This window comes from Mercenaria mercenaria, chromosome 3 (assembly GCF_021730395.1).
Source record: "Mercenaria mercenaria strain notata chromosome 3, MADL_Memer_1, whole genome shotgun sequence".
In the NCBI taxonomy this organism is placed as follows: Eukaryota; Metazoa; Mollusca; class Bivalvia; order Venerida; family Veneridae; genus Mercenaria; species Mercenaria mercenaria.
In genome coordinates, this window is record NC_069363.1 from 37,793,946 (window position 1) to 37,866,034 (window position 72,089).

The following is a 72,089-nucleotide window of genomic DNA, read 5'->3' on the forward strand; positions in this document are numbered from 1 at the left end:
AGGGCCATGAAGGCCCTGTATCGCTCACCTGACCTACAGACCTAAAGATCATTAAGATTAACATTCTGACCAAGTTTCATTAAGATATGGTCATAAATGTGGCCTCAAAAGTGTTAACTAGCCATTCCTTTGATTTGACCCCGTGACCTAGTTTTTGACCCGACATGACCCAAATCGAACTTGACCTAAAGATCATCAACATTCTGACTAAGTTTCATGAATATACAGTCATAAATGTGGCCTCTAGAGAGTTAACAAGGTTTTCCTTTGATATGACCTAGTGACCTAGTTTTTGACCCCAACTGACCCAGATTTAAACTTGACCTAAAGATCATCAAGATTAACATTCTGACAAAGTTTCATTAAGATATGGTCATAAATGTGGCCTCTAAAGTGTTAACTAGCTTTTCCTTTGATTTGACCCCGTGACCTAGTTTTTGACCCGACATGACCCAGATTCAAACATGCCCTAAAGATCATCAAGTTTAACATTCTGACAAAGTTTCATTAAGATATGGTCATAAATATGGCCTCTACAGTGTTAACAAGCTTTTCCTTTGATCTGACCTAGTGACCTAGATTTTGACCCCACCTGACCCAGATTTATACTTGACCTTAAGATCATCAAGATTAACATTCTGACCAAGTTTCATTATCATATGGTCATAAATATGGCCTCTACAGTGTAAACTAGCTTTTCCTTTGATTTGACCTGGTGACCTAGTTTTTGATCCTACATGACCCAGATTCAAACTGGACCTTAAGATCATCAAGATTAACATTCTGGTCAAGTTTCATTAAGATTGGGCCAAAACTATGACCTCTAGAGTGTTAACAAGCTTTTCCTTTGATTTGACCTGGTGACCTAGTTTTTGACCCCAGATGACCCACTATCGAACTCGTCCAAGATTTTATTGAGGGTAGCATTCTGACCAAGTTTCATTAAGATTGGGCCAAAAATGTGACCTCTAGAGTGTTAACAAGCTTTTCCTTTGATTTGACCCGATGACCTAGTTTTTGACCCCAGATAACCCAATATCGAACTCGTCCAAGATTTTATTGAGGGTAACATTCTGACCAAGTTTCATTAAGATTGGGCCAAAAATGTGACCTCTCGAGTGTTAACAAGCTTTTCCTTTGATTTAACTTGATGACCTAGTTTTTGATCCCAGATGACCCAATATCGAACTCGTCCAAGATTTTATTGAGGGTAACATTCTGACCAAGTTTCATTAAGATTGGGCCAAAAATGTGACCTCTAGAGTGTTAACAAGCTTTTCCTTTGATTTGACCTGATGACCTAGTTTTTGATCCCAGATGACCCAATATCGAACTCGTCCAAGATTTTATTGAGGGTAACATTCTGACCAAGTTTCATTAAGATTGGGCCAAAAATGTGACCTCTAGAGTGTTAACAGTCAAATTGTTGACGACGGACGACAGGGCGATCACTAAAGCTCACCTTTGAGCACTTCGTGCTCAGGTGAGCTAAAAATTGATTTAAGCCATTGTTGATGTGCTTACTCAATAATTGCTATTTTATCGTACTTACATTTTTATATTAATTCAGAAATGATTTCTTACAGACTTGTCATAGATTTGATTTTTTGTTTTTATTTCAGTTCAGTTATTCATTATAGGTAATAAACAAACAAACAAACACATAGGAATTATCTTTTGTTCAACATTTACTGACCGCAAGTGGCATATTTTTTTTAGGTTCGTAACACATATTGTCCTGCTTAATATAGGAGATAGAATTAAGCCTAGGGTAATAATCTCTTGAATGTTGGCTTTCATACTTTTTATGCAGAATAGATGGTCATTAAAAGTAGTAACAAGAAGATGGAAAATTGTACCATAACCTGTATAACTCTAAGAAACAATAACAGAGGACATGACTGAGGCTTAACATATGCTTAACAGAATTGCCTCTTGAAAGGTAACTGCTAAATACATTACACTTAGCTTTATCACTTATAAGTGATTGTGAAATGAACATCTTTACAGGCTTCAAGTCGACCAATTACAGAGATTGAAGGTCTGAGAAAAGAAAACACTCGCTTGGAGGCAATGGTTTTGCAACTAGAAACAGAAGTACGAAGCTTGAAGTCACAGCTGGTTAGCTTTTTTCTATTTAATTTATTTCATATTATAATTTATTCCACAAGGGAGAGCCAGATCTATGGATTGTGGGTTGTGAGTCAGATCCTTGAGCAAGGCATATTTTCTCAGTGACATTGTATCTGAATTTGTCTATATTAGAATTTTGCTGAACTGATTCTGTCTGGTTGTGTGTACATGAACCAGTTAGAATTTCTGCTTCCGAAAGACTGCACACACACTTGTTACATCATACACTCTTTTTGTTTGGAGCATAACATTTAGAAGTTTAAAAGGAAAAACAATGTGCAGATTACAAGAAATGGCTATCTTTGTTTTTGTGTGTGATAAATTCAGAGCAAAAGTAAAAAGATCACTTTACCATTGTAAAGCCACTATGGCACTCTTATCACTAAAGATAAAAAATTTAAACTTAGAATTGTTAAGACCTAAGTTTTTCAACTGTTCTGGATACTTATTAAACAGAAGCTAGACATGTTTTCATGCATTTACAGTGTGAAGCAAGAAGGCCTGAAAGGATTGATCATCCCGCAGCTTCAGCGACCAGCTCATCCATTTATACAGCAAGCCGAGGGCTCGCGCTGGCATTCGCCAATTGAGCCATTGGCTCAAGAAAATGAAAACTGGCTCAAGAAAATTCCGATAGGTGAAAATCGTCAAAAAGTATGACTTTGGACTTTTGTGGAAACCCCTCCTACTAAAAATAGACCAAACTGGCAGTTTGCGACCTCACTTTGAAATATCGCATGACTGGTTTTCTAATACATTGCCGAAGGCGCTCCTGCGAGTGATAATTGTTGGGCACAGTTTACTTGATTGTGTTTATCTAGAAGTGGGTCATGTGGTTGCAATTTGTCAGCTGTGTGGCAATTAAAAGGATGACACCTTCGTCAATTGACTATGATTGCGGATAATTGTTAAACAAACAGCGGTCGAATCTAATGAAGATCACAGGCGATGAGATTATCAAGTAGTTTGATTTGGACAGGGTTGCAAAACAAAATCAAAGGAACCGTTGGTGGTTGACATATGTATCTTTTGAAGGGGGCTCATATTTCGCTATGTATTTTTCATTTTGGACATATTTAAGATGAAAACAGGGTTTTATATCAGTCTGGTCATATTTTCTGTCCCAGGTCCGATACTCATGCCTGTGGTCTTTAAATAATTTCGGTAATAGACTTATGTTTTGTATGTGTGTGTGTGTTCGGGTTTAACGTCTTTTTCAACAATTTTTCAGTTGTAAATATCAAAGGTTTATTTTAAAAATCTAATGATCTGTAAAATTGTTTTTGTGTATGTATCTTTAGATAAAACAATTTACATGATTTTCTTTCATGTAGTCTCACTTGTAGCGTATAGTTGAACAGTTGACATGAGATTACCAGAATTCACAACCAGAACATGTTTTCATAAGCCTGGGAATGGAACAGGTATCTTTAAATGAAAGAAATTATGAAATAATTGGCATTGTAAGTAATCTGTTAAGTAACGTTGTAAGCTGACCTCATAAATTTTATTGCAAGTAACATAAAGGTAACCAATGTGATAAATTTCTGGTAAATGTCTATAACTGAATATACTTTTTTCTGTAATTAGGGACAAACAGTTAAATAAGACTTTATTTTGCTTTTCAGGGAGTCGCACAGATTAATGACCTTAGAGTGGATGCCCACACTATATACGAACACCACAGTAGCATCTGTTGATGGTCCACCTCTTGCTGACTTGCCCTAAAAGGGAGCTTTCAAAGCCTGGGCTTCCGCAAGGAGTAGAAGAATTTTGATGTGAATTGTAAGGATCTGTTTTCTGACGACTTTCAGATTCTTCTCATCATGGTACTGCAAATGCCTATAAACTATGTACTGTAATAACAATCTTTGTATCAAAGTTCATGTTTTCAATTTATGCAGTTGTTATGTTTTTGTGTGTCATGTAAATCAGTTTTCCTTTGTTTATTATATATTTATGAACTTAATGTTTTGTAGTGTGTGTCGTGTATCCTTTAGATAGTACAGCTTTTGAAAGGATCTAAATTTAATGTTTACCTACATAAAGATGGGCTCAAAACTCATTTAACATTAAAGCCAGTTAAATCACCAAGGTCTAAACAAAAGAAGAACCATGATAAACTGATGGGAGAAGAACTGCAACATACCTATTATCAGTCTTCTTTTCAAAGGAGCAGCTTGCAAGCAACAGCCTAACAAATTCTGACATGGCACTCTATCCACCACTGAACAAACATGTAGCCGATGTGTAAAAATTTCTCCTTTACTGTACTTCCTTTATTTAAAAGAAGGTATTTAGTCTAATAGTTTCCTAACAACAGCTTTTGGAAAACATGAGTTATAACACAACCTCTTTAACAAAAAGTATCCGAGTTCCATGATGATAAACTGTAGTGATGACGTCTCTCTCACTATCAAGGTCAAGATTGACAGGCCAACAATCAACAAGCACAGCAGGGAGTCCAGTTGGGTGTCTGTTTGCATCTAAAAGGTCAGAGTATAATGTCACATCAAAAGTAAGAAAAAGTATAACTAAATCACCAACAAATTTTGTGAAAGTTGTGGATAATTTGATGTCCAAAGAATCAGCAAGGAAAGAGGAAACTTTTAAACAACTGAACATTTCAAAGTCAACTAAAAGAGTGCCATCTGCCAGAAAGGTATTAGCTCTTAAACAGTTGTTGAAAAGTTCAAAATCCTCTGTCATACTCGCTGAACATTTAGTAAAAAGAAACATCAAATACAGAACAGTGAACTGCATAGATCATCAAAAATGACTTTGGCAATTCAGTAAAACAATTTTTGATTTATACTTTTATTAATGTTGATCTCAGAAGCAGTAATGCCAGTATCCTTGGGTGCAGAATACAATACATTGGTTCCCAAAAGCTTAATTCCTTCAGAAGAATAAAGCCAAAGGACATCTGTATTTTAGATCTTTTCATATACCAAAAAAGCTCAAGAAGACACAGAGTTCAAATACACCAGATACAAATGTATATGAAAAATCCCAGGTCAGACACTACCATTTACATTACCAATCAATTACAACATGAACTTAACTTATTACAACAATAGGAAAGTAAATGGGACATGCACTTGAATTCCAGTAAATGCCAGATCCTTAACACTGCATGAAACAAACACAAAATAAAACCCAGATCTGATCCTTGAAACTAATGAGAAAATAAAGAGAGAAACATTCTTACCAAGTTTCATCAAAATTAGACAACAATTATGATTGCTAGTGTTGACAGTAGAACTGCTGATGACACATAATGACGGACGTAAGGGTATCACAACAGCTGACCTACCCGCAAAGTCACCTTGACAACTTTGTGCTTAGGTGTGCTAAAAAGTTTAAAAAACTTCCGTTAGGCTTTAAGCAGAATATTTCTCCTCGGTCTAGTCTCCCTATACTCATTTTAATATCAATTTAAAACAAATAATGGAAGGGGAATTAGCCATAACCTGTGACAGTGCAGTCTCTCATGATGTGCAAAATTCTCTTAGTTAAAAACCTTTGAAGAACAACAAATGATGCTAAATTATAGATGATTTCCTCTACTAGCTATCCCGTATCATCTTCCATTTTGAAAGACCCAGTACACTGACTCATAACACATTAGACTCAAAACTGTAGACAAAGCTATCCCGTAAAGACCCAGTACACTGACTCATAACACATAAGACTCAAAACTGTAGACAAAGCTAAAATGTATCATCTTACATTTTGAAAGACCCAGTATAATGACTCATAACACGTAAGACTCAAAACTGTAAACTCTTACAGTTGCAAATAACTAAATTTTCATTTTTTTTCTGATTGCCCTTATTCTCTAAAACAACTTGCTGTCCAAAAAAAATGGTTATTCTGCCCAAACTTGAACCCTTAAAGCAATCACAATGCCAAAATATACACAACCAGTAGCAGCACAGTGCATTTTAACCTAACTTATAACTCTTACCTGTATTTCTCCTTCCGATGTGTTACTTTTAATACTTTGGTAAAAATATTTTTTTCTTACAATGACTGTGAGCCTGTTTAAAATACTTGAAAGGGGAGCTGAACAGTATCAGAAGTTAGATAGATGTGATCTAAACAACCTAAAAACATAAATCCGCGCAGTCTGGTCAGGCTCCATGCTGTTCGCTTTTAAAGCCTATTGGAATTGGAGAAACTATTAGCGAACAGCATGGATCCTGACCAGACTGCGCGGATGCGCAGGCTAGTCTGGATCCATGTTGGTCGCAAAGCCACTATGTTGGTTTTCTCATGGCACGGCTATAATCACTGTAAAAATTCATCTGGTATTCAAGCATTCTTTCACTATTTCTTTCTTGATATGAATTTCAGATTTTTAGCACTGAAGTGTAGATTTAGGCTACATGATTACATGGGGGTATTATTTACATGAAGAAGGTTCCGCATGTAACTGTCACATGATAAGTACCTCACATCATTCATATGTGGACAAACATAGTCAAATAATATTCATATGAAAACAGCCACATATAATCATATAACCATCCTGTAAGAACTAAATGAAAGTACATTCATGTGATTAATATATAGTAATCAGATTATGTAAATTTTATTACTCGATTCTCAATTAAGATACTCGTGCTAGAGGTTTTACATGAGTATGACATTTTGCTATTTCTTGAAAAGAATTACATATGAGGTTGTATGTATTTATCATGTAATAACTACATGTGGAGGTTTGCTTGTGTACAATTTAACTTCTATTAATGACACCTATGTAGATAAAACACCTTTCTAAATGGGCAGATATTTTTCAAGTTATAAAATTAATCTCTCAAAAGCAATAACCTCTATGACACTAACATATTTAAGTGTTCCCAGTTGGCCAGTACAATAACACTATAATGTGGACCATATCAAACCTGAACGTGTACTTAAACTTCTTAGCTGAGCATTTATCCTTCAGGGCCCTCGTTTGCCGATTTTTGGGGCCGAAATTCGGCCCCATTCCCCCCTCGAAATAGTATGTTTCTTTCCCCCCAAGTATAGAAAAATTCCCCCTCGAAAGAAAAAAAAATCAAGAAAAAAATCGATACCCGATAGTCTTAGGAGCCCGGGTCCGGGAGATTTTCAAAAGACGCTCAAAGGACCATGATAATTGCCTGTGCGTCACTCGGGACCCGGAGACATTTTCCTTTGATAATCCTTCCTCTTATCAGTCATTTCCCAAAGTAAAACTATGTCCACGATAAACACGTGTATTCAAAGTAAACACTCGCGGTCATGCCCTCCTTCCTGCCTTTGATCTTCTGCTAAATTCCCGCCCTTTATCCTGTGGACATGCCACGCTGATTTTTCTTTATCAGCAAGTTACGTCACGGCGAGTGCACATAGGTAATGAGAATCAATGAAGTGTTAACATTAATTCATTGATAAAGCGTTACCCGTATTGAGCCTGCATACTGTCAAAAAAGGCGCCAATTATTAAATTATCGTAATTAAGCGACCAGCTGATTACCGAGCATGTGAAAAGTGTCCTGCAAGATTTCTTCATGCAAACTTTAAATTAGATCATTGTTTAATGATTGTACCTTAACTTCAACGAGAAAATCCACAAATTTAAATGAATTTGGAAAGTAAAAATAAGTATAGAATGTCCATTCACGATTCTAATTACACCCGATGACATATGCAATTTTTCCAAAATTCACTTAAAAACTTGACTTTCAATGCAATTTTTAATGAAAAGTAGCATCATTATTTGAGGAACTATCTCTGGTTTACCTTAGTGGACCAAGTAACTGGCAAAAAACAACATTTCAGACGACATTCCAGAAGTGTACCAGTATCCAGATAGTACGTTTTTGGATACATTTTTACAGAGTGTTTTAGCACTTTTCTGCTAACAAACAAAAATATTGAAGAAAAACCTCATCAAATTAAAATGAATTTTGATAAAAATTTATTTACAATATGAGATTATATGACCTGAAACAGAAATTGTTATTATGCTGTAACATGTTCTTGGTTGTAGTAGCTATTAATTACGTAGTATTACTTTATAAGAAAATATAGTCAATTGTATCGATGTGTTGGGGCAGGACTCTTGTATTTTGAAAAGGGACCCTTCAAAATTTGGACCCAAGGGTCCCGGGACTCTTTGGTTTTCAGGTCTAGTGGAACCCCTGGTTTTACTGATCCGTATAATACGCTCGTTTTTCAGTTCCCCGGGTGCGTGTATGCAAAGTTACTTCCCTTTGAAAAAAAATGTTGCATAATGTACATCATACAGTAAAAAGATCACAGATGCAACTGGGGCGAAATGCGCAAAAATAGATTTGCTTTTTAAGCAGCATGCTCTCAAAAAACAAACTACTGTCACGGACACCGCTGTTTCATCAGGGCCAGACATGCACAATCAGGTAGATATGACGAAGGGAAGCACTGCTCCGGCTGCTGCTGAGACAATGTCCGTGGATACTGCTAGTGCTTCCGTTAATGACGACATGTGAACCTCGATTGGATGTCACCTAATTGATTTAATAAAAGAAAATAAAAGTTGCCTGTTTTCAATAGATTATGTTCTGTACAATACTTCAGATATATTCACATTAGTTTGATATCTGTAATACTCAATTGACCTTAATTTAAGGGGTTATGTTCAGATGTCATATCTCCAGAATGAATTCCCCCCTCCCTTGAAAACGACGCGAAATTCCCCCCTCCAAGGGCCCCGGCCCCAATCCCCCAAAATGTAGAGAGGGCCCTGTCCTTGAAATCTCCTAAAACAAGTGACCACTGCTTCAACTTCTTAGGTACTCTTCCTTTCTTCACCTACATCAACAGTTTTCACAGTATTAATGTCTTATAAATAATCCTGTAGTCTGTCAAAGATGATTGTACCTATCAATAACCTTCCCTCTCCCACTCTCCTGTGTTTATGAGTCTATAATCTGCTATGAAAATCCTTCAGCGAACAAACAACTTCCTTTTTATCATGTCATAACAGCTTCATATCACATGATATCCACAACTTGATGTTTCAGTCAGTTCAGTAACTGCTGTTGTTCTGCAAACAATTTTAAGTGCTATGTATGCTGCATACTGCACTACCTCCTGGCATGAAACATGAAGGAACAATGACCATGCACTATATGGTAGCACTAATGGTTTCTCCTGCTTGATGATTTTGTAAATATACATCATACCTCAGTTCTCTGGGTTCTATGCTGCTACAGATTGCGAACTTGGTATGTCCTCACCATGATGACAGTAAACATACAGGCTTCTCATGACACAGATTTATCTTTCTGTACTATGGTGTAGTATGTTGAAAATATTTCCTCACCCACTGTAATATCACGCAGGGACACAAGCACAACTACTCGCAGTAACCTGAAAAAAAAAACAATGACTGACTGTACATGATTTATAACAAGAGCTGTCACAGGAGACAGCGCGCTCGACTATTTCGATGCTGGATAGTGAAACTGGGAAAATTTGATGAAGCTGGAGGTGTCACTGGAGTGTTTAATGACTCCAATGTGAATGAAGATATTGGATAAGAGCTTGAGTCTGTGTCAAAAGTATTAAGTAATAAGAGAGATAAGGATCAAGTGTATCAAAACTAGGACTGGGTACCGCCTTGAAAAAAATACCGCGGTATACCACGGTTTTTTCCTAATTACCGCGGTATATACCATGGTATACCACCGTATTTATCTTAAGACTTACAGCTATGGTAGTGGTCATAAAAATATTGAAAAACTCTCAGAAATACTTAATTTATTATGAGCAACAATGAAGACTAGTTACTTGACCAGAATTATAGAAAAAAAATACGCTGGAATCTTAACTTGACTAAGGACTAGTTAGATTAATGACCCTTAGTATTTTTTACCAGCGTGTATTCGTCAGAAGACGCCATATTGTCTCTAGGGAAGCACTGGGTCACATGTATATAGGTTGTGCTTGTTTTGAAGTTCGATTTGTGCACCCGTTTGATAAACCAGTAACGTTTACAAATAGTATGAAGGCTTCATCAAATCTTTTTCAAACAAAAAATAATAAATTTCGACTCAACATTTTCCATATTATTTATTTCTTTTTTAATACATGCAAATACATACCGGGATATTTTAAACTATCAGTAAGTAAAAAGGGGAGATAAATCATGAAATACTGGTGCAAGAGTTATGGCCCTTATGTCATATGATGTGAGTGATGATGTTGAACAACTATTTTAAGTTTGAATTAAATCCATTTAGTAATACCTGAGATAAAGTGGAAGTGCATCAAAACTTTAACCTGAAATTCTAAGTAAAAAGGGGGGATAAATCATGAAATACTGGTGCAACAGTTATGGCCCTTGTGTCATATGATGTGGGAGATGATGAGGAACAACTATTTTAAGTTTGAAGTAAATCCATCAAGTAATAACAAAGATAAAGAGAAAGTGCATCAAAACTTTAACCAAAGTGCGGACGCGGAAGGTAGCTGACGCCGGGTCGAGTAGGATAGCTCTCCATACTTCGTATAGTCAAGCTAAAAAACATTAACAAGAGGACCATGATGGTCCTGAATAGCTCACCTGACCTATTGACCTAAAGATCATCAAGATTTTGATCAGTTTTGAACTGAGTATGACGTCGTTTTTTCTATTATTTGACATAGTGACCTAGTTTTTGAGCATATGTGACCCAGTTTTGAACTTGACCTAGATATCATCAAGATAAAAATTCTGACCAATTTTCATGAAGATCCATTGAAAAATATGACCTCTAGAGAGGTCACAAGGTTTTTCTATTATTTGACCTAATGACCTAGTTTTTGAAGGCACATGACCCACTTTTGAACTTGAACTAGACATCATCAAGATGAACATTCTCACCAATTTTCATGAACATCTCATGAAAACTATGGCCTCTAGATAGGTCACAAGGTTTTTCTATTTTTAGACCTACTGACCTAGTTTTTGACCGCACGTGACCCAGTTTCAAACTTGACCTAGATATCATCAAGATGAACATTCTCACCAATTTTCATGAAGATCCATTAAAAAATATGGCCTCTAGGGAGGTCACAACGTTTTTCTATTTTTAGACCTACTGACCTAGTTTTTGACTGCATGTGACCCAGTTTCGAACCTGAACTAGATATCATCAAGGTAAACACTCTGACCAATTTTCGTGAAGATCCATTGAGAAGTATGGCCTCTAGAGATGTCAAAAGCTTTTTCTATTTTTAGACCTACTGACCTAGTTTTTGACTGCACGTGACCCAGTTTGAACTTGACCTAGATATCATCAAGGTGAATATTCTGACCAATTTTCTTAAAGATTCCATGAAAAGTATGGCCTCTAGAGAGGTCACAAGGTTTTTCTATTTTTAGACCTACTGACCTAGTTTTTGACCACACGTGACCAAGTTTCGAAGATGACCTAGATATCATCAAGATGAACATTCTGACCAATTTTCATGAAGATCCATATTGAAATATGGCCTCTAGAGAGGTCACAAGATTTTTCTATTTTTAGACCTACTGACCTAGTTTTGGACCGCATGTGACCCAGTTTCGAACTTGACCTAGATATCATCAAGATGAACATTCTCACCAACTTTCATAAAGATCCCACGAAAAAATGTGACCTCTAGAGTGGTCACAAGCAAAGTTTACGGACGCACGCACGCACGGACGACGGACGCTGCGCGATCACAAAAGCTCACCTTGTCACTATGTGACAGGTGAGCTAAAAACTTGAAAAACTGTCACTAGCTTAATAATTGCATAGATGCAAATTATTGGAAGAACATTCATGTTTTGTTTGCACTGTATTAGAAGTTCACTTATAACCTTTCACAAATTCAGCTGCAAATAAATAAATAATAGGTAATAACATACTTCCAAGCTGAGAGTGAGCCACCAGGCTCAGACTTGTGCGACTGAGCCTAAGTAAAAGTACAATCTTTAATAACAAGAGGCTGTCTGACTGTTGGTGGTTCTACCCAACTGTCTGCCCAAGCTAGAAATAATTTACAAATAAACACCTGCCAAAAAAACATTAACACAAACAAATGCAATAATAATAAAGTAGAGGTAACAAACAGACACAAACATATACAATGTATATGCAGACAGAACACAGAAGGGCACAATCTTGCACCTGTCAGTGAAAAAAACACCATTGGAGAGTTCAAACTAGTTTACTAGTATAACATATTTCTTCACTATCCCCACCAGAAAGTTACTGCACAAGAAAAACCTTAGGGAGCCCAGAAACAAAACAAAAGCCCAACTACAAAGATTTTCTGTGAATATAAAATTGTGAAGCTGCAGTATTACCTATTATAAAATGTGTGTTCCATGTCTTGATGAAGTCTGGCCTCTGTATTTGGGATATACTGTCTCAACTCCACTGGAAAGTCTGATGATATATCAAATTCTTGGTATGCTACATTTGCTTCATATTCTATCAATGTAAACAAAACAATTTGGTTTAGTAATGAGATCATACTGGTCAACCATCTGATATCAAAGATTCATGGCAATTTGAAGATAGATATATATTTAGTAACAGTTTGTATGCAATTGTTTTGAGTTTCAACATTTTGACAAGAACTGTTTGTAAAATGATTATGTCCCATGAGGAAGCATGTCAAAAGTAACAAGTTTATATAATTTTCAGGTTCTAGTACATTGTGATTTTAATCTTTGGCTTAATGACACAAAAACAATAGGGGTCATCTAACGTTTGAAATATACAGGCTAATCACTATCAGTCTTAGTTTACTGTTAGCTTAGCCATTGACCTACTGACATAAAAATCAAACAGGTCATCTAGAAGCCAAGGGCAGCTGTATGTCTAACTACAGGTCTAGTTGTTCTACAGTTATTGATCAGAAAATATTTACAATCTTAATTCAAGTGACCCTGTCCTTGACCTACTTTTCCTTGAAACAATTTCTTACCTTTCCTCAGACTTTAATTTTCCTCAAATTCTATCAGCCAAAAATGCATACACTGTTATGGATGGTAATTTCAGTTACGGCAGTGGCAATATAAATGAAACTTGTGAGATGGGAATTTTTTCCATTTTTCTTGAGATGCTGTATATTTCATGCTTCATTTATGACATACCAAACCTCTTTTATAAACAATTTTTCCCTCTTAATTTTGGAGCAACACTTAAAGTTACTGGTCTGTGTTACAGCTTGAGGTTAGGTCTTGAAACTTTTATATCTCTTCATATCTTTTAAATAAGCTCATTATAAGCTCATTCAATACTGATTATACACATATAACTTATTTAAATCTGGTCTCTGTATTAACAGTGGGAGTTTTTGTTTTGTGTTCAATTTTTGAAGAATACCAGTAAAACCATGAGATTCTATAAGGAAGACTGTCACAGTGGTTTTGCGAGCAATTAGTTCTGTAGATGTATTCAATAAACTGAAACTACCACACTTGAGAACGGTCTGTTATCTTCTTAAACAATCTACATGATGTAAATACTTCTTCTTTATGTACTGTTTCTGGTACTAGTTGTTTTGATTGATTTATAGTGGCAAATCAGTTTTATAACATGTCAAAATATATATTTCATTGTTTTTTCTTAAACTTTAAAATTGCCATCATTTGGGGAACTCTTGAGAACCTGTTGTGTCTCCTCCTCAGTTATCAAATTGACTTTCTAATTCAAAGCAATGTTAAATCTATATAAAGTAGGCTCACTATTAGACTGGTTGTTGACATATTGTCCCACAGCTAGAGGATTGACTGGTGTCTCAGTAAGCCATGTTGTATCACACATCAACTTCCCATGCACACTGTCTCTCTTAGAACATGAGCTATTAATTATCAAATAAAACTGGGTGAAACTAGAAGATGGTTTTGTAGAAAAGCGCATGTCTCCCTAAAGCACAGCAGTAATAGGCAAGAAGTGAATCAGGGACAGGAGCGAAAATCAAAGAGACACTGATGGTTGGCTTAGTGACTGAAATGCAATAGGGATCATCTACTCAGCATGTACAATCATCCTAATAGTATGAAGTTTCAATGTTCTGGGTCAAGTGGTTCTCAAGTTGTAGACTGAAAACGGTTTTCCATGTTCAGGCCCCTGTGACCATGACCTTTGATGGAGTGACCCCAAAAACAATACAGGTCATCTACTCTGTAAGTCCTATCACCCTATGAAGTTTGAAGGTTCTGGGTCAAGTGGTTCTCGGGTTATTGATCAGAAATGGTTTTCCATATTCAGGACCCTGTGTCCTTGACTTTTGATGGAGAGTCCCCAAAATCTATAGGGGTCATCAACTCTGCATGTCCAATCATCCTATGAAACTTCAACATTCCAAGTAAAGTGGATCACAATTTATTGATCAGAAACAGTTTTCCATGTTGAGTGGCCAAAGAAACAATAGGAGTCATCTACTCCATAAGCCCTATGAAGCTTGAAGGTTAGAAGGTCAAATGGTTCTCTAGTTATTGATCGGAAATGAAGTGTGATGGACGGACAGAGCAAAAACAATATGTCTCCCCCAGTGGGGGCAAGACATAATAACATCAATTGACAAAATCTTTACAGCAGGAAACAGTTCTAGTCCCTGGTTTACATGCATATTTAGTGTATTCAGAACAGGGATCCTGTGCAATCGGAAAAAAGATTAATGGCAACATATACCAAACTGTTAGACCATGTCTGAACGTCACAAAAAGACATGTCGCCAGTCTGAGTTCCGCGACTGGACCGATCTATGACGTCATCAAAATGGCGGCTAAGTTTGAAAATATAACTTTGCGCAATTCATTATAATAATTTATTTATGTTACACAGCAAAACTTCATCATATTGTCTCTAGCTTTCCATCCTAGAATACCGGTATGTGTTGTCAATGTAATAACAATATTGAAGTATATAAACAATTCAATAATGTGAAATGATAAAAATAAATATTACTCCACCCACTTTATTTCAATAGATTGTTTTCTTGATGAATATATTTGTTTGGTATAATGCTATACCATCAAAATATATTAATATCATCATTTTCAAATAGTGCTGTAGCTGTTTATGTGTGTTTTATGTCTGTGCTACACATGAACACTGTACCAGTTTGCTGACCCACCATTCATATCGCGTTGAACTCCAAAATGACCTTAAACATTGGCACTCAATTAAATGCAATGATTAGAATTCCTACCTTTCTTTTAACATTTCTTTCCCGATAGATATGTTTTATTTTGATAGAAGCCTTTCAAAAGTTAGGATTAATAGTTTCTATAGGATCTCAAAACTTTATTGAACAATAATGGAGTCTTTAAACAGTAAACTTTCCGTAGTCCATAGTTCGGACTGTTACCTTTATTTTATGTCGGTCATTTTAGCCCAGTTTGTGAGAAGGAAACTTTTCATGATGGGTATCACGATTGTGTGATGAAATATTTGCCATCGTCTGGCATTCTGAGAACTCCTGAAAGTTCTGTGATAATTTTGTCAATTGTCAAGGGCTGGCACAACATTTAATAACATTTTTGGAGAATTTTCATAAAGGTTCTACGAAAGAATTTTTGCTATCAAAAGTGTCTTTCTTGACATATGGCGACCATTCACAAAGTGTCTTGGAATATAGACAACCTAATTAGAGAACGGTTATTATTAGCTATCTGATTCTAATGGGCTAAGAGTAGTCTACATAAATATATAACTATACTTCTTGACGTTTAATGTATAATACACCGGCTGCAACCTGTAAATGTTATTAGTTATAACCGCGAACAGTTGCAATAGATTTGTTGATGTATGCGTACATATATGAGTCGAGCACATAAGATTCTGTGACGAGTTGGGAAAGTTACTGTCCTTGACATGTTCAAATTGTCATGCTTGCTTTCCGCGGAAGGACTAAGAGTCAATCAACGTAGATAACATGCAATGTAATATGTATGGGCCGGTGGTCTAGTGGTAACACGATTGACTGTCAATCCAGAGATCCGGGGTTCGAATTCCGGTCCAGGCACTGGAAATTTCTGAGATGGTCTTGAGTGTCTCCCACCTAACTAAGAGGCCTGTACTGGTTCTTCCTAGGAAAGATGGCTTCGCGTGTATCGGTGCTATGCACCGGGCACGTTAAAGAACCAGACTTTCTATTCGCAAAGAGCTAGGCCAAGTTAGCCAGACAGCCTGTATCCAAATATAATTCCTCTCTATCTGTTCGGGGGCTTTATCTCATTCTGTCCGTCTGGTCAGATCGCTGTGTCTGTACTAGTAAAGGATGAATTTTGCTATATTTAAAGCGCACTGAACGTGTTTATCATGAAAAGGGCGCTATATAAATCTGGTATAATAATAATAATAGTAATAATAAATTATGGACTTTCAAATAGGATCTTGATTATCAGCAGAAACTGAGTACCAGCCTGAGGGATGAGTATCGTTTTTCCCTAAAGAATGTAGAGGAAAGTTCTTGTATGTTAACCTTTCCGTCCAAAAACTGAATTGCTAATCCTGAGTTTCATCAACAATAGTCTGGCATATTTTGTGTTTATTGCCAGATTTAGAGGTATTTGAAATATTGTAAGACTTTTTGATTTGTTTGTATTTTTTCAACGACAAAGCATTAGGCTCTTTCAACAACTATTTTTTTTTCGCTATTGCCTGTCTTGAAAAAAAACAAACACTCTTTTTCTTCACCCGAAGGGGGCGTATTATATTTTGACGCCGGTGTCCGTCTCGTCTGTCCGTAAGCAATTCCGTGTCCGCTCTGTAACTCTTGAACCCCTTGAAGGATTTCGAAGAAATTGACACAAATGTTCACAAATATGACTCTTGTTTCGTGTCCGCTCTGTAACTCTTGAACAGCTCGAAGGATTTTAAAGACACTTGGCACAAATATTCACCACATCACGATGACATGCAGAGTGCATATTTTGGATGGCTGGCTTAAAGGTCTAGGTCACACTTATGGGTCACATACCACACCCTCGGGCGTATATTGCTCCACATTGCGGTGCTATTGTTACTTAAAAGAATCATTATAACACTTCTAGTTAGTACTAGGGGCGTTTGTGTATTTTCAGTCATATTTGTTTCTTACAACAATAATCGTTTCGTATCTGATTTTAGCGCAATCCATTGTGTCCCTACTGACGCGGCTCTATCACAATCTCTTTACCAAGATGCAAAGTCACTATGTCAGAGAAATCGCGATCATCATATTAAATGCATTCTCGAATGGTAGAAAAGAATGTTGCATAAGCGCTAGGGCACATTTTACCACCGTATGTTTAATATATCATACCCATACTTAGTTTCAATATCGTGCAAAGTTGTGCTACTAGAGCTTAGTATTGTTGTGATCAGACATCTTGATACATATTTACAGGTATAAAACAATAGAGAAGATATTAACGAACATATCTTAAAACATTGTCAAGAAAATGTTAGAAACAAATTCATTCATGTGTTTCATGCAGCGGCTCAAACATTTCTTTTCTGAAATGCTCCACAGACATCATGTCAGTTTTCAATGAATGTTGTGTATATATTACGAAAGAGTGATATTTCATGGTTAAAGGGTTTGGCGATGGCACATCAATTTGACTGGGTCAATAGCGAAGACATGAATGTCACACCAGTGCAATGAAAAGTAGAAAGTAACTTATAAATGTGAAAGATAAATTAGATATAATTATACACTTTTATTCTATAGTTATGTCCAGCTGTGTTAAATAGCAAGAGAAGAGGTCACTAGAAAGAAAATACTGCACTCACTCAGAAAGTTACATGTTGAATTATATTACAGTATATTAATATACAAATTTGAAGGGTCGTGAGTATAAGTCCCTGCCAGATGATTGTACTTTTGGTTATAAGTTTGTCTAATCTATTATTACTGTTTTCAATTATGTAAGATTATTATTATTAGACTATTATCAACAGGTTTCTATTTTTGATTTACATTTAATTACGTTGCAGCATAGAAAATACTTCAACAAACGTTTTCCTTTATTTCACGTCTCTTTAAAGATGTACTATGCTCACCTTTTACATAAATATTCCATCAATGCATATTGATCTAAATCTAGAAAATCCCCATTAAACATCTTTACCTTGGCTAAATATATAAACTAACTGTGTATACTTCAATCATAATTAAATGTGTGTAAAATAACAACATTTGTTTCAAACAAACTTTCAGAGTTTTAGAAGCACAATATATTTACACATTAATTAGTGTGTAGTATTTAAACCTTACATACCACCTTTCATACTCACAAACATGGTTATTTTATAATTCTATAAATGATATGTGATAATTGTTCATATATTCAAATATGAAATTTGGACATAATATATCTTTCATGGTTCATACACATTCTTTCAGACAAAATTCCCTGACATTTCCCTGACTTTTCCCTGACATGAAAGCATTTTTCCCTGACTTTTTGGTTCGGTACGATACAAACCAAGTCACTAGTATGACTTTTGTTATCTTAAAATGTGCACATTTAGTGGTTCAATTTTAAATGAAAAATAGAATGTCGGCCTCCACCAAACCTACAGCCAACCCTTACCTCCTTTTTTGACAAACATTTACATTGTTTAATATTTGTTTGTTTATTCCAAATCAACTGGATATGGAGCTGGTGATTATACAAAACACATTGGCAAGCAAAATGACATGAATTATCATGCATTAAAAAGTAATCAAATACACTGTTTCAAACAACAAATGTTTTATGTTATGACCAATAGACAATAAAGCAATTACTTTTGGAAACTTGAACATATTAGCCAAATCGAACTGTTTTTCTGAACATAGCTTTACTAAATTACATTAAATGGAATTGTCATTTGATTACCAATTAAAAAGAGTAACATCTATAGGATAATACCATGCAAAACACCTTGGTAGCAAAAGCATGTCTTTAAGGTATTGTAGATAATATTATGTTCAATTTTATATATCGCACATAAAATAAGCCCTGCATAATTAAGTGACAGTATTGCATACTATTATATGTAAGCAGGGTTTTCCCGGACGCAGGTTTCTGCGTCCCTGACGCGCTTTTACTGCTTTGAACTCGCATTTTTTAGTGCCTCTGCGTCCCACTGGACCCGCAAAATCGGTCACGAAACTCTTTGCACTGAAGCATCCTTTGCGCAGATACCCATGTAAAATGCGCAGTTTTTACCACGGGACCATCACGGAATTGTGGGTGCTCATTATACACAGGTATAGACCATTTTCCAACTTCTAAACAAGTTTTGTTATCGATGTTCGCCATTTTGGTAAAGGGAAACTACTCTCCGCGCTAACTGTCACCGCTAAAATCTAAGATTTACCGTTATGTTCCGTAAAAGATCGAATGGTTTATTTTTTTATTAAACAACATTAATTTCATATAAATTTAAAGTATTTTGATGAAAAAATATTAATAAATCACAGAAATTATGATACTAATTAAGGATCGAGTATTATCTTTAACCGAGATAAAACTGTGAACAACATAATTGACACGACGGGTAATTACTGGCTATTTAATCATAACAAAAAGACTATCACACCTTTTGTAATCAGTCTGAATTGAGAAGCACATGCCATTTTGAAAGATACCATTCCGAAATATTGAATCAACTGCTATCTAAATTAAAAAGATACAATTAAGTTCATTCAGTTTTAGGGTAAATTTTTATAGTAATAATGTCAATTTTTAAGATCAATAATTTGTGGACCCCCAAAAATTATTAGGGACCCTTAAATTAGCAGCCATGGGAGTCCATGGACTCCCAAATAAAAAACCCGAGGGAAAACCCTGTGTAAGCAAGCTGATCAGCCCCATATCCAGCACAACAGCATAAAAACCACTAAATGTTCAGATTTGCTCAGGAGGTAAGGGGTGCAAATCCCTTTCAGTTTCTTCTATATGGAATTTGAAAAATATGTAGAATATAGATATATGCATATAATTAAAAATTATGCTTTAATTGTTGTAAGTGTGATAGCTTTCATGAAAAAGGAAATATTTGAAGAAACTGCCTTAACCTTTACAAATTGTTGCCTAACCAGATTAGAAAATTCCCTGACATTTTCCTGACATTTTCCAAATTTTAAAATTTCCCTGACATTTTGTAAAATTCCCTGACAATTCCCTGACCTTGAAAAAAAAATTTTTTCCCTGACTTTTCCCTGACGCGTATGAACCCTGTCTTTAATGTTGTAAAAATGACGTTCCTTTTATTCAAAATAATATAATGCTAATAATTATGCATGTGGACGTTCTGAACTACAACAAATTTCACTTTCAGCAACAAAAACAAACAACTCTATCAATCATTTGAAGATGATGATATATCTAATTTTTAAAAAAAGGCCGCCATTTTGATGACGTCATAACTCGGTCCAGTCGCAGAATTCACACTTGCGATATGGCTTAGAATGAACTTAAGACATTACGGAATAATGGTATATGTCGCAATTAATCTTTTTTCCAATCGCACGGGACCCAAAATATGGCTCTTAGCGAATACACTATTTAAGTGGTAGATTGGATGGTAGCAACTTTTGGTATTGCAACAAGAAGTCAGTTCAAAATTTTAACACAATAAACTCTCAATAAACTAGTACAGTAATACTGATCAACATGGTAACATCCAGTGTGAAGTGTTAAATAAATGAAATACTATTATGACAATAGTAAAACCTTCATCTCTCAACAAAGGGATGAGCAAACAAGGATTTCAAACAATTCAAACAGGTATAGCGCCGTTTTTCAACCATATTTCAATTATGTAACGGTGGGCAGTTCAACCTATCCAGTGATCCTGGATGCTGTACCAGTACAAACCTGTTCTCTGCAAGTAAGTGCCAACTTCTCCACATGACTCAGAGGTGGAGGACAAATGATTTCAGACACAATGTCTTTTATCAAATCGTCATGGAGATCATATGCCCTGCATTGGGATCAATCTCATAACCCTGGGATCTGCAGATCTGCACTCTCCCAATAAAGCTAAACTAACATATGATCCAAACACAAAACATACATGTATGGATATCCACATGAATTGCACCACTGAGCCAAGATGCTAAAGCCACTGACACACAAGCAAGTGGTGTTTCACTGTATACGTGACAAACCTGGTACTGATGTTACAAACAAAAAGTTAAAATAGTTGTTTTAGGAAAGAGCAAAATTGTTTCAACTAAATAAATGGATAGGATCAATTTTAATACTACACTTACTTGTACATCATTTTTGAAAGGCCTGTATCTTTACCATCAATGTGTACACCATCAGCACATCGAAATAAGAATGAATTTGCAAGGCTAACCCAAAACACTGGTTCCCAGGGATGGTATACCATGCCTTAAAAGTTTTCAAAATAAGTATTAGGAAGTATAACAGTTCAGCAAACATGATGATTAAATTAAAAGTAGTTTCAACAAGAGCACCGCCATGCGGAGCAATATACACCTGAAGGTACGACCTTTGATCCCTAAGTGTGACCTTGACCTTAAAGTGAGCCATCCAAAACATGCACTCTGCATGTTGTCTCGATGTGGTGAACATTTGTGTCAAGTTTCTTCAAAATCCTTCAAGAGTTACAGAGCGGACACGAAATTGCTAACCGACGGATGGACTGACAGACACAGACAGCCGGACGGACAGACAATGGCGTCGTAACATAATATGTCCCTTCAGGCATATAAAAAAGAACAAGAGCTGTCACTATTGGTGACAAATGCCCTCGAAGCATGCCCAAGAATGATACAGCTGTATGCGTAAAAAATCACACATCATTTGGTGACCTTGACCTTGACCTAAGAGACCCGGGTCATAAGCGTGACAGACATTCTCAATATGGTTAACATTTGTTTAAAATTATTTTCAAATCCCCTGATAAATGGCAGAGTTATGAACCAGACAAGAAAAACCTTTGACTTCTCAGTGTGACCTTGACCTTGGAGCTACCCTGGGGTCTGGGTCTTGTGCATGACACCTCATCTCATTATAGGGAACATTTATGCCAAGTAATTTCAAAATCCCTTCATCAATGGCAGAGTTGTAGACCGTACAAGCAACAGACCCTGTTAACTTTAACCTCTGAGTGTGACCTTGACCTTAGATCTATGGGTCTAGATCTTGCGCATGATAAGTTGTCTCATTATGAGGAACATTTATGCCAAGTAATGTCAAAATCCCTTGATGAATGGCAGAGTTATGGACCAGACACGAAAAGGACCCGGTTAACTCTGACTTCTAAGTGTGACCTTGACCTTGGAGGTAGGGGTCTGGATCTTGTGCATGACACCTCATCTCATTATGGTAAATATTTATGCCAAGTTATTTGAAAATTCCTTCATGGATGGCAGAGTTATGGACCGGACACGAAACAGACCATGATAACCTTTGACCTCCAAGTGTGACCTTGACCTTGGAGCTACGGGTCTGGGTCTTGCGCATGACATGTCGTCTCATTATGGGGAACATTTATGCCAAGTAATTTCAAAATCCCTTGATGGATGAAAGAGTTACAGCCAGGACAAGAATTAACCGGACGCACGGTGCGATTTTAATATGCCAACCTTTGGGGGCATAAAAATATTTCTGACTAGGAAATATGAAAATGTCATTAAATACTGTAAAATCATTTCATGGAGATATGTATTCATGGATTTCAACTTTTTAATAATAAAATGAATGGGAATTTTACTTGTACGTTTGGATTGAATTGCGTGAAATCATTCAACCATGAAATCAACAAAAATTAGTCCCCCATGAATATTACTGATTTCACAGTAACAAAAATCAAATTTATGCCCAAACAGACAGCTTATCTGGCTCTCTAAAAACAAAACATTAAAATGCAAAACAAATTCTAAATGCGCAAGTTTCTTAAAATATTTAAACGTTTAACTTAAAACTTAACTTACTACCTACAATTACAGTCAAGATGCTTGAGAGGCCATGTCTCTTAAGAGACAATGGGAGACCACTTTTTGCCCTTCTCTTAACATAAATCATCCATCGACAGTAAGGTTTGATCTGACAAAAATCCAACCTGGATACACTGCCACTACACTGCCAGGCCGTACATGTCCACTTGCTACAAACACTCCTCTACCACCATTCTCAAGCAGACTTGGGCGCCTCTTTATAGAAAACCCACACTCCCCTAACATTAATTTGGTATGCTCAACATGTTTTGCCGTTAATGTTGCATGCTGTTTTCCACTTTTGTGAAAGGCTGTCAACAATGATAGTAGACATTTTTCAACCTCTGCGTCAGCAACAATCTTGTCTTCATAGACTGATGGTACTATTCTTGGTGCACTGAAAAGGAAAAACGAGCATGATAGACAGTTATAGTTTTTAACAGAAAGACAATTTATTCACAGGTTATTTTCCTATATTTTTTCTATATCTATTACATCCCTGATGCAACTTTAGTGTTTGCAAGAAATATCTTTTTAATAGTATAACTGATCCCCATTGGAAATAAGATGCCACCTTTTAAAAGTTTTCTTGAGTTTTCCTTAAGGCAAGACAAACTAACAAACAACATCTTAATTTAAAATCAGTCACTTAACTCTACAGGGCTAATGGCAGACAAAACAATCATTGTAAATCAACATGCATACTCTTAAGAGACGGTATTCCTGCTTAGTTTAGCATCATACGAGGATTCAAAATCTTTGCCCCTTTTGTACTTGTTTATAACTGAAGATGTTCTCAAAGAAAAGGGGCTTTATTGTTGTAGGCTGGGCAGGCAGCACTCTTTTAGAACAGTTTTAGTCTAGTTCAACTACGTATTGCAATGACCTTGACTCGTAGTGCCAACAAAGCTTTATAAAGTGGAAAGTTTCTTAAACTTAGTTGGGAACAGATATATTTATCTCAAACATTTTTCTCATTTTTAACCTTAATCAGGTCCCAGAATAGCAACAAATTAGCTATATAGCTAAATCTGGCTGCCGCTATTTATAGCTAGAATTAGCTACAGAACCAATAATTACTAGAAGATGCTTTTGTAAAAAAGCGCATGTCTCCCCCACTGCATAGTTGTATATGCAAGAAATCAATAGGGGAGAAGAGCGAAAGTCAAAGAGACACTGATGGTTGGCTGCAATAGGGATCACCTATTTGGCATGTCCAATCATCCCACTAAGTTTCAACATTCTGGGCCTAGTGTTTCTCAAGTTATGAATTGGATACGGTTTTCCATGTTCGGGCTGCTGTGACCTTGACCTTTGATCAAGTGACCCCAAAATCATTTGGGGTCAATAACTCTGCATGTCCAATTATCATATTAAGTTTCAACATTCTGGGTCAAGTGGTTCTCAAGTTATTGATTGGAAAGAGTTTTCTATGTTCAGTCCCATGTGACCTTGACCTTTGACGAAGTGACCCCTTAACACAATAGGGGTCACCTACTCTGTTATTCCTATCTCCCTATGAAGTTTGAAGGTTCTAGGTCAAATGGTTCTGAAGTTATAAACTGAAAATGGATTTCCATTTTCTGTCCACTGCGACCTTGACCTTTAACAGAGTGACCCCAAAATCAATAGGGTTCATCTCCTCTGCATGATCAATCATCCTACGAAGTTTCAACATTCTGGGTCAAGTGGTTCTCAAGTTACTGAATGGAATTTGTTTTCCATGTTCAGGCCCATGTGACCTTGACCTTTGATCAAGTGACCCCAAAACCAATAAGGGTAATCTAGTCTGCATGTCCAATCATCCTATGAAGTTCAACATTCTGGGTCAAGTGGTTCTCAAGTTACTGACCGGAAACGGTTTTCCATGTTCAGCCCCCTGTGACGTTGACCTTTAATAGAGTGACCCTAAAATAAATAGAGGTCATCTCCTCTGCATCACCAATCATCCTAGGAAGTTTCAACATTCTGGGTCAGGTGTTTCTAAGTTACTGACTGGAAACAGTTTTCCATGTTCAGACTCCTGTGACCTTGAACTTTAACTAAGTGACCCCAAAATCAATACGGATCATCTACTCTGCATGTCCAATCATCCTATTAAGTTTCAACATTCTGGGTCAAGCAGCAGGATACCTTGCATTGGTACTGAACTGGACATTTTGTTTGTTCCACAGCGTTACGGCAACACGAGCACCTTTTCCATATAAGAGTATATAGGGAAAAAAACTTTTCAATTTTTTTTTTGTTTTAGGATTAAAACAGTGGTTTTTAACTCATTTTTTTAGGGGGTTGAGGGGGGCGGCGGCACCCATATGGGCACCAAGACTGGATGGGCACCTGTGCTTTTCGCGGGCAGCAAATTATAATTCGGTACGAATTGACGGAATACAGGCTGACTCGGACCATGGCCGATTCGGACCAAATTTACTTGGCTTATTCGGCCCAAATTGTTTAAGTTTTCCGTCAACCCTAATGTCATGTGTAAAAATAACAATTATGAGTATTAAGTTTAATTTCTGATGCAAAGAATAATTAAAGTCCTTCTTTAAATGCATAAATGATGCATTTTAGTTTGTCAGAACTTCTTACCTGCTTGTACGGCGTATATTTTATGTTGTTAAGCTATAATCCACATCATTTTCTGAACATTGCTGAATCATCCAAAACATGTGGTCATTATTGACTATTATATCAAAGTTTGTGGTCTGAATCAGTCAAAATATGGCATTATCCTGTTATTTGGTCCGTGGACCAAATAAATTCCACAACATTTAAATGATATGTTTAGCTTTGGTTCTGTAAAAAAATCAGTGTATCCATCCGCCATTCTAAAAAAAATTCATAGTGTATCCATCCGCCATTCACTGTTGAGGTCATGTGAGGTTGCGTAGGAATACACATAATAAATTATACATGTGCGGACCAAATACCAGGAGTATATATATAGAGACGAAAATGTTTTCCAATAGATTCATTCTAATGCCTTATAAGGGGAAGAATCCCCGGGAAAAGGGTTTTCTTTGGGGGGGGCATATTTTCAGAAAATGGGGCTTGGTAGTCTTTTGGGGGTGACATTCTTAAAATAATTCGTTAATATAGAAGTTTTCAGATGCGGACCAAATACCAGGAGTATATATAGCAGCGAAGAATTTATTTGGTCCACGGACCAAATACCAGGAGTATATATAGAGACGAAATTGTTTTCCAATAGATTCATTCTAATGCCTTATAAGGGGAAGTATCCCCCGGGAAAAGGGTTTTCTTTTGGGGAGCATTTTTTTCAGAAAATGGGGCTTGGCAGTCTTTTGGGGGTGACATTCTTAAAATAATTCGTTAATATATAAGTTTTTTAACGCGGACCAAATACCAGGAGTATATATAGCGACGACGAACTTACTTGGTCCGCAAAATTGGGTGTTTCTGGCTTAGGGTGGAATTTTTAGAAAGAAGATATGTTTTCATCGAAATATTTTGTTATGAAACTAGACTTTTACAGCGGACCAAAGAGCTATAAAAATAAATAGATCGGCAACTTGAAAGGCATATAGAGCAAAAATCTCGCCAACATCCCGTGACAACTGAATGAGATCTCGTTGTAAGCGTCTGTTGATCACGATGGATCAAGTCGGCAAACGCTTTTAAATTAGGTTACTTTCGGATCGATTGTTTATAATGATAATGGTGCTTTTTTTAATGTTATTAGTATTTTCTACACAGGGAAGGAATGAATTTATGATTTATGATTGGAAGTCTAATAAATCAACAGTTTTCGTTTGAAAAAAAGGACTCGGTTCGGTTTATTACGCGCCGGGCATACCGCCAATTTTATACTTCAGTAAGCGCCTGTTGATTTGATCACGACTGATCAAGTCGGCAAACGCTTTGAAATAAGATAACGCTCTAACACGAGATGACACGGGATTATCCCCAGTTGCCATTCTGTGTATTTTTAGTTCTTTGAGCGGACCAAATACCTAAAGTATAGCACTGGTCAGGCATACTGCAGACAATGTTTACCCATAATTTTCCGTTCAGATCAAAAGATAATCATGTACTTAGAATGAACCCATTAACATAGTTCACAGAGATGTTAATATGCCTGGATTTTGATTGCAAGTTTCAATTTCTGGTCAACTGACCGTTAGCTATGGAAGCATGCGATCACAGAAGAAAAATTTACAGACAATGGATGATAATACAAGACATTATTGGAGGTGCTAAAAAGTGGCCAAAGCTGATAAGAAGACTGTTTTGGAAGATAGGTGTTAAACATTTTGATCGTTTATTATCAGCTGCATTCGTGTATGTCAATGGATTAAATCCAGATATATTTCTAGAGTGGGCTTATCTGACAAATTTGTGCAGGGATGAGAGCGGATATAAACATTTTCGCGATTTGCATTAGTCTTTTGATATAGACTATTGGAATAATTTGTTACTGTATAGAAGTTTTCTGATGCAGACCAAATACCAGGAGTATATATCGTCGGGTGACTATAGTCTATATCAAAAGACTAATGCTATTTATTCCGTAAAGTAAACCGAATATAATTTCGTTGTTCATCTGCTGTGGAAATAATTTTAGACTGGACTGCTAACTCACATGTAAGTAGTTTTTATATTCGGTTTACTTTACTGAATAAATTGCATTAGTCTTTATATTTCGTTGTTCATTTGCTGTGGAAGCAATTTTGGACTGTTAACAGACATTTAAGTAGTTTTTATATTCGGTTACTTTACGGAATGAATAGCATTAGTCTTTTGATACAGACTATAGAGAAATGAAAAAGACTTTAGGGACTTTTTTGCAACACTGTAGGAACTACTTTTTAGGATGGACTACTTTTTGTCCCCAATAACATATACCGCCATTTCTCACCGATAAATAATTTCAAGAAAAGTTACATTATTACAAGAAAATAAGACCCGAAAGTTTCTGGTCTGCAGACCAAATAACAGGATAATGCCCAAAATATATGGTCATTATCTACTTTTATTCAAGCTATGTGGTCCGAATCAGCCAAAATATGTGGTCCGAATCGGTATGACTGAATAGCGAAATCTAATCAAATTAGCGAAATCTAGACATAAAATTTAAACTAATGAATATTTCTAAAAATCGTTTTAAGCTTTTATTGAAGATATAAATTTACGTGTGTATGCCAATTTTCAAGAAAAAATATTTATATTTAAGGTGTTTTTGAAGCGAAAAACGTATACGGGTCTCTATTTCGCCCGATTCTACCTGCGCGGAAATCTCTAGTGTCAGGAAAAATCAACATATATAAACTAAAGTGATGAATTTTCTTTCTAAATCTTTATAGGTTTTTATTAAGAATATATTGATAAGTTTGCATGTCAATTTTCAAGAAAAAATATTTATATATAATGTGGCTTTGAAACAAAAAACGTATACGGGTGATGATTTCGCCAGAGTTTATATGGACAGAAATTTCAAGTGGCAGGCAAAATCTAGCCATAAAATTTAAACTAATGAATATTTTTAAAAATCATTTTAAGGTTTTATTAGAATTATAAATTTACGTGTGCATGTCAATTTTCAAGAAAAAATATTTATATTTAGGGTGTTTTTGAAGCGAAAACTGGTCTAGATTTTGCCCGATTCTGTATGTGCGGAAATCTCAAGTGTCGGGCAAAATCAAGATCTAAAAATCTAAAGTGATGAATTTTCTTTCTAAATATTTTTAGGCTTTTATTAAGAATATATTTATAAATTTGCTTGTCATTTGTCAAGAAAAAATATTTATATATATGGTGGTTTTGAAACGAAAAACGTACGATGATTTCGCCAAAGTTTATCTGGCAGAAATCATGTGGCAGGCAAAATCTAGACATATAAGACGTTACGCTCATTGTTGGCGTACATTAGCGTAACTGACGTTATCGTCGTTTTTAGCCGTTTAGACGTTACAGGGATTAATTGGTGTGGTTGGACTACAGTTTTCATAAATCATGTTGTTTCGATATTTAAGGAAATATTTGATATAGATGTACATATAATATTTATTCAGTAAAATTATTTATCAGACAGTGAATTATATTGCGGTATTCAGATACAATTGTAATACATATACGTAATTTAGTTTTCAAACGTAACGTCGACGTTACATTAATTTCACGGCTGTGACATCTCAGCTAGATTTTGCAATTTTCATGTGTTAAATTTAATTCATATTCAACATAAGACTTATGCATATCAATTTGCAGACAATTGTGCGTACTTTCAGACTGTAGTCGCTGTTTTGTAAACAAATACATATTTCTTTAAATATTTCGGCTCGTTAAAACTTCGTATTTTTTTTTTTTTTTTTTGCATTTTTTGACACTGGTGACATCGCGGGTAGATTAAAGTATACATATATTAAACGTCATTATCAAAGTCAATGTACGACAAAAACTTACTAATTCAAAAGTAGAATTTATGTACTTTTTGTCAAAATAAATATTATAGAAAGCATACAATAGTTAAAGAAAATACAGAAATTTTAACAAATCCTGTCGAGGAAAGACATTAAATCTTACGTTTTAAGTTGGATCTGTCTTTTGCTTCCTGTCTGTTACAGGAGTATTGAACAGCAAATGACTGCAATGACACCTTAAATATAAATATTTTTTCTTGAAAATTGGCATATACACGTAAATTTATATCTTTAATAAAAGCTTAAAACGATTTTTAAAAATATTTATTAGTTTAAATTTTATGTCTAGATTTCGCTAATTCGATTAGATTTCGCGAAATCTGCTAGATTTCGCTAATCAGTCATACCCGGTCCGAATCATTCATGGTCCGAATCAGGCACGGTCCGAATCAGCCCTTTTCCGAATTGACGCGGGTACGAACTACAAGCAAAAAAAAAATGACATGAAAAGAAAATATGCTGAGAACCTCTCGTTGATATTCGTAGCTACCCAGGGTACAAATCTGTATCTATATTGCTTCCAACGACGAGAAATCTGTCTAAACATGACAGTAACTTTCTCGTCGTATCAGCGCGTGGAATGCTATTCTCACAAGTTATAATTTTTACGGAGGCACCTATCCCCACGTGCATTTTGTAAACACAAAACAACATCAATTTGATGGCTCATTTAGTTACTTTCCCGTGGATAGACAGAGATGAAGTTGAACATGTTTATAAGGAACTATTTAGCGACAATGTCATAACACAAAAGCACGCGATTGACAGAATTTCAGTCTGGAAATGTAGATCAATGAACAGACTTCCTTCTGCTGTTGACAGCACATGTTCTTTCATCAGTGCACAAATAGCTAGTACAGATACAGAGGTATCATCCGTTGGAAGAGAGTTACACTTGCGTAACTTATACAGTATGGCTGTGATAAGGTTTGTCAATCACATCACAGAAAAGGGTCAACAAGGTACATTTGCCAGGCCGGTGCATGTTATTGCATCAAAGTTCGGTGTACCTGAATGGATTGTAGAGTTACGACATGAAGCAACACACGGATCTTTACCATCGTTGAATGAGCTGAAAGCAGCATCATGCTGGGCACTCACCTGGTTGAGAGATAAATTCTGGGAGCCGCAAACAACAGAAACCTTTGGTGTTTCTTCATTAAGAAGTGCAGCAGTCGACATGTTGAAAGATTCACTGGTTACATATATGCAAAGAATGTTCCAAGAAATCAGTGGAGGAGAGGTTATTTCCTGCAAGCAGCTGCTTACTGATATAGAACACATGTTTGAGCAGCTTGGTAGTTGTGCATGCCCGGCTCTTACTGAAGACGGTTACTTTATTTTGACGGAAGAACAATTAGAATGTCTTGGTTACAGTTTTGGTGATTTAAGATCTAGTGGAAGTTTGTTGCTTCCACCTAAAGTTTTACAAATCTGGAAGAAAATAATTCTCCTGTTAGTGAAAACTAACATATTAGCGGATCTTTTGCTTTACATGGCAACAGTTGTCACTGAGGTATCTTCTTTGAGGAACACTCTACTGTGTAGTTGGTTATACACACTCGTTTGGCATAATAAAAGCAAAAGAAAGAAAATGACAAAGTCGCAGCCACATTTATTCCAGAGTTCTGTTGACATTCCATACAAGTGCTTATTGGAAAAATGTCTTCATTTGAGAAATAAAGATGCTGAATCGTTGCTGAATCTGTTGGTTGATAATGCAAGTCTAGATATGGAACAGAAAGAGAAGTTGAAACAGTTTCTGTCAGTATGTAAAACTGCACGTAATAACAATCAGGAATATGCTGTTGAGAAAGTTCAGTGTATTAATGATGTAATGAAGAAAGAGAAAACGAGCCAAAAATCTTGGAGAAAATGCCTAGAACCAGTCGATTGGTCAAAATTGCCAATAGGGATATTGCCAAACCAAATCCTTGATTATGCAAGTCTAGAACTTGGCTGTAGTCGGGAAGGTTCCTCAGGTGCTGATAGGCAAAACTTACATGGAAAACAGAAGAAAGAGGAATTGGAAGAACAGTCAAGCTCTGATACAATGGAAACAACTGACTCTGGTAATATCAGTGACATTGGAGCATCAAACTATACGTTTGACAGTTCCGTACAATTTCAGTGGGACAATAGAATAAAACAAGACATTGCAAACCAAATGCAGCTATTTTGAATAGATAAATCAATGCATGTACAATGTATAATTTATTTATAATCTTCATTTTAACTCACATAATGAATTTAATTTTTGTAATTTTCTTACTAAATTATGTTATATGTATAAATACAAATCCAGTTTCTGTCATATATTTAACATTTCTTGCTCATTATGCTTTTTGTCAATTCTATTACAACAAGTAGGATTTATCATGTTTGACATCGCTGGAGTGAAATAAAGCCATTACATAAAATTGATAATACACTAGTGTAGTAAAGCTTTGATGTCAACATTGTTGAAGTATAGGAGACGGTGGTGAAATTGACTTGTTTATAATAGTTAAAGAAAGTAGAATTCTTGATGTTTCGGCAGGAAAACTTTAACGTGATAAAAAGAATATTACATTTATAACTTTCCACAATGAATTTATTAAACTCGTTGAATAAAATAGAAAAAAATGCTCGGCAGAACCTCGCATTTTATTATTTTATTCAACTTGCTTAATAAATTCAATATGAAAAGACACTCCTGTAATATCCTCTATGAATTAAACAGAAGCAGCCTGATAATTGTAGGGAATGCTTTGATGGTACAGAGAGTATGATACTGAATAATGTTAATGTTCTCTGTGACAACTAACAAGCTGTTAATACCACCTGACTTCTAAAAAAGGAAGTTGTCGGATTCTAATTATAAGTAAAATAGTGGAAAACCACAGGTCGCCCAATACAACATAAACGAAAATGTTGCAGGCTCAGTTTGATTAAGCCTGTTCATGGACGGTAGTGGAAATGCAAGCTACCGTCCACGCCCTCTAGCCACGGGTTGAGCAGAACTCAACATTTACACATGTATGTTATAAGTACCAGAATATAATCTGCAGATGTATTCATACGGCGGTGCACATGGAACCTTCAATGATGCACAAAGTGCAATTCCATGAAAAGCGGCGTATGGTCCCATATAAAAAATGGCTTAGTTTGTTCGGAAACCACAGGTACTCTGCCACAGTACATACAGCCACCGTGTTGACTACCTGCCATGATTTGACCTGTAGTTATTATGCCCCCCTTCGAAGAAGGTGGGGTATATTGTTTTGCAGATGTCTGTAGGTCTGTAGACCATTTGGTTTCCAGGCGATAACTCAAGAACGCTTGGGCCTAGGATCATGAAAGTTGATATGCAGGTTGGTTATAACCAGCAGATGACCCCTATTGATTTTGAGGTCAGTATATGTTTAAGGTCAAGGTCACAGTGACCCGGAACAATAAAACGGTTTCCGGATGATAACTAAAGATCGCATAGGCCTACGATTATGAAAGTTGCTATGGAGGTTGGTCATGACCAGCAGATAAGCCCTATTTATTATGAGGTCAGTAGGTTAAAGGTCACGGTCACAGTGACCTGGAACAGTTTAACAGTTTCCGGATGATAACTTGAGAATGCTTGGACCTAGGATCACAAAACTTGATAGGGAGGTTGATCATGACCAGCAGATGACCCTATTGATTTTAAGGTCAGTAGGTCAAGGTCACAGTGACCTGAAACAGATAAACCATTTTCGGAAGATAACTTGAGAACCCTCTGGCCTAGGATCATGAAAGTTGATAGGAAGGTTGGTCATGACTAGCAGATGACCCTAATTGACTTTGAGGTCAGTAGATCAAAGGTCAAGGTCACAGAGTCCTGAAACAGTTCAACTGTTTTAGGATGATTACTTGAGAACTCTTGGGCCTAGGACCACAAACTTGATAGGGAGGTTGATCATGACCACCAGATGACCCTATTGATTTTGAGGTCAAAGGTCAAGGTCACAGTGACCCGTAACAGTTAAACAGTTTCCAGACAATAACTTCAGAAACCTTGGGCCTTGGATCCTGAAATTTGATAGGGAGGTTGGTCATGACTAGCAGATGACCCCAATTGATTTTGATTCCATTAGGTCAAAGGTTAAGGTCACAAGTACCCAGAACAGTTAAACTGTTTCTGGACAATAACTTGAGAATGCTTAGGCCTAGGATCACAAAACTTCATAGGGAGGTTGATCATGACCAGAGGATGACCTGTGCTGATTTTGAGGCCAGTAGGTCAAAGGTCAAGGTCACAGTGACCTGAAAAAGTTAAACCATTTCCGGACGATAACTTGAGAACGCTTTGGCCTAGGATCATGAAAGTTGATAGGGAGGTTTATTATGACCATCAGATGACCCCTATTGATTTTGAGGTCACAGGTCAAGGTCACAGTGACCTGGAACAATTAAACCGTTTCTGGACGATAACTTAAGAACACTTGGGCCTAGGATCACAAAACTTAATAGGGAGGTTGATCATGACCAGCAGATGACCCTATTGATTTTGAGGTCAATAGGTCAAAGGTCAAGGTCACATTGACCCAGAAAAGTAGAACTTGTTTTGCCAATTAACTAGAGAATGCTTTGGTCTAAGATCACATTTGATACAGAGTTTACTTATGACTGGTAAAAGACCTACACTTATTGATTTAAAGACAGTACGTCAATAGTCCAGTGCACAGTGACCAAATAATTTCTGTTCCTTGTGCAATTACTGAATGCATCAAGGGGGGCATTTCGTGTTCTACGAGCTATTGTTCTATTTGAAATTTCTTACATGTGTATTAGTATAAGTGGATAGTCCAGCATTTACCATCTGTTATCCATTGTCCACCATTTACGTAACATCTCACCCACAAAGGCCTTTCTATTTACATTCATTTATCTTTGCCCTGTTTTAAACAGTTAATGATAATTATTGAAAATGACACCCTGAAATCAAAACTGACCCCAACAGGGCTTTTTTCCCCTATAAATCTACGTCTGGCAAAAGGAGGTAATCCCAAAGTTAAAAAGTATGTTTTTTCCCAATTCTGAATTTACAATTCCTAAATGAGTGTAACATTTTTAGGGTTTTTGCTTTTTATGCCCCCGAAGGGAGGCATATAGTTTTTGAACCGTCTGTCGGTCTGTCAGTCTGTCGGTCTGTCAGTCTGTCCGCAATTTTCATGTCCGGTCCATATCTTGAATAATAACTTGGCATGAATGTGTACCACAGTAAGACGATGTGTCGCGAGCAAGACCCAGGTCCGTAGCTCAAAGGTCAAGGTCACACTTAGACATTAAAGGATAGTGCATTGATGGGCGTGTCCGGTCCATATCTTTGTCATCCATGGATGGATTTTCAAATAACTTGGCATGAATGTGTACTACAGTAAGACGACGTGTCGTGCGCAAGACCCAGGTCCGTAGCTCAAAGGTCAAGGTCACAGACTTTAAAGGATAGTGCATTGATGGGCGTGTCCGGTCCATATCTTTGTCATCCATGGATGGATTTTCAAATAACTTGGCATGAATGTGTACCACAGTAAGACGACGTGTCGCGCACAAGACCCAGGTCCGTAGCTCAAAGGTCAAGGTCACACTTAGACGTTAAAGGATAGTGCATTGATGGGCGTGTCCGGTCCATATCTTTGTCATCCATGGATGGATTTTCAAATAACTTTGCATGAATGTGTACCACAGTAAGACGACGTGTCATGCGCAAGACCCAGGTCCGTAGCTCAAAGGTCAAGGTCACACTTAGACGTTAAAGGTCATTTTTCATGATAGTGCATTGATGGGCGTGTCCGGTCAATATCTTTGTCATTCATGCATGGATTTTAAAATAACTACGCATGAATGTGTGACACAGTAAGACGACGTGTCGCGCGCAAGATCCAGCTCCGTAGGTCAAAGGTCCTAAACTCTAACATTGGCTATAACTATTCATTCAAAGTGCAATCTGGGGGATGTGTCATCCTATGGAGACAGCTCTTGTTTAAAATAGTTTTGCTAATTTGTTTGTATATTTTGGTTATTATGTCTGCCATACTACTGTGGTGGGGAGACATATTGATTTACTCCTGTCTGTGTGTGTGTCCGTCTGTTGGTCAGTCTGTCACAAATCTTGTACGCGGAAGTCGAACAGTTCTCATCCGATCTTCACCAAACTTCAACAAAATGTGTTTGACAATAAGTCCTTGGCCAAGTTCGATAACTAGCCAAATTGGCCCAGGTACTTCAGAATTATGACCCTTGAAATACTGAAAATACTGATGCCAGTGATACAGGTCTTGGGGCTTGGTTGACTCAGATACATAATGAAAGGCCATTTACTCCAGAACTATCAAAGGTATATTTTCTGTGAGTAAACAGTATATAAAGACAGACTTACTCAAATTCAGATGATTAGACAGTTGTGGGAGACTGTGCTTTTCTCAAAAGCAGCTCTAGTTAAACAGTTATACTGTTGAAAAATATTACTGAAATGCAATCCATTGATATTTAACACAAAAATATCTTTACAAAGATTTTGGTAATTTGCAAATTTTCCCAATTAAGAAAATTTACTGTGTTGGTGCGCTGTAACGCCCAAATAAATAAATAAGACAATTTCCGAGAGCATTTTCCAAATTCCACTGTTGATGGCATTCCCAAAATGATGAAAAAAAGGCCTGCCCAAAGTCAAACCTGAATGGGTCATAATGCAATGTACAAGTAACGTGATACCGAAATTTCAGAGATTTATTCAAATGACAGTGTTACTAACTTGACATAAAATGTGATATCAAAGTCTTTGGCACCTCAAATAATTCCAAGTATTGTCTTAAAATCAGCATGAAATATGCCGATCTCTTCAATCATGTGCAAATATCTGTAAAACAAGCTCAAGGTCCTATACATTTTATTTCGCCTGATAATATACCATAATTATGTTTATTTACAACTGGGAGCAGATTTATTAAAATCTACATTCAATAAAATTATTAGGGCTTAAAAAACAATGTTTGTTTCCGTATCCCGACCTACCCTAAATTTTTGGCCCGACCCTAAATGTTTTTATGGCCTTGGAGAATATTTTTTTCAACTTTTTAACAAAAAGTTGCAAAACTGCACTTTTTATGCTTTAAACATGGCCAGTGATGTTAGAAATCAACTTACTGATGCTCTAAAGGCATGACCCCCTTATTTGTATTCATTTTTTGACACAAAAATAATTTTCGAAAAGTCTCCCTTAATAAATAAAAAATTCCAAAAAAAAAAAATTCTGACCTACCTACCCTAATTTTTTTTGAGCATGTTACCAGAAACAAAGAATTTTTATGCCCCCGAAGGGAGGCATATAGTTTTTGAACCGTCTGTCTGTCCATCTGTCTGTCCGTCGGTCTGTCGGTCTGTCAGTCTGTCGGTCCGTCCGCAATTTTCGTGTCCGGTCCATATCTTTGTCATCGATGGATGGATTTTCAAATAACTTGGCATGAATGTGTACCACAGTAAAACGACGTGCAGTGCGCAAGACCCAGGTCCGTAGCTCAAAGGTCAAGGTCACACTTAGACGTTAAAGGATAGTGCATTGATGGGCGTGTCCGGTCCATATCTTTGTCATCGATGGATGGATTTTCAAATAACTTGGCATGAATGTGTACCACAGTAAGACGACGTGCAGTGCGCAAGACCAGGTCCGTAGCTCAAAGGTCAAGGTCACACTTAGACGTTAAAGGATAGTGCATTGATGGGCGTGTCCGGTCCATATCTTTGTCATCGATGGATGGATTTTCAAATAACTTGGCATGAATGTGTACCACAGTAAGACGACGTGCAGTGCGCAAGACCCAGGTCCGTAGCTCAAAGGTCAAGGTCACACTTAGACGTTAAAGGATAGTGCATTGATGGGCGTGTCCGGTCCATATCTTTGTCATCGGTGGATGGATTTTCAAATAACTTGGCATGAATGTGTACCACAGTAAGACGACGTGCAGTGCGCAAGACCCAGGTCCGTAGCTCAAAGGTCAAGGTCACACTTAGACGTTAAAGATCATTTTTCATGATAGTGCATTGATGGGCATGTCCGGTCCATATCTTTGTCATTCATGCATGGATTTTAAAATAACTATACATGAATGTGTGACACAGTAAGACGATGTGTCGCGCGCAAGACCCAGCTCCGTAGGTCAAAGGTCCAAAACTCTTAACATCGGCCATAACTATTCATTCAAAGTGCCATCGGGGGCATGTGTCATCCTACGGAGACAGCTCTTGTTTTTTAGCTCACCTGTCACAAAGTGACAAGGTGAGCTTTTGTGATCGCGCGGTGTCCGTCGTCCGTCGTCCGTCCGTGCGTCCGTGCGTACGTGCGTCCGTGCGTCCGTAAACTTTTGCTTGTGACCACTCTAGAGGTCACATTTTTCATGGGATCTTTATGAAAGTTGGTCAGAATGTTCATCTTGATGATATCTAGGTCAAGTTCGAAACTGGGTCACGTGCCATCAAAAACTAGGTCAGTAGGTCTAAAAATAGAAAAACCTTGTGACCTCTCTAGAGGCCATATATTTCAAAAGATCTTCATGAAAATTGGTCAGAATGTTCACCTTGATGATATCTAGGTCAAGTTCGAAACTGGGTCACGTGGGGTTAAAAACTAGGTCTGTAGGTCTAAAAATAGAAAAACCTTGTGACCTCTCTAGAGGCCATATTTTTCATGAGATCTTCATGAATATTGGTCAGAATGTTTATCTTGATGATATCTAGGTCAAGTTCGAAACTGGGTCACGTAGGGTCAAAAACTAGGTCATTAGGTCTAAAAATAGAAAAACCTTGTGACCTCTCTAGAGACCATATTTCTCAATGGATCTTCATGAAAATTGGTCAGAATGTTCATCTTGATGATATCTAAGTGAAGTTCGAAACTGGGTCACGTGGGTTTAAAAACTAGGTCAGTAGATCTAAAAATAGAAAAACCTTGTGACCTCTCTAGAGGCCATATTTTTTATGAGATCTTCATGAATATTGGTCAGAATGTTCACCTTGAAGATATCTAGGTCAAGTTCGAAACTGGGTCATGTGGGGTCAAAAACTAGGTCAGTAGATCTAAAAATAGAAAAACCTTGTGACCACTCTAGAGGCCATATTTCTCAATGGATTTTCATGAAAATTGGTCAGAATGTTCACCTTGATGATATCTAGGTCAAGTTCGAAACTGGGTCACGTGCGGTCAAAAACTAGGTCAGTAGGTCTAAAAATAGGAAAACCTTGTGACCTCTCTAGAGGCGATTTTTTTCAATGGATCTTCATGAAAATTGGTCAGAATGTTTACCTTGGAGATATCTAGGTCAAGTTCGAAACTGGGTCATGTGGGTTTAAAAACTAGGTCAGTAGATCTAAAAATAGAAAAACCTTGTGACCTCTCTAGAGGCCATATTTTTCATGAGATCTTCATGAATATTGGTCAGAATGTTCATCTTGATGATATCTAAGTAAAATTCGAAACTGGGTCACGTGGGGTCAAAAACTAGGTCAGTAGGTCTAAAAATAGAAAAACCTTGTGACCTCTCTAGAGACCATATTTCTCAATGGATCTTCATGAAAATTGGTCAGAATGTTCATCTTGATGATATCAAGGTGAAGTTCGAAACTGGGTCACGTGGGGTTAAAAACTAGGTCAGTAGATCTAAAAATAGAAAAACCTTGTGACCTCTCTAGAGGCCATATTTTTCATGAGATCTTCATGAATATTGGTCAGAATGTTCACCTTGATGATATCTAGGTCAAGTTCGAAACTGGGTCATGTGGGGTCAAAAACTAGGTCAGTAGATCTAAAAATAGAAAAACCTTGTGACCACTCTAGAGGCCATATTTCTCAATGGATTTTCATGAAAATTGGTCAGAATGTTCACCTTGATGATATCTAGGTCAGGTTCGAAACTGGGTCACGTGCGGTCAAAAACTAGGTCAGTAGGTCTAAAAATATGAAAACCTTGTGACCTCTCTAGAGGCGATTTTTTTCAATGGATCTTCATGAAAATTGGTCAGAATGTTTACCTTGAAGATATCTAGGTCAAGTTCGAAACTGGGTCACGTGGGTTTAAAAACTAGGTCAGTAGATCTAAAAATAGAAAAACCTTGTGACGTCTGTAGAGGCCGTATTTTTCATGAGATCTTCATGAATATTGGTCAGAATGTTCATCTTGATGATATCTAAGTAAAATTCGAAACTGGGTCACGTGGGGTCAAAAACTAGGTCAGTAGGTCTAAAAATAGAAAAACCTTGTGACCTCTCTAGAGACCATATTTCTCAATGGATTTTCATGAAAATTGGTGAGAATGTTCAGCTTGATGATATCTAGGTCAGGTTCGTAACTGGGTCATGTGCGGTCAAAAACTTGGTCAGTAGGTCGAAAAATAGAAAAACCTTGTGACCTCTCTAGAGGCCATATTTTTCACGAGATCTTCATGAAAATTGGTAAGAATGTTCACCTTGATGATATCTAGGTCAAGTTTAAAAGTGGGTCACGTGCCTTCAAAAACTAGGTCATTAGGTCAAATAATAGAAAAACCTTGTGACCTCTCTAGAGGCCATATTTTTCAATGGATCTTCATGAAAATTGGTAAGAATTTTTTATCTTGATGATATCTAGGTCACATGTGCTCAAAAACTAGGTCACTATGTCAAATAATAGAAATAACGTTGTCATACTCAGTTGAACACTGGGTCATTTGGGGATAGGTGAGCGATTCAGGACCATCATGGTCCTCTTGTTTTAGACCTTATGCCATAGACTATTATGAAACTTGAACGAGGTCAAAAATTTTCAAATCAGTTTAGAAAAAAATTAAATACACAACCTAATCTTTTTAATTTGCCAAATTTTCTAAGTATATTTCGAAGTTTTGAAAAATCAGGGTTGAATGAAGTTCTATATTGTAGAGAGAATTTTCATCCATACCTGCAGAACTACCTTAACTGTTATCATCAAACATCACAATGAGGATAATTCATCTCAGTAAGATGCAGACATCTTTTGTTTTATGGTCAGATACCTGAAGTGTCAAGGTCACTGCTGTCAGATTTTGAAGTATTGGGCACACTTCTCATTTCACTCTTCTTGAAGTTTTTTAGTAACCATCCGCACAATGTCCCCACCAATTGCACTATCTCCTCTCACATTTATTATATGCCCAAAGGGACGTATTATGTTATAACGCTGGTGTCCGTCTGTCCGTCCGTTAGCGATTTCGTGTCCGTTCTGTAACTCTTGAATCCCTTGAAAGATATTGAAGAAACTTGACACTAATGTTCACCACATCGAGACGACGTGCAGAGCGCATGTTTTGGATGGCTCGCTTCAAGGTCAAGGTTACACTTAGGGGTTAAAGATCATATGACTGTTTCATGTCCGCTCTGTAACTCTTTAACCCCTTGAAGGATTTTGATGCTGCTGCTGTTAGCAGTTTCATGTCCGCTCTGTATTTCTTGAACCCCTTGAAGGATTTCGAAGAAACTTGACATATATGTTCACCACATCGAGACGACTTGCAGAGCGGATGTTTCGGATGGCTCACTTTAAGGTAAAGGTCACACTTAAGGGTCAAATGTCCTATGACTGTTTCAAGCATTGCGGTGCTCATTTTTAGCTCACCTGTCACAAAGTGCCAAGGTGAGCTTTTGTGATCGTGCGGTGTCCGTCGTCCGTCCGTCCGTAAACTTTTGCTTGTGACCTCTCTAGAGGTCACATTTTTCATGGGATCTTTATGAAAGTTAGTCAGAATGTTCATCTTGATGATATCTAGGTCAAGTTCGAAACTGGGTCACGTGCCTTCAAAAACTAGGTCAGTAGGTCTAAAAATAGAAAAACCTTGTGACCTCTCTAGAGGCCATATATTTCACAAAATCTTCATGAAACTTGGTCAGAATGTTCACCTTGATGATATCTAGGTCAAGTTCGAAATTGGGTCACGTGCCATCAAAAACTAGGTCAGTAAGGTCTAAAAATAGAAAAACCTTGTGACCTCTCTAGAGGCCATATATTTCACAAGATCTTCATGAAAATAGGTCAGAGTGTTCACCTTGATAATATCTAGGTCAAGTTCGAAACTGGGTCACGTGCCATCAAAAACTAGGTCAGTAGGTCAAATAGTAGAAAAACCTTGTGACCTTTCTAGAGGCCATATTTTTCATGGGATCTGTATGAAAATTGGTCTGAATGTTCATCTTGATGATATCTAGGTCAAGTTCGAAACAGGGTCATGTGCGGTCAAAAACTAGGTCATTTAGGTCTAAAAATAGAAAAACCTTGTGACCTCTCTAGAGACCATACTTGTGAATGGATCTCCATAAAAATTGGTCAGAATGTTCACCTTGATGATATCTAGGTCAGGTTTGAAACTGGGTCATGTGCCTAGGTCAGTAGGTCAAATAATAAAAAAACCTTGTGACCTCTCTAGAGGCCATGCTTTTCATGGGATCTGTATGAAAGTTGGTCTGAATGTTCATCTTGATGATATCTAGGTCAAGTTTGAAACTGAGTCAACTGTGGTCAAAAACTAGGTCAGTAGGTCTAAAATTATTAAAATCTTTTGACATCTCTAGAGACCATATTTTTCAATGGATCTTCATGAAAATTGGTCAGAATTTTTATCTTGATAATATCTAGGTCAAGTTCAAAACTGGGTCACATGAGCTCAAAAACTAGGTCACTATGTCAAATAATAGAAAAAACGACGTCATACTCAAAACTGGGTCATGTGGAAAGAGGTGAGCGATTCAGGACCATCATGGTCCTCTTGTTTTTTTTAGCTCACCTGTCACAAAGTGACAAGGTGAGCTTTTGTGATCGCGCGGCGTCCGTTGTCCGTGCGTCCGTAAAATTTTGCTTGTGACCACTCTAGAGGTTACATTTTTCGTGGGATCTTGATGAAAGTTGGTCAGAATGTTTACCTTGATGATATCTAGATCAAGTTCAAAACTGGGTCACGTGCCGTCAAAAACTAGGTCAGTAGGTCTAAAAATAGAAAAACCTTGTGACCTCTCTAGAGGCCATAATTTTCAATGGATCTTCATGAAAATTGGTCAGAATGTTCACCTTGATGATATCTAGGTCAAGTTCGAAACTGGGTCACGTGTCTTCAAAAACAAGGTCAGTAGGTCTAAAAATAGAAAAACCTTGTGACCTCTCTAGAGGCCATATATTTCACAAGATCTTCATGAAAGTTGTTCAGAACGTTCACCTTGATGATATCTAGGTCAAGTTCGAAACCGGGTCACGTGCCATCAAAAACTAGGTCAGTAGGTCAAATAATAGAAAAACCTTGTGACCTCTCTAAAGGCCATATTTTTCATGGGATCTGTATGAAAGTTGGTCTGAATGTTCATCTTGATGATATCTAGTTCAAGTTCGAAACTGGGTCACGTGCGGTCAAAAACTAGGTCAGAAGGTCTAAAAATAGAAAAACCTTGTGACCTTTCTAAAGGCCATATATTTCACAAGATCTTCATGAAAATTGGTCAGAACGTTCACCTTGATGATATCTAGGTCAAGTTCGAAACTGGGTCACTTGCCTTAAAAAACTAGGTCAGTAGGTCAAATAATAGAAAAACCTTGTGACCTCTCTAAAGGCCATATTTTTCATGGGATCTGTATGAAAGTTTGTCTGAATGTTCATCTTGATGATATCTAGGTCAAGTTCGAAACTGGGTCACGTGCGGTCAAAAACTAGGTCAGTAGGTCTAAAAATAGAAAAACCTTGTGACCTCTCTAGAGGCCATATATTTCATGAAAATTGGTCAGAATATTCACCTTGATGATATCTAGGTGAAATTTGAAAGTGGGTCACGTGCCTTCAAAAACTAGGTCAGTAGGTCAAATAATAGAAAAACCTTGTGACCTCTGTAGAGGCCATATATTTCACAAGATCTTCATGAAAGTTGGTCAGAGTGTTCACCTTGATGATATCTAGGTCAAGTTCGGAACTGGGTCACGTGCCGTCAAAAACTAGGTCAGTAGGTCAAATAATAGAAAAACCTTGTGACCTCTCTAAAGGCCATATTTTTCATGGGATCTGTATGAAAGTCGGTCTGAATGTTCATCTTTATAATATCTAGGTCAAGTTCGAAACTGGGTCACGTGCGGTCAAAAACTAGGTCAGTAGGTCTAAAAATAGAAAAACCTTGTGACCTTTCTAGAGGCCATATATTTCACAAGATCTTCATGAAAATTGGCCAGAACGTTCGCCTTGATGATATCTAGGTCAAGTTTGAAACTGGGTCACGTGCCTTAAAAATCTAGGTCAATAGGTCAAATAATAGAAAAACCTTGTGACCTCTCTAGAGACCATATTTTTCAATGGATCTTCATGAAAATTTGTCAGAATTTTTATCTTGATAATATCTAGGTCAAGTTCAAAACTGGGTCACATGAGCTCAAAAACTAGGTCACTATGTCAAATAAGAGAAAAAACGACGTCATACTCAAAACTGGGTCATGTGGGAAGAGGTGAGCGATTCAGGACCATCATGGTCCTCTTGTTTTTTTTGGGGGGAGGTGGGGGTGCAGATCCCTATTTTGTTCACTTACAATAGTTTTTTTATTGAATTACTTCCCTTTTATGTTACTATAAATAGCTTATTTTGTAACTTTTTATAATTGGCTGTAGGGAAAAACAAAGACCACTTTTTTGTGGTACAACATGGATGGTTACCTCCAATTTTTAGGTGTATTTTGACATATCTGTACCTGGTATGGATTTTTTTGTGGACTTGGAATTTCTTCCCTTTGTTGTTCACACAACAGTCAAGTTCTTTAAATTTTGCTCCCATCCTCCTCTGATATTGCCCTGCTTGAAGGAGCTCTTATTATCTGTTGCCAAATGTGGAGTGATATTGTTTTGGCATTTTTGTCCATCTGTCCTAAATTGAAAATGCTTATAATTCAAAAAGTTATTTTAGCTAGAATCACCAAACCTCACATAATGATAAATTAGCACATGGTCTTTGCTCACATACAGTATTATCCCCTTTGACCCAGTAAAAGCAGAGTTTTCTGATTGATCTGGTAAATATAATTTGAAAATGCTAATAATTCAAAGTGTATTTTGGCTAGAATCACCAAATCTCATTATTAATTAGCACATGACCTTTGCTCGCATTTAGTATTACCCCCCTTTACCTAGTAAAAGCAGATTTTTTCCCCTTGATTTGGTAAAATAGAACCTGAAAGTGCTTGTAATTCAAAAAGTGCTTTACCTAGAATCACCAAACCTGATACAATTATTAAATAGTGCATGACCAGGGCTCAACCTTAAGGGTTCCCCGATTGCCCGGGGCAAGTAAAAGTCGAGTCCAGGAAGGCAAAAAATCTTGCTCAGTTGCATGTGAAATATATGAAATATCCCAAGAATGACTACTCGGGAAATTGTGTACTATTATTTTTGTTGCTATATTGCATTGCAATATCTCGTCACATCACCATGTTACATTTGGGCAACCAAAAACTGGGTTCAGGCAAGTAAAAAAAAAAGTTGATTTTGCCCGATGGGCAAGTGCTCTACAGAGTTGTAAAGTCCTTATGACCTTTGCTCACGTTTAGTATAATCCGCCTTGAACTATTAAAAGCAGAGTTTTCCCCTTGATTTTGTAAAATATAAGGATTTGTATCCAAGTAACCTTTTGATGGATCTTTGTGAAATTTGTCATAAAATTTAATGTAGATCAATATAGGGTGGTGGTGCACATGCAACTTTTGCTGGGATCACTTCATTAACCCTTTAATTGCTTTACAGTCTATATATTCCCACATAACAATGAAATCCATCGATGGATCTTCATGAAATTTAACGCAAAGATAGACCTCTATAGGACACTTCACTTCATTAACCCTTTAATTGCTTTACAGTCTATATATTTCCACATAACAATGAAATCCATCGATGGATCTTAATGAAATTTAATGCAAAGATAGATCTCTATAGGACAGTGGCACATGCACATCATTCTTTCATCAGGATTTCTTCAGTTACTGCAGAGTTATTGCCCTTTGTTTTAAAATTCAGAAATTGCCATAAAAGTACGCTTTTGATGGATCTTCATGAAACTCAATACAAATATAGAGTTTTTCCCCTTAATTTGGTAAAAAAAATTAGGAACCGACAAACCATGGCACAGTCCTATTATACATAACTTGTGTATATCTGGAAATTAAATATCTTTCAAAATATAGTCCCTTCATTCGAAAAAGCAACCTATTCAGCTGGGGATATAAATTCACTATATTTGCTTTTTTTTACATTCCTCACATTATCTCAGATTCCCTCATTATACCCGCACCTACTTCCAACTATTACATCTTGTCACACCCCACTACCCTACCCCTAAATTTTGAAATAAGAAAAGGTATTTTCACCCTTCCTTGAACTTCATTTAGGTTGAGTTATTAGTAGAGGTGTATGGTCTGACTTCCATCCTCCATCAGCATAGAAATAGGTAAAGGAAGACGTGCTTGTTAGCTCATTAGAACCAAAGGTCACAGTGAACCGTTAGTATTGGCAGATTGTCCATTGCCTAAGACCAAAAGTCATGGTGAGCTGTTAGTATTGGCAGATGACCAAAAGTCATGTTGAGCTGTTAGTATTGGCAGGTTGTTCATTGCCTAGGACCAAAAGTCATGGTGAGCTGTTAGTATTGGCAGATTGTCCATTGCCTAGGACCAGAAGTCATAGTGAGCTGTTAGTATTGGCAGATTGTCCATTGCCTAGGACCAAGTCATGGTGAGCTGTTAGTACTGGCAGATTTCCATTGCTTTGAACCAAAGGACATGGTGAGCAGTTAGTATTGAAAGATTGTTCATTGCCTAGGACCAAAAGTCATGGTGAGCTGTTAGTATTGGCAGATTGTCCATTACCTAGGACCAAATTCATGGTGAGCTGTTAGTATTGGCAGTTTGTCCATTGCTTTGAACCGAAGGACATGGTGAGCTGTTAGTATTGACAGATTGTCCATTGCCTAGGACCGAAAGTCATGACGAGCTGTTAGTATCGGCAGATTGTCCATTGCTATGAACCAAAGGACATGGTGAGCTGTTAGTATTGGCAGATTGTCCATTGCCTTGAACCAAAGGTCATGGTGAGCAGTTAGTATTGACAGATTGTCCATTGCCATACACCAACATTTGGTCAGCTTTTAGCCTAAGGAAGGTTGGAAGTCTGTCAGCTGTCATCCACAATTTCTCAGAGGAAAATCTACTCAATCACCAAGCAAATTTTAATCAAACTTTGTAGGAATGTTCCTTAAGTAGTCCTCTTGCCAATCCTTTCAAACTAGGTCATCTGAAAAATTCTGCTTTCTGTGGCATCTACAAAAAAAAGCTCTTCTCCTCAGAAACCGCAAGCCTGATCCCAAAATACTTGCACAGCAGTGTTCCTTGTGTAACCCTCTATCAATTCCTTCAGATTGTCTGGATATGTTTAAAAACATGTTTGGCAAGGGGTGGGGCTATTTTTCTCTATGGTATACAGAGAAATTTGAAAATCTCGTCTAAAATTGCTGTCCTAATTTCAAATTAATTTCTGTCTGCAACACAAACAAAATAGTCTACATTATATGCCACAAGCTAAAGAGGAATGGCCATCAATAGAAAAAATGATAATTTTATTGAAATAACTTTGGTGACGTTCAACCAATCTCCTTCAAATCATGTTTACTGGTATTCTCATGGTTGAGGGATATAGATTTTTGTTGCCCTTCCAGCTGTTTATCTATACGAAATTGAAAATGCTTGAACAAGAGGGCCCTGAAGGCCCTGTATCGCTTACCTGACCTATGTACCTAAACATCAGATCATCAAGATTAACATTCTGACCAAGTTTCAATAAGATACGGTCATAAATGTGGCCTCTAAAGTGTTAACTAACTTTTCCTTTGATTTGACCTAATGACCTAGTTTTTGACCCCACATGACCCAAATTCGAACTTTACATAAAGACCATATAGATTAACATTCTGACCAAGTTTCATGAAGATACAATCATAAATGTGGGTGGCCTCTAAAGTGTTAACAAGCTTTTCCTTTGATTTGACCTAGTGACCTAGTTTTGACCCCACATGACCCAGATTCGATCTTGACCTAAAGATCATCAAGGTTAACATTCTGACCAAGATCCATGAAGATACAGTCATAAATGTGACCTCTAGATGTTAAAAAATTTTTTTTGTTTGATTTTTGACTTGGTGACCTAGTTTTTGATCCCACATGATCCAGAATCGAACTTTACCTAGAGGTCATCAAGACAAACATTCTGATTAAGTTTCATAGAGATATAACCATGAATGTGGCCTCTAGGGTGTTAACAAGCTTTTCCTTTGATTTGACCTGGTGACCTAGTTTTTGACCCAACCTGAACCAGATTTGAACTTGCCCTAAAGATCCTAAAGATTAACATTCTGACCAAGTTTCATTAAGATATGGTCATAAATGTGGCCTCTAGAATGATAACTAGCTTTTCCTTTGATTTGACCTGGTGACCTAGTTTTTGACTCAACATGACCCAGATTCAAACCTGACCTAAAGATCATCACAGTTAACTTTCTGACCAAGATTCATGAAGATGCAGTCATAAATGTAGCCTCTGGAGTGTAAATAAGTTTTTCCTTTGATTTTTTGACCTGGTGTCCTAGTTTTTGAACTCCAAACAATGATTTATTCAGCGACAAATTACTAAATGAGATATATTATTTCTTAATTATCCCCCTTGACTTAGTACCTCAATTCAGGTTGAAAAAAAAGGATTTTTGACTAACTTAAGTAACCTATTGATGGAACTTAATGAAACTTTACAGACATGTAGATCACTTTATAAGGGCAGTGGTGCATGCCTGTCAGGATCACTTCAGTAACTTCAAACTCATTGCCCTGAATTGTTTAACAAGAGGGCCATGAAGGCCCTGTATTGCTCACCTGACCTATTGACCTAAAGATCATCAAGTTTAACATTCTGACCAAGTTTCGTGAAGATACAGTCATAAATGTGGCTTCTAGGTTGTTAACAAGCTTTACCTTTGATTTGACCTGGTGACCTAGTTTTTGACCCCAGATGACCCAACATCGAACTGGTCCAAGATTTTATTGAGAGTAACATTCTGACAAAGTTTAATTAAGATTGGGCCAAAATTGTGACCTCTAGAGTGTTAACAAGCTTTTCTTTTGATTAGACCTGGTGACATAGTTTTTGACTCCAGATGACCCAATATCAAACTCATTCAAGATTTTATTGAGGGTAACATTGTGGTAGTTTCATTAAGATTGGGCCAAATTTGTGACCACTAGAGTGTTAACAGTCAAACTGTTGACGACAGATGGACACAGGGCGATCACAAAAGCTCACCTTGAGCACTTCATGCTCAAGTGGGCTAAAAATTCATAAATTCCCAAATAAAGTAACCCATTGATGGATCTTGATGGATAGATCATAGCCTGGCTCCCTGGCTGCATGGTTATTTTTTATATAAATACAGGAAACATTTTGTTAGAAAATTTTAAGCCTCTAAAATAGCACAATTTTATCTGATGGCTGAACCTATGTTTGGAGCCAGGGGCAATAAAAAATGTCAATGTAGAAACAACCCTCTGGAGTTACTTCCCTCTTAATGAAGAAAACTGATATATGTAAATAAGAACAAACATAGGGACGGGAGCCAGTCTAGATAGATCACTGTAGGGTAGTTGTGCACATGCAAAATTTGTCAGGATATCTTAACTAACTTTAGAGTTATTACCTTATTTTCTGTTATCTAAGGCATGCTTATATATTAAGAACAAGAGGGCCAAGATGGCCCTAAGTCGCTCACCTGAGTAACACACCATAGCAGTGTAAACATGTTTTACCTAGTGATTTCATGGAGACAAATATTCTGACCAATTTTCATTAAGACTGGACCAAAAAACATGGCCTCACGAGTGTAAACAAGCATTTTCTTTGATTTGACCTAGTGACTTAGTTTTTTACCCAACATGACCCTGATTCGAACTTGTCAAAAATTTGAAAACACATTGACAAAGTTTTGGGAAGAATGGAGCAAAAAAGTGGCCTCTAGAATATATACAAGCTTTTCCTTCGATTCGACCTAGTGACCTAGATTTCACATGCTCCAAGACTTATTAACAAATATTCTGACCAAGTTTTATGAAGATAGAATCAAAAATGTGCCCCTTAGGGTGTAAACAAGCTTATTATTTGATTTGACCAGGTGACCTAGTTTTTGACACCACATGACCCAGATAAAAATTTGTCCGAGATTTCATGCAGACAAACATTCTGACCAAGTTTCATGCACATCAAATGATAAATGCAGCCCCTGTTGCATGCACAAGGTTTTTCTTTTATTTTAACAGGTAACCTGGTCGAACTTGGGCTAAAGATCATCAAAATCATCATTTTGACCAAGTTTCATGAAGATAGGGTCATAAACCTGGCCTCTGGAGTGTTATCAAGCTTTTCCTTTGATTTGACAGGATGACAGTTCTTGACCCCACATGACCCAGTTTCGTACTTGACCTAGAGGTCATCAAGACAAACATTCTGACCAATTCTCATGAATTTCAAACTTAAACTGTGGACTCTAGAGTGTTAACAAGATTTTCCTTCGATCTGGTCTGACACTTCAATTGTGACCCTAACTAACTGGAACATTGGTTTGCAAACTGTCAGTGATATATTTTAAAGAGCTTTGCAAATTTTATGATGTTTTAGTCACTTCTCTTATATTCTTGGGCAGAGTTCCATAAGCCTCATTATGCATATGTTTGGTTCAGTGATATTCAGCAGAGTTATGGCCCTGGATACATAAAATTTTCTTATGTTTTGGCAACTTCTCACATCTGACTAATGTACTTAATCTTCTAAATGAAGATCTGAGGATTGCCTATTCACATTTATCTTTCTGTATATTTGGATTTCCAATACTGCTCTTTTTATTTTCGCAAATCTATTTTTATTTGAACCAATCAGACGACTCGTTTCAACAAGCATTTGGCTGAACCATCAAAACAGTGTTGAATGTCACAGGATGAGAAAAATGTGCAGTCAGTCCAGGGCTCGAACCCGGGACCCCTCGCTTACAGGGCGAGTGCTCTACCGACTGCGCTAACTAGCTGTCTGACACATATTCTCCCCTTAGGAGACCAAGTCCGTACTGTGACACATGATACCTCTCAAAATACGAGGGCACAGTCATGATATGGTCGTAAGAATTATTATTATAAACATGAAAAACCCAGGCTCAATATAGATATTTTAAAACTTCTTTTACTTTCAAAATGTTGAAAGCAAGGCTCTGATTGGCTAGCGGAAGGGCCGTCAGAAGGAGTCTATCAATAGCATGTCTTTAGATCCAAAGTGTAGCGTTAACTGAGAAGTACTTTTGTCAGATTAGCTACTTCTCTTACATTATTGGGGGAATTTCCATGAAACCTTACAAGTGATCAGTGCTAAGCCTCATTGTGCATATTCTTGTTCAGTGATTTTCAATGGAGTTATGGCTCTTGATTTGTTGTATTTTACCTTGTCCAGACAACTGCTCTGACACTACCAGTGGGAATTACACCCAAAGCCACAAAATTGATCGTTGTCCAGTCTAGTTTTGCAGATCATAGGCATGTTCCTGTTCGTGTTTTTCACCAGAGGTATGGCCCTTGATTCATCAAATTAAACATTATATAATAGGGCAGATGTCCACCAAACCTTATAGGAGTGATCAGTGTGCAAAGTCTAATTATGCATATTATTGGCATGTTCCATTTCAGTGAATTATGGCCTTTTGTCAAAGGCGTACGTAGGATTTATATAGGCAGATGGCCCCCGAATTTTGAAAAATAAAAAGATCGATGACAGTGTTAAAAATCGAGTTTTTATTAAACAAAACTTTAAACTACCGAACGATGTCGTTTTTAATATTAACACATTCTCAGTATTGGTGTAAACTGTAAAATGAGTTCAAAGTACTTTGACATATATATAGGTAGCAGAGATTCTCTTTCAAGCAGATGCTTTCTCAACAAATTTTTCCTTGTGACATATTGGGTTTTAGCTTATTTTAAAAAAGTGTCCCTTTCTTGACAAATTTCATTACAAAAATGTCACACATCTTGATTTAATCTTTACTTCTTTTTCCTTGTTCATAATACTGACCGCTTAAGTAATTATTCATGTTTTCTTCAAGCCTCGAGGTAAAAAGTACATGGTTTGCAGAACAAGAGCTCGTAGAACACGAAATGCCCCCCTTGACGTATTCAGTAATTGCACAAGGAACAGAAATTATTTGGTCATTGTACACAAAAGTTCTACTGCTCTGTGTCAATGTGACCTAAACCTTTGACCTATTGACTGCAAAATCAATAGGAGTCATATGCTGGTCATGATTAACCTCCCTATTAAGTTTCGTTATCCTAGGCCAAAGCATTCTCAAGTTATCGTCCGGAAATGGTTCAACTGTTCCAGGTCAATGTGACCTTGACCTTTATCCTACAGACCTCAAAATCAACTACAGCTGTCACAGGAGTGACTAATTATACCCCCACATAATGGCCTTGTCACAGAACTAAGCCAATGTCAAAGCTGAACTTGCTTGACCTTTGACCTTTTGAACTCTAAATAAATAGGGGTCATCTGCTGGTCATGATCAACCTCCCTATGAAGTTTCATGATCCTAGGCCTAAGCATTCTGAAGTTATTGTCCAAAAACCATTTAAATGTTCTGGGTCAGTGACCTTGACCTGTGACCTCAAAATCATTAGGGGTCATCTGCTGGTCATGATCAACCTCCCTATCAATTTTCATGATCCTAGGCCCAAGCATTCTCATCCGGAAACCGTTTAACTGTCTCGTGTCATTGTGATATTGACCTTTGACCTACTAACCTCAGTCGAACTTTACCTGTATTTTATCATGTCACACCAGTGTTCAAAAATTTATGATGATAAACCATTTAACTGTTCCTGGTCAGTGACCTTGACCTTTGACCTCAGTTGAATTTGACTTGAATTTTATGATGTTACACCTGTGTACTAAGATATATGATCCTAGGCCCAAGCGTTCTCAAGTTATCATCTGGAAACCATTTACCTCTTCAGGGTCACTGACCTTGACCTTTAAACCTACCGACCTCAGTCGAACTTGACCTGTATTTCATGTTACACGTGTACCAAAATTTATCTCAATCTGTCAAGCCTTTTCAGAGTTATTGTCTGGCAACCACGAGCTTGACAAATTTTAAATTGGAAAGGGGCCATAACTACATATATAACTGGTGGTTTGTAGCCAAAGTCGAACTTTACCTGTATTTTATGATGTTACACCCATGTACCAAAAACATTCAAATCTGTCAAGAACTGTCACTGGAGTGTTTAATGACTCCAACGGCAGATGAATGTTGCACAATAGCTAGTCTTTGATAAAAAATATCAAATAAGAAACGTACAGATGAAGTTATCAAAACGCTATACAAGTATAATTCTAAGCAAAAAGGGGGCATAATTCAGGAAATATTGGTGCAAGAGTTATGAACCTTGTGTCATATGATGTGGAACAACTACAAGTTTGAAACAAATGCATTTTGTTTTAACTGAGATACAGCGAAAATTAATCAAAATTAACCCTGAACTCTTAAAAAGAGGGCACAATTCATGAACTAGAATGTGTCTGTAGGACACAGGGTGTGCCCCCCATTGGTACATTTGTCACAAATAAGGGGCTATAGTTCAAATGTTTGCAGTCTTAATGAGGTATAGCCTCAACAAACATTTTATGAAAAGGATTCATTATTCTAGGCTCTATACTTTTTGAGCTATGAGCATCACAAACATAAAATCCACTATTTTGGCTATTTCAAGGGCCATAACTCTGTAATAAGAGCTAAGATTCTAAAGAAGAATGCCAAGTGTGCAAGGTCACATCACGTTAAAGACTCCAGCAAGGTTTCCTGAATTTACATCATACTTTTTGAGCTAGGCACATTATTTGGTGAAAAAATGGTTTTTTACTATTTCAGGGGCCATAACTTTAAAAATAGGGGGTGGAGCCAGCCAAAAAATTAGAGGTGTGCAAGTTTATATCATGAAAAAGACTTATGCAAGTTTTCAACCATTTATATTAAATACTTTTTGAGCTAGGTGCGTCACAAGGTGAAAATGTACATTTTTGACAATTTCAGGGGCCATAACTCTGAAAATAGGGGGCAGACCCAAATGAAAAATAGGAGGTGCGCAAGTTTATATCAGGATTAAGACTCCTGCAAGGTTTCATGAATCTGTATCAAATACCTTTTGAGCTAGACGTGTCACAAGGTGAAAATATGCAATTTTGACCGTTTCCGGGGCCATAACTCTGAAAATGGGGGGCAGAGCCAGATGAAAAATAGGTGCGCAAGTTCATATCATGATCAAGACTGTTGCAAGGTTTCATGAATCTATATCAAATACTTTTTGAGCTAGGCATGTCACAAAGTGAAAATGCACATTTTTGACTATTTCAAGGGCCATAACTCTGAAAATAGGTGGGCAGAGCCAGATGAAAAATAGGAGGTGCGCAAGTTTATATCATGATTAAGACTCATGCAAGGCTTCATGAATCTATATCAAACACTTTTTGAGCTAGGCGTGTCGCAAGGTAAAAATGTGCCTTTTTGACTATTTCAGGGGCCGTAACTCTGAAAATAGGGGGCAGAGCCAGACGAAAAAAGAGGTGCCAAGTTCATATTATAATAAAGACTCATGCAAGGTTTCATCAATTTATATCAAATGCTTTTCGAGCGAGGCGAGTCACGAACTTCGGACGGACGCACAGACAAGATCAAATCTATATGCCCCCACCACTCGTGGCATGGGCACAAAAATTTGAGTTATGCACCTTGTGGTCACATAATGTGGTGATAAGATGGAACACCTATTTCAAGTTTGAATCAAATCCATTTAGTAATAAGAGATAATTTCGGGACGGGATAGGATGCAACAAAACGGACTCCTAAATAGCCCCCTCCAACATGTTGTTTGGTGGTGGTATAACTAGGTTTTTCTATTAACTCACCTAGTGACATAGCTATCAATCAGTGAAAAACATTCTGAAAAATATTTGTAACAATCGAGCAGAACATGTGACCTTTAGTGTGTTAAGTTCATAAGATTTGACCCAGCAACCTAGTTTAAGAACTTCAGTAACCCAGTTTCAAACCCAACCAGATTTCAAAGAGACAAACATTCCTACAGTTTAAAGGGAGGATGGATAGTTAATTTACCAAGTGGCCTAGTTTTTGACCCCAGATGACCTAGTACTAATCATTTTAAGATTTTATCAAGGGCAATATTCTAAGTTGTGAACTTTCAACTGTTGACAAGGCACGACAGACACAGGGTGATCACAATAGCTCACCATCAGCACTTTAAGGTCAAGCAAGCTAAAAACATTCCGAGCAGGTTATAGAAAATCATGTAGAACATTGTGCTTTGACCCTAGGCAGTTCATATTTTAACCCAGATTTTGTTAATGTTACATGAAGTTCCGTCTAAAAATGTAGCCTCCCAAGATATGAACAAGTTTCTACTATTCACCTAGACCCCCAGTTCCTTACTTTACCAAACCCAGATTTCATTAACACTATTTTCAACCTTTACCCTGCTAAATTTCTAAAATGGACTGGTCCACCATTAAGTTTGGGCAATACCACTGACTTACTTTCAAAGGGATTTTCACTGAAAATTTACTGACTCAATAGCGAACAGTGCAGACCATGATCAGACTGCACAGATGTGCAGGCCGATCTTGGTCTGCACTGGTCGCAAAGGCATTTTCATTTGCCGCTAGCAGGCTAAAGGTTAAGTTGCCTACAGACGAGGTAGAAAATGACCAATATTGTCCTTTCTGGGACTTGACCTAAAATACATACCTACAAGGGAACATACATTCCACCAGTTTTATGAATTGAGATCAGATAGGAAAGTGCCCTCTGGCAAGTAAATATTTTATTATCGACTAAGTTACCGACACTTGAATCCAGAAGACCCAGTAAGAATCGTGCTGAAACTTTCCAATAGCTTTATGAAGACCAGACAATGACTGTCCACAGTTTACTAGGCATAAATAAGCAACACACATTCAATTTTTTATATGTTTTATCTGTATTTATTAAATAACAAAATTATTTGCGCTGAATATCTCGCACATGGTTGACGATGGTTAATACAAACAATGAACCGTCCCCCCTCAGGATTCAAAGTACCCTGGAAACATGCATATTCCGTCAGCAGCCTACAGAGGTATTTTATAAATAAGGATTTGTCAACAAATATACATTAGCACAGCATAAAATAACTAGCACATAATGTATGCCACTTAGGGAATTTAATAATTTTGTATCTTCAATGAACAGCATTAAAGAATGCACATTAGTACAAAAATTCCATCACTTTTGAACAAAATCTTTGGAGAATACTCCTTTATCTATCCTATACTGTGATAGCTTCACAACAGCTGCCTAAAACCATTAAAATCTCATAGAGACCTTTCAAAGGACTTCAGTATCCTTTTTTTCTCCCACAAATCTTCAATATCAAGAGATCTTTTGCACACCTCCATTTATCACATTTTACGAAAAAATCACATTCTTTGTCCGCTCCCTATAAAATAATGCAGATGAAAAGTCATATACATGTGTGTGTAATGGGTATTACAAGAATGAACATAATTTAACCATGATTTAAGACGAGAGATATCAAAACGCAAGTCTGTTATGTGTCAAGCCCTTTTATTGGGCTTGTGTTATTTATGCCGCAGATTTTATCAACGACGGGAAGTCATTCTCGTCATCAAACTTCGGCGCAGCGTTGGCTGACCTCCTGTCGCCTCCTCTGCCACCTGTTCTTCCACCACGTGGACCTCTAGGTCTGCGACCACCACGGCCTCTTCTTGGTGAATCATTAAATGTGATTCTAATTTCATTGACAAGCTTCTTTTGTCTGATCTCATCCTCCTGAAAAGAAACAATGATAAGCATCTAATGACAATACTATTATATCTGCTTATAATTCTAGAGCAAACACTTGGGAATAAGACCCGATTTTCAGAACTACAATGTCTTCGCGTTGAAAACACCACAATATGGAAACTAACGGTACAGCACAGTCACATTAAAAAGCAAGCTGTTTGCAATACGCTTATGCCAAGTCAGTCAGTCAATGAAGGCCCTGTATCGCTCACCTGACCTAGGAATCATCAAGATTAACATTCTGACCAAATTTCATTAAGATATGGTCATAAATGTGGCCTCTAGTGTGTTAACTAGCCTTTTCTTTGATCTAACCTGGTGACCTAGTTTTTGACCCTACATGACCAAGATTCAAACTGGACATTGAGATCATCAAGATTAAAATTCTGACCAAGTTTCATGAAGATATAGTCATAAATGCGGCCTCTACAGTGTTAACAAGCCTTTCCTTTCATTTTGATTTGACCTGGTGGCCTAGTTTTTGACCCCAGATGACCCAATATCAAATTCGTCACAGATTTTATTGAGGGTAACATTCTAAGTTTCATTAAGATTGGGCAAAAACTGTGACCTCTAGAGTGTTAACAAGCTTTTCCTTTGATTTGACCCGGTGACCTAGTTTTTGATCCCATAAGACCCAGATTCGAACTTGACCTAAAGATCATCAAGATTAACATTCTGACTAAGTTTCATGAAGATACAGTCATAGATGTGGCCTCTAGAGTGTTAACAGGCTTTTCCTTTGATTTGACCTAGTGACCTAATTTTTGACCCCATCTGACCCAGATTTGAACTTGACCTATATATCAAGATTAACTTTCTGACCAAGTTTCATTAAGACATGGTCATCAATGTCGCCTCTAGAGTGTTAACTAGCTTTTCTTTTGATTTGACCTGGTGACCTAGTTTTTGATCCTACATGACCCAGATTCAAACTGGACCTTGAGATAATCAACATTAACATTCTGACCAAATTTCATGAAGATACAGTCATAAATGTGGCCTCTACAGTGTTAACAAGCTTTTCCTTTGATTTGACCTGGTGACCTAGTTTTTGACCCCAGATGACCCAATATCGAATTCATCCAAGATTTTACTGAGGGTAACATTCTGACCAAGTTTCATTAAGATTGGGCCAAAATTGTTATCTCTATAGAGTGTTAACAAGCTTTTCCTTTGATCTGACCTGGTGACCTAGTTTTTTTATCCCAGATGACCCAATATCGAACTCGTCCAAGATTTTATTGCGGGTAACATTCTGACCAAGTTTCATTAAGATTGGGCCAAAATTGTGACCTCTAGAGTGTTAACAGTCAATTGTTGACGACTACGGACGACTGACACAGGGCAAACACAAAAGCTCAAAAAGTGCTCAGGTGAGCTAAAAATAAGCTTAATCTAATACAACTGCCATTCTAAGCTGTCAATATCCATGCAATTGATTTCTTCATAGACATAATTGCAACAGTTGACCATTTCTGGCAATCAAGTTCAAAATTACTGAAATTCTGTTACTGTCAAAAGAAAGCTTGTCTTTTTCATTAGTCCCGCCAGAACTGATACATCTGTATAGTCTTGTCATGATTCATCAATGATTGCAATTTTTTGTACTGCATTCTCTCAAGCTTTTTATTGTTAACAAATTCTACTGACAAGATAAAAAGCAGTACAACCTCACTTCCAAGCAGGAAATAATGTACTTTACTTTGAACATCTATTTATAATACTTTGCATTTGGCTTACTTACAAAAACATGCCCCTTGCAACTTGAGAAAAGGTTGCCTATTTCTCAAGAAAGAATAGAATATCCAGACACTACACTTACATCTTCCTCTTCTTCAGACTCCTCCTCTTCCTCGCTCTCTTCATCGCCTTCGCTCTTGCGATACACACGTGCACTCTTCCACTGCGACGTGTCTACGCCCTCGTTCGCCTTTCTCAATTTAAATTCGGATTTCATACGTTTGGCATCTTCCATTTTTTTCCATTCTTCCAGAGTCAGCTGCTTTGGCCCCTCATCTTCGGGTTCCTCAACAGTGGCAGATTCAGTGCTTTCACTGAAAATTTTCATGTTCAAAATTAGAAACATTATTCCAATTCATCTTTTGTTCCCAATCAATCAAACCATTTCAAACTGATCACAACTGAAATTTTTACTATTAAAAGATTTATAAAATGACAAAATCTTAAATTCTACCATAGATTTCAGTAATGGTCATATTAAAGGTGCGTTTCTACAAGAGGGTGCTGTTTAACAAAACCTTTTTCACATGCTCTACAGGAAACAAGATGGCCATAGGTCGCACACCAGAGTAACATACAATAACAGTGTAAACATGTTTGACATAGTGACCCAGTTTCAAACTCCTTAAAGTTTCCAAGGAGATAAACAATCTGACAAAGTTTCATGAAGACTGGAGGGAAAAACTGTCTCAAGTGTTTTTTTTTTCTTTGATTTGCCCTAGTAAACTAGATTTTTATCCAACCGGACCCAATTTTTAACCCATTTGAAATTTCATGGTGACAAATATTCTGACCAATTTTCATTAAGATTTGACCAAAAATGTGACCTCAAGTGTAAACAAGCATTTTCTTTGACCTGACCTAGTGACCTAGTTTTTGATCCAACATGACCCATATTCAAACTTGACCTAGGAATCATCATCAAGATAAACATTTTGACCAAGTTTCATGAAGATAGGGTCATAAATGTGGCCTATAAGAGTGTTAACAAGATTTTCCTTTGATCTGGCGTACTGACCTAGTTTTTGACCCCACACGACCCAGTTTCGAACTTGGCCTAGAGATCATCAAGACAAACATTCTGACCAAGTTTCATAAAGATTGGGTCATAACTGTTGCCTCTATAGAGTGTTAACAAGGCAAATGTTGACGCACACCAATGGCCAGGCACAATAGCTCACATTGAGCACTCTGTGCTCTGACGAGTTAAAAACGAACCCTTTTCACCCTAGTTTATAAAAAATACTTTTAAGTTTTAAGAAATGAACACCTTACTACAGAACATTTATTCATCTATAACGTGTCTAATGTTAGTATAGCATTAAAAGTGTTTGTTTCATTAAATCTGCAGAATTATTTGCAACTGTTTGTACAAACAGCCTATAAACCCTTGGGACTACAAATCAATCTGCTTCAACATGAAAAACATGCACAATCCTAGAAACATAACCTCGGAGATATATTTGTACAGTAAGAATGAAAAACGTATACTCTGTTATTTGAAAGTAACTGTAAAGACTTACTTTGGATCCTTGTTCTCAGTATCTTCAGCCTGTGGGGTCCATTCCTGTGGTTCCTCCTGCACATCTTTCATCTGTTCCCTGAAAAAAATTTTTTTTTGGATATATTAAAAGTCTTAAGAGATGAGATTAAAATAATATGCATGAATCAAACCGTGTTCACAATTGTATCCATATTTAATAAACAGAACAGCTAAACAGCCATCTGCTATTTGGCTATGTCTCAAATTTACAGAAGGTATTGTTTTTTTTTAAATTACCAACATGTTATTAAACACACCAAAATTTCAAAAATATCAACAACAAAAATTGTGAGGCAAAAGAATGAAGTAATATCTGTAAGATATTGGCAGAATAACAATGGCAGTTTAGCTTTTTACTCTGTATACTTCAAACATAGGCAATGTCCAAAAGCTAGCTGTAAGCATCATGCAATCCTTAAATGAGTATTTCTAATAGAGTTCAATATTTCAAATGGTTCCCATGGAGATTACTACAGCAGCTGTGAAGCATCATTCTAATGTTAGTTCAAGTAAAGCTGATGCTTCAAATAAGAATGCGACAGGGATAGTTTGTTAGTTGATACACCTCTAAAACTTGGGAAATTCTAAGTCTCTGATAATGTCTATATGTAAAGTACGATGACTTGAACATGATGGAGAAATCAGCTTATAATGGTACTGGACACAAACTACTTACAATTAATGCAAAAAGTTCAAAATTATCAGGATAATACATAATTTGATTCCATTTTATGCATAATGTATCTGTGAAATCATTAATATTCGTGGAGGACTAATCCTCGTGGATTTCGTGGCCGAGTCCATCCACGAAATTTAATCCCAATGAACAGGTAAAATTCCCATTTATTTTCTGTTCAAAAGTTGAAATCCACATCCCCATGAAATTGCAGTTTTGACCAAAACCATGAAATTTCATGATCACGAAATAAAATGATTTTACAGTATATAAAGCAGTTCTATTTTCCTAGGATAAAAGAGCAAAGTTAAAATGCATATAATTAAAACGACAAACACCTTTTCTCTTCAAGAAAACATGTCAAATGCACTTAGACAAACATTTTTAATGGCACTACTCATATTTCCCTTTTACGATTTTTTAACTGCTACTTTCACTTTAGAAACAATTCATATTAAAAAAGATGTAAAATAAAGCCTACTATGAATAAACTGACTGCAGCATAAGTTTTACTGCAATAAATATAAGTAAATATATAGCACAAGTTATTATGCTTAATGTACAAAAAAAAAAAGTGTGCCTGTGATATTAACACTGACAGGGTTAAATGTGATATTCAGCATGCAACTGTTACGGCAACAACATGCACTTATACAGTACTATAATGACAAATCACATGCTTTCAATGGCAAAACTTTCTGAAACATAAACATACCTAGAAACAAAGCCAATAAAAATTAAAATATCTCTTCTGCAGGAAGACTTCTGTTTTCTAAATAAACGATTTGCTACTTTTTAAGGGGCAATTAAAAACCAGATAAATGCTACTAATGTTTGACAATTTAGAAGAACCTTATAAAGTCAACAGTGTCAGGCAACAACAATTGCCATCAAATCAAAATATCATTTACAGCTACTAGAGTCCTCTTAGCTACTCTGAACTGGCAATATAAAAACTAGAGGCCAAGATGCAAATAAATACCAGTATGAAAATGAAACATAAAATGCCCTGTTGCTGTGTTTTGATAAATTTTCAGAAGCATCTAGACTACTTTCCAGCTGCACTACATACAGCAGTATCATTTTCTGTTTACATCTGCATAAAAACATTTAACATTTATTAATGAACATGAATATGAACATGCTGCCTATAGCCTGTACTAAGAAGGAAAATGAATTTCTGACATAACACTCACAACACGATACCATTTTCATAATACACAAAAATGTCTCATCTTGGGCGATACTACTTGAAAATGCAGAGTTTAATTGTTTGATGAAATTTGACAATCTGTATATGTACAAATTTCCCCTTAATATATGTAAAAAACGAGCTGTCACTAATGGTGACAAATGCCCCCGCAGCGCCTTGACCTTTGACCTGGTGACCCCAAAATCAGTAGGGGTCGTGTACTCAATAAGTACTATCAGCATGTGAAGTTTGAAGGTCCTGGGTGAGTACAATAGCTCTCACTCTAGTCAAAATTATGAGCAGTCCAGATAAAATTCATTAAATTCTTAAACTGTCGGATTACATGATACATGAATGAAGGTGTAGCTACTAAATACAATATGTAGCATGACAAGGAATCACAGGAGCTAGACCTTCTAGAAAACATGGCCGTCACAGCCTTTCATTTTGGCCAGTATTTCTGAACCAAGTTATGTTAATGTTCCAGCAGTTAACAAGTCTGAAACTCCAGAGTAAAGAATGTGTACATGCTTAATCCTATGTTATTTTTGTTCATAATCAACCTGTTATTTTTCATTTCACAATCAACAAAGACATAAATATAGGAGATACATTGATAAGCAATAGCAACTGCTAAGGCAAAAGCTATAAACTTAATGAGCACTGAAGTCTCAGACTTGACAGTAGCAGAAAGGGAACTATTGATTGCAATATATGAAGATGTACTGGCTGAGCTGTTTTTTTTAATGTACTCAATAAAATGGTTTTTTATAGACAATGTGCAATTTTCTGACACATCATATATCACACAATGCTCCAGCTGGTAGTTTCAAGTGGCAAAGTGCCAAACCATGTTCAAAGTGTTTTCAGGTCATAACACCTAAATATTCAACTTGTAACAAAACTAAACAAAGTTGCCTCACTGGAGCACTGCACATAATCTGAATTTACAGGAATGCACTAAATGAAACATGAAAACAGCAAATTAATCTTGAAAAACGCAAAGGAAGACTGAAGGGGACACGCCCTTGTTTTCTAGGAGAAAATCGGGCTCCTATGAATGAGATCACCTACTTGGGATCCCTCCAGTAGTCCACCTTCGGAGGCAGGCTGCAAAAGAGACAGCACTACACTCAACAAGAAAACATTTCTTTTATGTTAAATGTAGTCTAAGTACACATGGACAGCAACTGAAATGCTCATTTGTCTTGTACTTCTGGTCTCTTTAACTTGAAAACTGTCTAACACTTGTCAAGGATTTCAGTTAAAAACCATGTGTAAATAGAACACAATCAGGCACAAAGACAACAACTTTAAAACTTAATTGTAAATTAAAGCATCCCTTGCAAGATGGTCAAAAATACAGTTGATAAAATGCAGCTTCAGTGACAACAAAGTTTAAGCTACAGATTCTCAGAAATATTATCACAACGTCATTCAATACGGGCTGCATTGACCAAAATTGTCTTAAATTTTTTGGATTACCATGTCCCTATGTATTTATCTGAATAAGGAGGCAATGCTTCGGTATTGCCAATTAATTTTCAAACTAATGGCCTCTTTTCATATTTAAAGGTGGTCAATCACATTTAAACAACATTTGATGACATTTTTTACTTTTTGTATATTCTGGTAGAGAATTATTTAAGGAACAAAAGGATCGTGTAATCCCAATTATTTCCATTGTCACGACAATGAGCTAAAAATCTATTTCCGCATTCTTAAAATTACTTGTCAATTTTCCAACTTTTTAGATAAAATGTAGTTCTTTTTTTGGATACAATCATTTACAGATGTGATAACAAAGCGAACATAACAAGTTGAACAATCAGTTTCAAAAATAGCTGTCGTAGCTCTTTCACTTTTCGTCCGAAGGCCCAAATACAACAGATAACCTAATAGATTTCAACTTGCCTATTGAATATCCCATTGAAAAGCATACATTTATGCTATTAAAAAAACAATACTAAACTTCTACTTCCTTAGCAGTAGTATCTTTTGCTTTGTACAATTATACTTAATTTTGGTTGGCCAGATAGAAATAATTTAAAACCCCGTTGAACAAGATATGTTAGTAACAAAAATTGTAATAATGTGCTTACGTTTCCGTTCAATCGACAATTACCGTTATGGCCAAAATCGATCACCTAGAATCATGTGACCCAGAAACCAATCAAGAAACAAGAGAAACGGATCGGTTAAATTTAATAGATCACCAGTATGTTGTTTTTGCCAACAAAACTGGAAATCGAGAGCCTTGCGGTGAAACATCGATTCTTAGTCAATCATTTATTTTAACTCCCTAACTTGAAGTACAGTTCTACTGTTACCTGATAAATTAATCTATCCTTTTTGCATTTCAAACCAGAAAAATGGATTGACTGTCCGCGAACAAGACGTGAATGCGAAATCACTGTCCGCATCCAAAATGTCCCGGTCGACAATGTTTTGGACCTAGGAATTTCCAATACACCTGAACAAATACAGGAACGGCAACCAGTGCAGTTAGATTCTCCTAGTTGAAATGTAATTTTATATTAATAAAATTTTGGTAATCTACATCCCCTTTAATAATTTTGGGAAGTCATAAAAAAAGCTAGGTTAAGTTGCTTGTTTATTTCGTAAATGTCCTGTTATTTTACATTTGATTTGTGATAGACTACGACTATTGAAACAACTGATACCAATCAGTATTAAAGCCCCGTACTTCAATCACTTATTCCGATAATATTGCGAACAAGATAGCAAAGGGTATTAACTAATTATCAAACTTGGTTTCTAATGAGTTCATTACAATTACATACTAGTTTTAATCAAATATTTGTTACAAATATATAATACAACTTGATCTATGAAATTAAAATTTCCTTGAGCAAAGGATGTTTACTCTAAATTTATACTTATGATAAAATAACTCTATCTTGGTTGGGACAACCAGGATAGGAAAATGTAACTTTAATAAACCCAGTGAAATCTAATTTGTATTAAGTGTTAAGTGAACATAATGAGTGTAAATGATTCTAGCTAAAGTTTCGACAAATCCGTTACATGGCCAAAATCTTATTATCCACCTTTAAGCTGAATATGTTGCACCTTTTTCTCAAAATACCTAACAAAGAAACAAAGGAAAACTGGATTCTACAGGATTTTATATACTTGGTAAGGAATAGATCAGTAGCCAAGTCATTTATGTTCACATATTGCCAAACAAATACTGCAATACCAAGTTGAGTTAACAATGAATGACACATTAGTAACCATGTGAGTTTTTAACTTCCTTCTAATGGAAGTACCATGCATATCCTTGTTACACTTAGGATGTCAAGAGTAATGAAACTGTTGCATTTAAAATGAAAAAAGGATTTTGAAACATGACACGTACAAAACAAGACGTGTGTCTGTAAGTCGCTGGTGCCCCCAATTCCTGCCACTGTATGCTTATTTTTGGACCGGCTGTGTAATTTCCAATTAAAACACTGAGTGCACAACTTTACATGCTGAAGGGCAACCCAGTGCAGTTTGATTCCTCTAGGTCAAATAATTTTCAAGATATGCACAACACAAATTTGGATGGACAGATGAGGGCAACTCTGATGGCCACCCAAATAATTTTGAGTCAGTGGCACAAAAAAACATCAGCTGCCTTAAGTTTGCTTGCTTCTTTTTTTAATGTTCCAACTGTTGACTATGTTATATTATTTGTGATACTGGGAGACTTAGAAAAACTATAGCTATCACTATGGGTGATCAATGCCCCGAACACCACTTTGATACAGGAATGAAAAATATTGCAATCAAGGCCTTTGACCTTGAAGTGTGACCTTGAACTTGGAATAAGATACCTTGGTTTTACACATTGCAAGTGGTCTTGACAAGGTTAACAATTGACGCTAGGTTTATAAAAATCCTTCCAGTGGTTAAGAATATATAGAGAATACAAACTTTGATCTTTGAAATCTAAAAGTAACCTCGTTGGACCTAATGACCTAGGTTTTGCACTCCTAACTGTGGTCTGAATGAGCTTATTGACACTAATTTATGAACTTCTTTCTAGTGCTTCAGAAGACACCGTATTTCATCTTTGACCTCTAGGTGTAACTTTATCTTAGCAACCACAGTAATGTGCTCTGCACGTCTTCTTCATGTTCTTTACATGGTGCATAATTGTTGCTAGTTTTTACAAGTTTTCCTAGCAGTGGACAGGGATTGGACAAAGTTAAACTACTGACCTATAACCTCCAAGTGGGAGCTCAACTTTGGATCTAGTACCTGATTGTGCGCTCTGTACATCAAATTCATGAAGTAACAAACTGTTGCTAGTTTCATGAAAATGTACATGCACCACTCTAAACACTGCCCTCATATAGTTTGTATCTGGGCGTACACATTTTCATTTTATTTTCGTTTAATCGAAAAAAAGTACTAAGACACATATCTTCAGCATTTAGAAACAGCGGCCGGACTCCATGCTCCCTCTTGGTTTCTTAGATGTTGAAGACTTCATTTCACAGCCCCTGTACTGTACTGGTCAGACAATGAACTTTCTCAACAATTCTTGTAACAGAACAATGTTATTTTCTCTTATTAAATCGAAGTTTGTTAAGTAACTGTTAATAAAATAAAAGTAATTTGTGAAGAGCCGAACTATTACATTATCTAAACTAGTTTAAGTATTAAATTTTCAATATACTTACTCGATATCATCTTTCACAGTACCCCAATTATGTGCTCCAGAGCCTTCCCGTTTCTCAGTTGCCTTTACACCACTGCTGTATCAAACATGACAGAAAACAAAATTTTAATCATCCAATTATCAAAGAATACAAGCTTCAATAACACATATAAAAGTTGCTTGAAAACAAGAGCTGTCACTAATGGTGACAAAAAGTTAACATTGGCCCCTGTGACCTTGATCTTTGACCTGGTGACCCCAAAGTCAGTAGGGGTGGTATACTCAATAAGTACTATCAGCATGTGAAGTTTGAAGGTCCTGGGTGCAGTGGTTTGCGAGTAAAGTGCCTTCATGCAAAAAGTTAACGCTGGCCCCTGTGACCATGACCTTTGACCTGGTGGCCCCAAAGTCAGAAGGGGTGGTGTACTCAATAAGTACTATCAGCATGTGAAGTTTGAAGGTCCTGGGTGCAGTGGTTCGCAAGTAAAAGGCCTTCATGCAAAAAGTTAACGTTGGCCAGTGTCCTTGACCTTTGACCTGGTGAACCCAGTCAGTACGGGTGGTATATTCAGTAAGTACTATCAGCATGTGAAGTTTGGAGGTCCTGGGTGCAGTGGTTCGCGAGTAAAGTGCCTTCATGCAAAAAGTTAACGTTGTGGCGAACGAATGAACTAACAGACGGACTGTTGAAAACTAATATGCCTCCCTTCGGGGGCATAACAAATGAGGGGACAAAAGCAAATACTTCAAAAGAAATAATTTCATCTTGCACAAGTAAATCAATATTAAACAAGAGTGCCATGAAGGCCCTGTATCGCTCACCTGACCTATTGACCTAAAGATCATCAAGATTAACATTCTGACCATGTTTCATTAAGATATGGTCATAAATGTGGTCTCTAAAGTGCTAACTAGCTATTCCTTTGATTTGACCCGTTGACCTAATTTTTGACCTGACATGACCCAGATTTGAACTTTACTTAATGATCATCAAGTTTAACATTCTGACAAAGCTTCATGAAGATACAGTCATAAATTTGGCCTCTTAAGAGTGTTAACAAGCTTTTCCTTCGATTTGACCTAGTGACCTAGTTTTTGACCCCAGCTGACCCAGATTTAAACTTGACCTAAAGATCAAGATTAACATTCTGACCAAGTTTTATTAAGATAGGGTCAAAATTGTGACCTCTAGAGTGTTAACAAGCTTTTCCTTTGATTTGACCTGGTGACCTAGTTTTTGACCCCAGATGACCCAATATCGAACTCGTCCAAGATTTTATTAAGGCTAACATTCTGACCAAGTTTCATTAAGATTGGGCCAAAAATGTGACCTCTAGAGTGTCAACAGTTAAATTGTTGACGACGGACACAGGGTGGTCACAAAAGCTCACCTTTGAGCACTTCGTGCTCAGGTGAGCTAAAATGGTAGATAATACCAGTTATGTTCAGAATTCAGAAAACTGTAGGTATCCATTGAATGCTATTAAGTAACCATGATCTCCTCTCTTAGGATTTTAACTGGGCTAGGATGCAAGATGATGCCATTGTCCAAAATACTTTTTCTATTTTAACAATGTTAATCACTTGAAATGTCTGTCAATGGGAGAAATGACAGTTTAATGTGAACTTCAAGAATTTGGCAAAACCTGTACTTATTTTGGTCTGTACACCTTGAACAGTTGATGACCCTTGAACTTGGGCAAAATGGAACTTGACTGACACATGCAGCTGAACTACACAAATGTTCTGTGGAGAAGACACACAAACACCTCTGTATAGTATACGGAGAATTAAAACCTTGTAAAGGATTTTGAAACAAAAATAATCTGAATTTTTCGAGGGCCCTGACATTTGTATCAATGCAATCAATATTTCTGGTAACTTTCTAAACAGTGCTGCATTTAATATTCCTACATGACAAAAAACCTACGTTCTGTCACTTCCACTGTGGCGTTCAAACTCCCGTTTGCCGCCAAATCCTCCACGGCCACCACGATCCCCTCTGCCTGCACCACGACCCATCCTTCCTCCTCGACCACGTCCCCGATTAAAGCCTCCCTCTCCCCTTGGTCCGGATTCACGGCCAAATCCACCACCACCACCTTCTGACCTTTCAGTATTGAAGCCACCAGAAGGTCTCTCCGTTCTTTCTCTGTATGAAAATAAAATAGCTTATCAGCTTGTACTGCATTTCCTACCAACATATTATAAATAAAGGTACTTTTGTTAACCGCAAGTTACAGTACAACGTATCTAGAGACCACATAGGAGAATGGCAAAAAGTGGTCTCTTTAACACAAATTGGTCTCCGAATAAAACAGCATTTGTTCTTTAAAATACAGAACTGATATAGACAAGAGGGCCAAGATGGCCCTAGGTCGCTCACCTAAGAAACACACCATAACAGTGTAAAACATGTCTGACCTAGTGATTTCATGGAAACAAAAATTAATATTCTGACCAATTTTCATTAAGATTGGACCAAAAAATTGGTTTCTTGCGATAAAACAAGCATTTTCTTAGATATGACCTAGTTTTTGACCCTAGATGACCAAATGTTCAAACTCGACCTAGATTTTATCAAGGCAATCATTCTGACCAAAATTCATGAAGATCAATTGAAAAATACAGCCTCAATCACATACACAAGTTTTTTCTTTGATTTGACCAAGTGACCTAGTTTTTGAAACCCCAGATGACCCATATTCAAATTCGACCTAGATTCATTAAGGCAATCATCCTGACCAAATTTCTAAAAATCAATTGAAAAAAACAGTCTCTAATCGCATACACAAGATTTTTCTTTAATTTGATATCTAGTGACCTAGTTTTTTGACCTCAGATAACCCATATTCAAACTCGACCTAGATTTCATCAAGGCAATCACTCTGACCAAATTTCATGAGATCAATTGAAAACTACATCCTCTATTGCATACACAATGTTTTTCTTCGATTTGACCTAGTGACCTAGTTTTTGATCCCAGATGACCCATTTTCGAACTCGGCTAGATTTTATCAAGGTAATCATTCTGGCTAAATATCATGAAGATCAGTTGAAAAATACAGCCTCTATTGCATACACAAGGTTTTTCCTTGATTTGACCTAGTGACCTAGTTTTTGACCCGAGATGACCCATTTTCAAACTCGGCCTAGATTTCATCAAGGATATCATTCTGACCAAAATTCATGAAGATCAATTGAAAATACCGCCTCTATCGCATACACAAGGTTTTTCGGTTGATTTGACCTAGTGACTAGTTTTTGAACCGAATACCCATTTCGAACTCGCCTAGATTTCATCAAGGTAATCATCTGACCAAAATTCATGAAGATCAATTGAAAAATACCGCCTCTATCGCATACACAAGGTTTTTTCTTTGGATTTGACCTAGTGACTAGTTTTTGAAACCGAGAGACCAATTTTCGACTCGGCCTAGATTTCATCAAGATTATCATTCTGACCAAAATTCATGAGACAATTGAAAAATAACAGCCTCTATCGCATACACAAGGTTTTCTTTGATTTGACCTAGTGACCTAGTTTCTGACCCGGGATTGACCCTTTTTCGAACTCGGCCTAGATTTCCCTCAAGGTTTATCATTCTGACCAATATTCATGAAGATCAATTGAAAATACAGCCTCATCGCATACACAAGGTTTTTCTTTGATTTGACCTAGTGACCTAGTTTTTGACCCGAGATGACCCATTTTCGAACTCGGCCTAGATTTCATCAAGGTTATCATTCTGACCAAAATTCATGAAGATTAATTGAAAAATACAGCCTCTATCGCATACACAAGCTAAATGTTGACAGACGACAGACGACAGACAGACAGACGACGGACATTGAGTGATCAGAAAAACTCACCTGAGCATTGCTCAGGTGAGCTAAAAAGGTGGTCTCTAATGCAAGCGGTCTCTTAATGAATGTAGTCTCTCGAGCAAGTTTCACGGTTTTTCTAACAATTTTCTGACACTAAGTGCGACATCTGTCCAGCTGTCAGTACTAGGCATATTTCTGGTATGCAGTTTTCACTGATTTTTTCTGATTTTTCAAAACAACCTCTGGCTTTCTGAAGGGGAAGATATAGTGAGATAAACCCCACAAAAGGGGATATCCAAATCATTTGATTTTTTTAAGATAACAGGCAAAGTACCAATTTGCAAGAGCTGATCAATGGCAATGTCCTTATGAATTTGGTATCTGTCAGATGAGAAGTAAACATTAGTTTGACGTAAGTTATCAGTCCACAACAGCTGAGAGTTGTCAATCTGAAGCAACATGGGGGGTGGGGTTAAAAAATATATTATACATGTATAAATGCAGACTTTTGTCAATTATGTAAAATATAACAATTTTAGGCACAAATATATAGCTATTTTTGGCAAGGGGAAATAGCCTGTAAAATTACTGTAGTTACCTTTTAGAGTTACCCAATTTCTGACCAATACATCTCTGTGATCTGCAAATTTCCTACATGTCATTAACTTTATTACTTAGACAAAACATTTTAGGTAAATGATCTTGATGCTACTCAGAAAGAACAAATGAACCTCGTTGCCCTCCTGTATGTATATTAGTTACCTGTTTTCAGGATTAAAATTCTCATCTCTTCTCCTTGGCGGTCTATTGTCTTCCCTAGGTTCCCGATTATCTCTGTTCTGTCGACCAGTTCTAGGTCTTTCAGACTGTTGTCGAGGAGCATTTACCTTTTCTGCAAGATACATACAATGTAATGTAATACATAAGATGTCTGAAAACTGTTTCCAGACAGACTTCTGGACAAATATTCTAAACATTACAAAATTATTAAATTGAAGGTGCAAGTAAATTTATTCAAGACAAAATATTAACTTTAGTATTCAACAAGATTCACTGCTCGACAATTATTGGCCGATATTTGATTTGGCAGAGACGGTAGTGTCCCGACCTCCCCAACTCCAAAGTGTTTGAGACTAGATTTTGGACATTTCCATCCAAACACAGTTGTTATGCAGCAAGTCACAACTGTTCACTACTACAAAGTTCATGCATATTTTCATTAACAATACGTTAAAGTTTAAATTATCAACTCTGGACTTTTCTATCAACTAATCTCCGTTGCACACAAAAAAGACAACACGTGCATGCAATCCCATGCCCAATCTAGGAAACAACGTCGTAGGTACTAGATTTGTCACAAAAAATACAAGCAATTAAAGAAATATATTACCTTCCTTTACAGGTTTGATTTCCTCCACAGGTTTGTTCTTATTTTCCGTCTTCAAAACGGACTTTTTGGCATTCTTATTTTTCTTAGTCTTGTCATCTTTCTTCTTCTTGTCTTGCTCTTTCTTCGCAGATTCCTGCTGAGCAATTATATCTAAAGGATCAACATCCTCGTCTATAAACAGTTCAAATTTGTTTTTAACGTTTATGCCGTATAAACTATCCATTGTTCCTCTTCTTTTAGAGGATGGCAACGGATTTACGGCCTTACAATTTTAGTTTCACCAATATGGAGTCTGTAGCAATGGTATGATCCGGGAATCAACACGTGACTTAAAAATCGGGATAATTCGGATTTTGCTGCAGAAATATTTGTATGCCGAGGTATTCCGAATCCATAATCTATGCCCATATACGGGTATCTGGCGGGAAATGCCCGTGACCTTCACAAAATTAGTAGTCTTTCTTTCCTCACCATGAATGAAAATAAAGTTTTTAACAGCGATAAGAACACAATTAAATACTGAAT

At 36.9% G+C, this 72,089-nt stretch overlaps 3 protein-coding genes and 1 long non-coding RNA gene across 7 annotated transcripts; 2 read left to right on the plus strand and 2 right to left on the minus strand.

Annotated features, from left to right (window-relative positions):
• The first annotated feature begins 991 nt into the window (after window positions 1-991).
• On the plus strand, window positions 992-7,078 carry LOC128555563 (uncharacterized). Its single transcript, XR_008370168.1, has 3 exons — window positions 992-2,121; window positions 2,619-3,557; window positions 3,762-7,078. It is a non-coding gene; the product is annotated as an uncharacterized LOC128555563 (long non-coding RNA).
• A 1,411-nt stretch (window positions 7,079-8,489) lies between these two features.
• Window positions 8,490-30,099, minus strand: LOC123525051 (SET domain-containing protein 9-like). The gene is made up of 6 exons (XM_045303742.2): window positions 29,969-30,099; window positions 23,187-23,458; window positions 21,367-21,490; window positions 13,853-13,968; window positions 12,464-12,590; window positions 8,490-9,516 (listed from the first exon to the last, which is right to left on the minus strand). The coding sequence occupies exons 1-6, from the start codon at window positions 30,046-30,048 to the stop codon at window positions 9,411-9,413; spliced, it is 825 nt and encodes a 274-aa protein (XP_045159677.2). The 5' UTR covers window positions 30,049-30,099; the 3' UTR covers window positions 8,490-9,410.
• On the plus strand, window positions 30,023-31,884 carry LOC123525050 (uncharacterized). The gene has a single exon (XM_045303741.2). The coding sequence runs from the start codon at window positions 30,163-30,165 to the stop codon at window positions 31,681-31,683; it is 1,521 nt and encodes a 506-aa protein (XP_045159676.1). The 5' UTR covers window positions 30,023-30,162; the 3' UTR covers window positions 31,684-31,884.
• Window positions 31,885-55,630: 23,746 nt separating this feature from the next.
• Window positions 55,631-71,892, minus strand: LOC123525048 (plasminogen activator inhibitor 1 RNA-binding protein-like). 4 transcript variants are annotated; one of them, XM_045303736.2, is made up of 8 exons: window positions 71,565-71,892; window positions 70,937-71,066; window positions 68,277-68,498; window positions 66,369-66,440; window positions 62,749-62,784; window positions 59,787-59,864; window positions 58,346-58,577; window positions 55,631-56,505 (listed from the first exon to the last, which is right to left on the minus strand). In XM_045303736.2, the coding sequence occupies exons 1-8, from the start codon at window positions 71,785-71,787 to the stop codon at window positions 56,299-56,301; spliced, it is 1,200 nt and encodes a 399-aa protein (XP_045159671.1). In that variant the 5' UTR covers window positions 71,788-71,892; the 3' UTR covers window positions 55,631-56,298. The 4 variants fall into 4 exon arrangements, with proteins under 4 accessions (XP_045159671.1, XP_045159669.1, XP_045159673.1 ...); XM_045303734.2 differs by having other exon boundaries at window positions 66,369-66,443; XM_045303738.2 differs by lacking the exon at window positions 62,749-62,784 and having other exon boundaries at window positions 71,565-71,891.
• Window positions 71,893-72,089: the final 197 nt, after the last annotated feature.

Excerpts from the sequence above, each read along its gene's own strand:
- LOC123525050 (XM_045303741.2), top strand. The coding sequence starts at position 30,163 with ATGGCTCATTTAGTTACTTTCCCGTGGATAGACAGAGATGAAGTTGAA.
- LOC123525051 (XM_045303742.2), bottom strand. The coding sequence starts at position 30,048 with ATGTTTAGACAGATTTCTCGTCGTTGGAAGCAATATAGATACAGATTT. Across the intron at positions 23,459-29,968 it reads GCTACGAATATCAACGAGAG|TGCACCAAGAATAGTACCAT; the intron begins GTTCTCAGCATA and ends TTTCCTTTTCAG. Across the intron at positions 21,491-23,186 it reads TGTAGTGGCAGTGTATCCAG|GCATGGTATACCATCCCTGG; the intron begins GTTGGATTTTTG and ends AAAACTTTTAAG.
- LOC123525048 (XM_045303734.2), bottom strand. The coding sequence starts at position 71,787 with ATGGATAGTTTATACGGCATAAACGTTAAAAACAAATTTGAACTGTTT. Across the intron at positions 59,865-62,748 it reads GACTACTGGAGGGATCCCAA|GGAACAGATGAAAGATGTGC; the intron begins GTAGGTGATCTC and ends AATTTTTTTCAG. Across the intron at positions 58,578-59,786 it reads ACTGAGAACAAGGATCCAAA|TGAAAGCACTGAATCTGCCA; the intron begins GTAAGTCTTTAC and ends GAAAATTTTCAG.